Below are 72,089 nucleotides of genomic sequence, written 5' to 3' on the forward strand. Positions count from 1 at the left end.
ATAAGTATCAAAAGATTCGCAGAAAGAAGCTACTCAGAGTCAAGTCCATATTTGGTGCTAAACTTACGGAAAATATCGGTATCCATAAAAGTCCTTTCGATAAGTAAGAGTGTCGAACCCAACGAGGAGCAGAAGGAAATGATAAGCGGTTTTCAGCAAAGTATTCTATGCAAGTACTGAAATAAGTGGTAACAGATAGTTTTGTGATAAGATAATTTGTAACGAGCAACAAGTAACAAAAGTAAATAAAGTGCAGTAAGGTGGCCCAATCCTTTTTGTAGCAAAGGACAAACCTGGACAAACTCTTATATAAGGAAAAGTGCTCCCGAGGACACATGGGAATATCATCAAGCTAGTTTTCATCACGTTCATATGATTCGCGTTCGGTACTTTGATAATTTGATATGTGGGTGGGCCAGTGCTTGGGTGCTGTTCTTACTTGAACAAGCATCCCACTTATGATTAACCTCTATTGCAAGCATCCGCAACTACAACAAAAGTATTAAGGTAAACCTAACCATAGCATGAAACATATGGATCCAAATCAGCCCCTTACGAAGGAACACATAAACTAGGGTTTAAGCTTCTGTCAGTCTAGCAACCCATCATCTACTTATTACTTCCCAATGCGTTCCTCTAGGCCAAAATAATGGTGAAGTGTTATGTAGTCGACGTTCACATAACACCACTAGAGGCTAGACAACATACATCTCATCAAAATATCGAACGAATACCAAATTCACATAACTACTAATAGCAAGACTTCTCCCATGTCCTCGGGAACAAACGTAACTACTCACAAAGCATATTCATGTTCATAATCAGAGGGGTATTAATATGCATAAAGGATCTAAACATATGATCTTCCACCAAATAAACCAACTAGTATCAACTACAAGGAGTAATCAACACTACTAGCAACCTACTAGTACCAATCTCGGACTTGGAGACAAGAATTGGATACAAGAGCTGAACTAGGGTTTTGAGATGAGATGGTGCTGGTGAAGATGTTGATGGAGATTGCCCTCTCCCGATGAGAGGAGCGTTGGTGATGACGATGGCGATGATTTGCCCCTCCCGGAGGGAAGTATCCCTGGCAGAACAGCTCTGCCGGAGCCCTAGATTGGTTCCGCCAAGGTTCCGCCTCGTGGCGGCGGAGTCTCATCCCGAAAGGTTGCTTCTGATTTTTCCCTTGACAAAAGACTTCATATAGCATAAGATGGACACCGGAGAGCCAATAAGGGGCCCACGAGGTAGGGGGCGCGCCCAGGGTGGTAGGGCGCGCCCCCCACCCTCGTGGACAGGTGGGCCCCCCTCCGGTGAACTTCTTCTGCTGGATATTTTTTATATTTTCCAAAAATGACTTTCGTGGAGTTTCAGGACTTTTGGAGTTGTGCAGAATAGGTCTCTAATATTTGCTCCTTTTCCAGCCCTGAATTCCAGCTGCCGGCATTCTCCCTCCTTATGTAAACCTTCTAAAATAAGAGACAACTAGCAGTGTGACCCGCGCAAATGCGTAGCTAGATTAAGTATTGTGACAGTTGTCCTTTCGTACTTAGACATGTTGTTCAGTGCATTGCTTTGCTCATTATTAATGTATAGATATGCACTCTTGTAGATTACCAAATGATTGTATCATTTCTAAAATATTTGTGACAGACTAATTATATTATTTACATATATGTACAGATATAATGTCTGCACCTTGTAACATGTATTATTGGACTAAGTCAACTATCTATTAATGGAGATCGTTGTATACTTTTTTTTTCTTATTTTAATGACATGTGTGTTTGCTCGGCTTACATACTATCACATACATCATCTTAGATTTTGAATTTTTCTGGTACATAATTCTGGCCATTATTTTATCTATGAATGCTCGTACAAAAATATTAATGTCAATAAGGCTACGGAAATAGTCCATGAAAAATAAAACTATATTTTTTGTTGAGTAATCTAATTTTTTATATTTACTAAAATTGACGATGTTAGTAAAGTTTGAGCACACACTTATCAAATTGGATACTGTAGGCAGATTGTTACAATACTTCCAAAGTATCTTTTTGGGATTTGATAACAAAGAACATAATATGAACATATGTTTTCTTACTCACGGGATCGTGAGCAGTGAAATATTTCATTTATAATATGCGTTCATCTGAAATATGTGTTATGGCCTGGATATGTAACAGAGTGTTTTACTGGGGCACGCTCAATGAAATTTCCTAAATTATTAAACCTCAATAAGTCTCGAAACAACTCAAATACTTATTTATCATGTCCATCCATGGTATTCACATCTAGTTGTATTCTTAGCAATCACTAGTGCAGAACCGGGCAATAGCACCGGTTCGTAAGGCCCTTTAGTGCCGGTTTAGTAACCGGGACTAAAGTGTGGGCACTAAAGCCCCCCCCCCCTTAGTACTGGTTCAGCACGAACCGGTGCTAAAGGGAAACCACGTGGCACGAGCCAGCTCCGGGGGCCGGGAGCCCTTTAGTACTGGTTGGTAACACCAACCGGTACTAAATGTTTGTGGGTTTTTGTTTTATTTTTTATTTTTCAATTAAATTTGTGTTATCAAATTAATTTAGGATTGTTTTACGTTATAATGAGTTGTAGTCGTCGTCGTCATCATCATCATCATCGCATATTAATAAATAAATAAACTCTAGCTAGCTAAAAATCATCGTAGTCGTCATTAATTACCACTATTTAATCATCATATATAGTCATTACCGCTAGCTATCTAATCATCACCAACACTGGCTAGCTTAAAGAAGAAACCTTCACTTTGTAACAGAAGCAAAGATATCATCGAGTTCAACATAATCATCACCAACATCGAAGTTCAGGACAATACGGACATGAGAGAGGACAAGTACTAATTAAGAGCATGAACTAGCTACTCCTGCTGCTCCCTCTCAGGTAGAATAGCATAGAACATGTATAGCTCTCCTGATTCATCATACTGGAGCATGCAGATGAATCTATCTCCTAATCTTGGGTTGCACTTCAGCTTGCTGCCCCCTAGTACTTCTCTGCCATCGTTAACAATTTTGCTCCAATCTTTCACTATTAAGCATTCTTCGCTTTCAGAAATCCTGAATGCACTCATGTGCAATGTAGGAAATCTTGGTCGTAAGCTAACCATTGACATGTGACCTTTTGTCTCGATCCACTGAGGCACAATTGTCATCGGAAGTCCCTGTTGAAGAACATCGTATAGTAATTAATATACTAAGCAATGAAAGTTTAGCTTCAAAAACAATGTATGCAAAAGATGCACTAATTAAGGACAAATAGTTAAAATCTTACCATCTTTCGATTATAGATGTGACCGTAGTTCAATACAATCACCATTGGTCGCACGTTTTGAGTACTAACATTTCTAAGTTCAGGAAAAAAATTTGTCTTGACAGTATTAAGATCCTCAAGCCATGAAACATAATGACTTATCTCCTCGCAGTTTAGTTGAGCCCCGGGGCAGTAGTAGGTCCTGTCTACCAAGCGCCGGACATGTTTGCTTGAACCGAAATAAGCTGACAATACAAATTAGTTGTCAAGTATTTTTTAATAAACTGTATCAAAGACATAAACATATGCATGCATGGTTGAGAAAAACTCACATAATGGTAGAACTGGAGGCGTTTGCACATCGACCCAGATGTCTATATTACCTTCAATATCATCTTCTGGACGAATATCAAAGGTGATAACCATATCAGGCTCAAATGCATAAGCCTTGCATAGTGCTTGCCAAGTTTTGCATTCAAAATGGGTGTATGTGTCTCCATTATATAATTTGACGTTGAAAGTATACCCATGCTCCGTCTTCAAGTAAACTCTCTTTACCTCCATATCATCTATAGCACTAAAACCTATCTTATCCAAGACAAAAATTCTTGCATGGCAGGGGATGCGCTAGTAGAATAGTGAAAATTTAAAATTATAAGTTGAAGCAAATGAAGCATAAGTCATGCTTTAAAATTATAAGTTGAAACAAATGAAGCATAAGTTTTGCATTCAAATAATAATTGCCGTTGTGACTTACTGTATCCACTTCGAATGTCTCATTCAGCTTGATGCTGAAGTGCCTACCATCAACAAGGAAATTTCTGTCGCACATGCCGCACTGGTCTTCACAGTGTTCGCACATAATGAAATCTTTTTCGTCGTCAGATGACATTTCCTATATGTTTATATAGGTGGAACATTAAACACTTATTACTATCTAACATTAATTAATATATAGCCAATTCAAATATATATCTAACTATATTCATCTCTAACAATTGACATTACTATATATTTAACTTTTCTATCTAATTCATCTAACATTCGACATTAATCTAACATTTATATAAACTCAAAATAAACTAAAAATAAACTAGTTATATTAATTATTCTACTAATTCAAATCTCATATACCTAAATAAACTAGTTCGACAATTTTCTTACTAAAAATAAACTAGTTATATTAATTATTCAACTAGTTCAAATCTAAAATACCTAAATAAACTAGTTCGACAATTTTCTTACTAAAAATAAACTAGTTATATTAATTATTCTACTAGTTCAAATCTCATATACCTAAATAAACTAGTTCGACAATTTTCTTACTAAAAATAAACTAGTTATATTAATTATTCAACTAGTTCAAATCTCATATACCTAAATAAACTAGTTCGACAATTTTCTTACTAAAAATAAACTAGTTCTATTTATTATTCAACTAGTTCAAATCTCACATACCTAGCTAATTAATATCTAATTAAATTTTCTAATAAACAGAAAACATAAAACAGAAAATAAGTAAAAAAATGTGTGTGTACGTGTGTGTGTGTATGTGTGTGTATATATGTGTGTGTATGTGTGTATATATGTGTGTGTCTGTGTGTGTATACGTATGTACACTGCAGTGCGCGGCCTCGTACGCAGCCGCCCCGTACGTACGAGCGGGGCCGCCGGCGTACGGGGCGGGGGCGGCGGCGTACGTACGGGCCGGATGCGCGCGCGGCGCGGGTACGCGAGAGCGAGAGAGTGTATACATACGTACGGGCCGGACCGCGGCGCGACGACGATGGACGGCGGGCGATGACCGGCGGCGGGCGGCGGGCGACGGGCGGACGACGGGTGACGGGCGACGGGCGCGGCGGGCGGCGACGACGTGCGCGTCGCGAGAGGTTGGAGACGAAAGAAGTGGGGAGATCTAACTGAATTTTCGTAAGTGTTGTATATATAGGAGAGGCCTTTAGTACCGGTTGGAGCCACCAACCGGTACTAAAGGCCAACTTTGGCCAGGCCAAGAGGCGGGAAGAGCAGGCCTTTAGTACCGGTTGGTGGCTCCAACCGGTAATAAAGGGTGGTCTTTAGTACCAGTTGGAGCCACCAACCGGTACAAAAGGCCTCGCGCTGCCACCCCAAAGTTTAATCCCACCTCGCCGGGCGAAGGGCAGCCGCACTGGTTTATAAACCCAGCCACGGCTACCTCTTTGAACTCCTCCATATAGCAGGCTTGTGAGCCTAAATTCTGCGCGCTGCCCTGTGAGTCTGCTGGGCCTTTAAGGCCTGTAATTGCACGCCCGTGGCCTAGCACGCCCACAGGGTAGCGCCCCAATTTTTTTATAGTTTTTTCTTTTCTGCTTTATTTTCTTCTATTTATTTCTGCGTAGTTTTTTGTATAGTTTTTCTTTTCTGTTATATTTATTTTCTTCTATTTATTTGTGAGTAGTTTTTCATCTAGTTTGCTAAAATTCAACATTTTCAGAGTTCATTTTGTAGTGCTTTTCAATTTCACGGTCATTTTGTAAACGATTGAAAAATAGCAAATATAATTTTTTTTTCTTTTCTGCTTTATTTTTTCTTCTATTTATTTCTGAGTAGTTTTTTCTTTTCTGCTATATTTATTTTCTTATATTTATTTCTGAGTAGTTTTTTATGTAGTTTTTTTTAGCTATAGTTTTTTTTCTTTTCTGCTATTTTTTCTTTTCTGCTATTTTTTCTTTTCTGCAAAACTTGATGGTCAAAGTCTGGAGTTATAACCAAAGTTTAAAAAAATGAAATGCCGACGTGCAATTAGTTTTTGCCATAACAGAAGAAGTCCGGAGTTGTAATAAGTTATTAAAAATAAAAAAGAGGTGCAATGCTCGTTAATTTGCTTCAAACCTTTCGGGATAGTGTAAACTGCACTGCGCATAGCTCCGTGCAGTCTACCATATTCCTGAAGGCTTGAAGCTAAGCAACGTGAGCATTGAGCCTCTTCTTCATCGTCTCTGCACTCAGGGCTTATAAACCGCTCCTAGTCCATCTCTCTTCGCGAGGTGGGACTAAAAACAGCTTACTAAGAAACTGTAGTACTGGTTCATCCATGAACCGGTACTAAAGGTGCTCGTGGGGCCCCAGCCTTACCTGACACAACCTCATTAGTACCAGTTCGTGGCACGAACCGGTGCTAAAGGTTCGCCACGAACCGGTACTAAAGAGCTCCTCCCGCCTAGCAGTTGGAACCTTTACTAAAGAGCTCCTCCCGCCTAGCAGTTGGAACCGGTACTTACGAGCTCCTCCTGCCTAGCAGTTGAATGGTGCATACTGAATGCACAAAAAGTCTGGAGTTGTAATAAGTTTTAAAAAATCAAATGCCTTTGTAACAGATGAGTTTAATTTCGTCATAAACCAAAGTTTAAAAAAAAGAAATGCCGACGTGCAATTAGTTTTTGCCATAACAGAAGAAGTCCGGAGTTGTAATAAGTTATTAAAAATAAAAAAGAGGTGCAATGCTCGTTAATTTGCTTCAAGCCTTTCGGAATAGTGTAAATTGCACTGCGCATAGCTCCGTGCGGTCTACCATATTCCTGAAGGCTTGAAGCTAAGCAACGTGAGCATTGAGCCTCTTCTTCATCGTCTCTGCACTCAGGGCTTATAAACCGCTCCTAGTCCCTCTCTCTTCGCGAGGTGGGACTAAAAACAGCTTACTAAGAAGCTGTAGTACTGGTTCATCCATGAACCGGTACTAAAGGTGCTCGTGGGGCCCCAGCCTTACCTGACACAACCTCATTAGTACCAGTTCGTGGCACGAACCGGTGCTAAAGGTTCGCCATGAACCGGTACTAAAGAGCTCCTCCCGCCTAGCAGTTGGAACCGGTACTAAAGAGCTCCTCCCGCCTAGCAGTTGGAACCGGTACTTAAGAGCTCCTCCCGCCTAGCAGTTGAATGGTGCATACTGAATGCACAAAAAGTCTGGAGTTGTAATAAGTTTAAAAATATCAAATGCCTTTGTAACAGATGAGTTTAATTTCGTCATAAACCAAAGTATAAAAAAAAGAAATGCCGACGTGCAATTAGTTTTTGCCATAACAGAAGAAGTCTGGAGTTGTAATAAGTTCTTAAAAATAAAAAAGAGGTGCAATGCTCGTTAATTTGCTTCAAGCCTTTCGGAATAGTGTAAACTGCACTGCGCATAGCTCCGTGCAGTCTACCATAAATTCCTGAAGGCTTGAAGCTAAGCAACGTGAGCATTGAGCCTCTTCTTCATCATCTCTGCACTCAGGGCTTATAAACCCCTCCTAGTCCCTCTCTCTTCGCGAGGTGGGACTAAAAACAGCTTACTAAGAAACTGTAGTACTAGTTCATCCATGAACCGGTACTAAAGGTGCTCGTGGGGCCCCAGCCTTACCTGACACAACCTCATTAGTACCAGTTCGTGGCACAAACTGGTGCTAAAGGTTCACCATGAACCGGTACTAAAGAGCTCCTCCCGCCTAGCAGTTGGAACCGGTACTAAAGAGCTCCTCCCGCCTAGCAGTTGGAACCGGTACTTAAGAGCTCCTCCCGCCTAGCAGTTGAATGGTGCATACTGAATGCACAAAAAGTCTGGAGTTGTAATAAGTTTAAAAATATCAAATGCCTTTGTAACAGATGAGTTTAATTTCGTCATAAACCAAAGTATAAAAAAAAGAAATGCCGACGTGCAATTAGTTTTTGCCATAACAGAAGAAGTCTGGAGTTGTAATAAGTTCTTAAAAATAAAAAAGAGGTGCAATGCTCGTTAATTTGCTTCAAGCCTTTCGGAATAGTGTAAACTGCACTGCGCATAGCTCCGTGCAGTCTACCATATATTCCTGAAGGCTTGAAGCTAAGCAACGTGAGCATTGAGCCTCTTCTTCATCGTCTCTGCACTCAGGGCTTATAAACCGCTCCTAGTCCCTCTCTCTTCGCGAGGTGGGACTAAAAACAGCTTACTAAGAAGCTGTAGTACTGGTTCATCCATGAACCGGTACTAAAGGTGCTCGTGGGGCCCCAGCCTTACCTGACACAACCTCATTAGTACCAGTTCGTGGCACGAACCGGTGCTAAAGGTTCGCCATGAACCGGTACTAAAGAGCTCCTCCCGCCTAGCAGTTGGAACCGGTACTAAAGAGCTCCTCCCGCCTAGCAGTTGGAACCGGTACTTAAGAGCTCCTCCCGCCTAGCAGTTGAATGGTGCATACTGAATGCACAAAAAGTCTGGAGTTGTAATAAGTTTCAAAAAATCAAATGCATTTGTAACAGATGAGTTTAATTTCGTCATAAACCCGAATACTTCGAAAGAGATTGTCCAGTTTGTAAACGAAGTGCATCCAGTTTTTGCCGTAACCCTCTCTACTTTTTTGAACATGATATGTGGGTGAAATGATGATACCATGCCAAGTTTCAACTTTTTCAGAGTTCATTTGTAGTGCTTTTCAATTTCCAGGTCATTTAGTTCTCAAAACAAATCATTAAATGCATGAAAAATTGTCAATATGATCTCTTATACATCAAAAATACTTTGATCATCAATGATCTTTGTGTGTACAATTTAAATTGTCAATATGAGTCATCAACGATTTATAAACCGATGAAGACTCATATTGCAGCCACAAATTCTACACATAGAGTTCAATGAAGACCAAGTGCTTGTGATAGTTTGAAAAATAACATATTTAAGATGGTAAAAGGCTTGTTAGGGGAGCGAGGTGGGACTAAAAACAGCTTGCCATAACCTCATTAGTACCGGTTCGTGGTACGAACCGGCACTAAATGGTGATGGTGGGGCCATAGCCTGACCGCAGGCTGACACAACCTCTTTAGTAAAGTTCGTGGCGTGAACCGGTACTAAAGGTTCGCCACGAACCGGTACTATTGATCGCCGCCACGAACCGGCACTAATGTACACATTAGTGCCGGCTCTAATTCAAACCGGCATTAATGTGCTTCACATTTGACCCTTTTTCTACTAGTGAATGTTTTAAATAGCGGGCTATTGCCAAATAGCGGCTGACCTCAAAATCAGCTATAGCGGAGCTATAGCGGGCTATTTGTACATAGGACTATTTAGCGGCACCCTGCTGAAAAGGCTATATAGCGGGCTATAGCGGAGCTATAGCCGGCTATTTAAAACATTGATTCTTAGGCATACTAAGAAAATGATCAAATACTTGACATGATTTGTGTTCCAACTCTTATATTTGCTGGCATGATACAATGTTACATCCTTTCCATGATTGATGCCATTGCATGTATCCAATACGTGTGCCAATTGCTCGAGATGGCCTGCCGTCTAATGGATTTATTGTGCAAGTTGTGTCACCAATGCGTACATTAAATGTTAGTTAAAGTTTGTTGTCACGTGCAGCTTATGGACCCGGTCAAACAAACAAACTCAATGGTTCTCTACTTTTTGCTTTCTACTTTCGTAGAACGGACCCGATGAAAGAAGATACATAATAGATGTTCCATCAACTGAGGTGGTCCATGATGTCGCCATGAGATCAGCACATGTAATGTAGTCCGACCTGCTAATCCTTCTTGCCCTGAGTTTCAGAATCATAGCTTTTTCACACGAATATTTTATGATATGTTGTCTTTAGGTCGGACCATTATATTTTGTGTCTAGGATATAACTGATGAATGAGATGATTCTGACTAACTGAATACGTAGGCCACCGTTTATATTTCCATTTTATTGTTGGAATTGTGAAAAAGAAGCGCATCTTTTTTTTAGATCATGCCAAAAAAAATCCATGCAAAGGTATCTTTATGTGAGCCTTTTTTTTACATATCATCCATGTATTAAGAGCATGATATTGCTTCTTTTGGGTTAAGATCCGGCGTGACTTTCTTTTAGAAACAGATGCGGTGATATTGCCTCTTTTGGGTTAAGATCTGGCGTGACTTTTTTTGAGAAAAAGATCCGGGGTGGCTTTGGTCTAGAAAACTTCTAATTTAGTTACTGGGTTTTATTAAGAGAGATAAATAATTGAATATACTAATGGGCTTTTTAATAAAATACAAAGAAAATGGATTTTATCCATTGGTGCGTGTTGAATTGCAGGGAAAAAAGATAGTTTTAATATATTTTCCTGCAGAGTTAAAATTTGGAAGGAATATATTGCTTATAACATATATTCTTTCCAAATTTTATCTCAGCAATAATTGCTTTTTTTGTTGTTGCTTGTAGCACGTATACATGGCAACACTTTTTTTATAGAACTGGCAGCACTTTTTTTCTCTCTTCTTTTCTGTCCGATTAGGACAATCAACACTGTCACCCGTATATGTGTTGGACTCTAAGACGTGTATATGTGCATATTGATAATTTATTTGGCCCACTCTATGTACGTACACATGTAGTACGTTTTTAATCTGAAGAGAAAAAGTTGGCTTTTGGCCGTGAATAGAGAAAGTTTTTTTTTATCTGCGAATAGAGAGAGAGTTTTTTATCCCAACACTATTGTAGTAGTCTGAATTAATTTTGCTTCTATGAAAAATAGAAGTCCGGATGTTGTACTATGACCGAACTCTTTTTTTCTGCGGCCGCTCAGACTCTTTTTTTTAGAATCGCTGCTTTGACTCTAGCCGTGCCTTTTGTTAGCTATCTGGCAGCCGTGTATTTTTTTTTACGGCAGCTGGCAACCCTAGTTTTTGCAATGCTAACGTGAGATTCATGTGTAATTGTCTTGGACAGTTTTTTTAATAGGAAAAACATAAGACTTGGATAGGAGACGTGTTCAACTATTTTTTACGTGTCATGCCCAATCATTTGTATGTAACGTACATATTTTAAATCTTGACTGTTAATGTACAAAATTAACGGTCGAGATAATTTAATATATGTGGATGAATGTGATGGCTTGTTTGACTCTAGTTTTAATAAATAGGCATAAGTATTGTGACATAACGTGTAATAACAGCCCATAATGCAATAAATATCGATATAAAAGCATGATGCAAAATGGACGTATCACAGTACTCGCCTAAGTTTAAAAAATCCTACCGAGTGATGAGCAACCCTTCCACTCGGAGGCTCAGCTGCAGTCCAGTACTCGCCTAAGTTTGAAAAATCCTACAGAGTGGTGAGCAACCTTCCCACTCAGGGGCTTAGCTGCAGTCCAGTACTCACCTAAGTTTGAAAAATCCTACCGAGTGGTGAGCAACCCTCCCACTCGGGGGCTTAGTTGCAGTCCAGTACTCGTCTAAGTTTGAAAAATCCTACCGAGTGGTGAGCAACTCTCCCACTCGGGGGCTTAGCTGCAGTCCAGTACTCGCTTAGGTTTGAAAAATCCTACCGAGTGTTGAGCAACCCTCCCACTCGGGGGCTTAGCTGCAGTCCAGTACTCGCCTAAGTTTGAAAAATCCTACCGAGTGTTGAGCAACCCTCCCACTCGGGGGCTTAGCTGCAGTCCAGTACTCGCCTAAGTTTGAAAAATCCTACCGAACGGTGAGCAACCCTCCCACTCGGGGGCTTAGCTGCAGTCCAGTACTCGCCTAAGTTTGAAACCCATCTCTATCCACAAGGACGACGAGGTCCAGGTCGACTGCAGCCTTCTCCTTCGGAGCTGCACCACAAATACAACGTGCGCTCCATCCCTATCCGCAAGGACGACGAGGTGCAGGTCGACTGCAACCTTCTCCTTCGAAGCTGTGCCACAGACACAACGTGCGCTCCATCCCTATCCGCAAGGACGACGAGGTGCAGGTCGACTGCAATCTTCTCCTTCGGAGCTGCGCCACAAACACAACGTGCGGTCCATCCCTATCCACAAGGACGGTGAGGTGTGGGTCGACTGCAACCTTCTCCTTCGGAGCTGCGCCACAAATACAACGTGCACTCCATCCCTATCCGCAAGGACGATGAGGTGCAGGTCGACTGCAACCTTCTCCTTCGAAGCTGCGCCACAAATACAACGTGCGCTCCATCCCTATCCGCAAGGACGACGAGGTGCAGGTCGACTGCAACCTTCTCCTTCGGAGCTGCGCCACAAATACAACGTGCGCTCCATCCCTATCCGCAAGGACGACGAGGCGCAGGTCGATTGCAGTCTCCACCTCATGGCTGCATCTCAAACACAAAGGTCATTCCAAATGAAGAACAAATTCCAAAGGCAGACGCAAGCATATCCAGAGATAAATCAAGTTCAGATAAATCGTAAAGTTCAAGACCACGAATCAAAGTACTCGTACATTCAGCCCAAAGGAGTTTAACGATTACAAAAATCACTCGGCATCCCGAGGAAAATTTAAGGTGGAGCATAAAAGTTTGTTCACTCCGCATGAGGAGGGCTGGCAGGCTCGACGAATTTGTCCAGGTCAATTCCGTCAGCAATCTGAGTGGCGGCAGCAACGAAAGTCTCCATGAAGGATTGGAAATCATGCTTCTTGGTGTTGGCAACCTTGATCGCTGCCAGCTTCTCTTCTCATGCTTCCTTGCAATGGACACGAATCAAAGACAGAGCCACATCAGCACCGCACCGGGCAGAAGACTTCTTCCATTCTTGCACTCGACCGGGGATCTCGTTAAGTCGAGTCATCAGAGACTCGAGGTCATTCTGGAGCGTTGCCCTTGGCCAGAGTGCTGTGTCGATCCGCGACATTGCGACCTTCAGTCGAGCAAGATAATCAACAACACCACCGATGCGGGATTCAAGTCGGAGCACATTCATGGCAGCTTCATCCTTCACTAGGGAGTTGATGGGGTCCAAGCTTGGTTCAATTCGCCCGGTCTCTTCCTCGAAGTCCCGACAAAACTTTGCGTGCACAATTCAAGGGTCAGTCAATGGTTATATGCCGAGTCAACGAGAACAAACCAGTTGGATCAAAGAAAATACTTTCAAGCATGACGAACAACTTCTTAGCAAGGCTCCTCAGATAACTCTCCAGATCGTTCCTCCTGCAGGCAATACCTTCCATCTTCTCGTTCAGATTGACCCTGTCCTTCTTCAAGCGAGTTACTTCCTTATTGGCTTCGTCCAGAGCAGCTTTTATCTTGGCGTTTTCTTCCTCCAATTTGCCGACTGAAGCCAACTTCTGTTCAGCTAGAGCAGTTTTCTCATCATCTTTTTTCTGCATGGCCGCCAGATCTTGATCCTTTTTCGTGAGAGCTTGGTTCAGTTTCTCTGAAAGAAATAATGCTTGATTCAGAAAAAGCAGAATGAAATCCAGTTCAGGGATGAACCAGTTGACAAGTATTTCTTACCAGCGGCGTCATCCTTGGCCTTCTGCAGATCTGTCTTGGCCAGCTCTAGATCGAGGTTGAGTTGAATCTGCTGCTTCTCCAGGTCAGCGAAACGAGCTCCAAGGTCACAAGATTTCTGCAACCGAAGAACAAGTCAGTCGACAGGTGAAAAGATTGGTTATTTCGGGAAGATAAAAGGTTAAAGCCAACAAATTCTAAGACTACTGCCGAATCAAACATCCAACAGTAGTCTCGGGGACTACACCCAGTGGGTGCACTTAGCGTACCCCCACTGGTTTAGTTTACACTCGACAAGGCCTGTCCAGCACGAGTGTAAAAAAAGTTACTCTCAGACCATAGTCGACTGCCCGCGGTCGACCACGGTCTCGGGGACTACACCTAGTGGGTGCACTCAGCGTGCCCCCACTGGTCAGATTCCACTCATCATGGTCCGTCCAGGCCGAGTGAAGAAATTCTGATACTCAGACCATAGTCGACTACCCGTAGTCAATTATGGTCTCGAGGACTACACCTAGTGGGTGCACTCAGCGTGTCCCCACTGGTCAAAAGGTTCAGTCGACAACAACATAGTCAGCTCAAAGTAGGGGTTTGTTCAGTAAAAAATCAAAACACCCAGTGGGTGTACAGATGCAAGGCACAGACAGATGCAAAGATCCTTTGAAAGAAAGTATTTAGGTACCATATCCTAAACAGAACAAGCCAGAAGAGTCAGTCGACAATCTGCTAACCTGGACGTTGCTCTGGAGAGCAGAGCTGGCATCGTAAGCAGCTTGGCTGGCTTCCCGCACCATCTTCATTTTCTCCATCATAATGCCTGCTTGGCGTATAGCCTCTTTTGCAGCACTGTAACATCCCAAATTTTCAATTTGGAATGTTATACATTAGATCATCATTGCATATCATATTTTATTTGCTTTCGGTTTTCATCCTAGAAATTCTACGCAACTCAAGGACCCACAGAGAGAGTTGGGGATTTCGTTATTTTCATATTTGAGTTTTTCTCAAATTTTGAGAATAGGATCATTTGATTTTAATTATTTTATCATCAACTATTTTTATTACAAAAATATGAGAGAGGGAATAAAATGACTTTCCCAAAATATAGAAATATTGAGGATTTAATAATAAAATCAAATAAGATTTTATTTCGGAGTTTTTCGCTATTTTATTTGAATTAGGAAAAAATATGCATTTTTCAAATTTGCATTTAGGCCCCAAATAAATGTTCAATTTGTCCGTCTTGATTTTAGAAGTCGGGGAAAATTTGTTTCGGGATTTTTGGAGTCCGTTTAGTATTTCGTTTGTTTGTTTTTCTGCGCGGAATTAATTTAAAAAACAAGTCCGAATCGACTCCGGGCCGTACCGGAGCGGGACTCCGCCCGGGGCAGCCTTTATAAGGCGCCCGCCCGAGCCGGCCGAAGCCCACCAGCGCCCAGCCCGCCGCAAGCCCCGCGCCCCACCTAACCCTAACCCTAACCCTAGCCCGCCGCCGCCACCACCGCTGCGCGCCGCCCCGCACCGCCCCGCCGCCTCGCCGGAGCCGCCCCGTGCCGCCCGCCGGACCCGCCGCTGAGGTAGCCGCCGTCGCCGGCGGTTTTCCTTCGAAAACCGCCCGGTTTTTTTAGAAGCCGCGGTTTATTTTTTTTAGTTTCGTTTTTTCAGATCGGTTTTTTTTCGGTTTAGTGTAATTAGCGAGCGTTCGCTTGTTCGTTCGTTTTAACGAACGTGTTCATCGTTTAGATCCAGATAACGAACGTTCGTTTGTTAATCTGTTCGTCGTTTTTCTTTTTCTCGGATTTTCTGCGATTATTTCTGATCGCGATTTCTGATCCGATTTTCGTTTTAGTATAACTTTTCGCTTGTTTATCGGAATCAGGCGATTCAAGCGCCTGGAGTTTCGTCTCGAAACCCTCTTTCCGTTTTACCAACTTAAAGAAGTTTTTGCTTCTGTAAAATTTGACTTAGGTCCAGATTAGTAAAACGAAGATGATTTCTTTCGCCGTTTGACTTTCGTTGCTTCGTTTGAGTTGATTCTTTTTGCAAACCGGAGTTCTTAAGTTGAACTTTCTGGTTAGATCTCTTATTTGAATTTTACCTATGCGTTAGATGAGTACTTATTGTATGCTTGTTTGTTTGCGATAGAGTAAGGCAAGGCAAGTAACACTTTGATCATACCTTCCTACTACCCAGTCTGATCTCTAGGTTTCGCGGATCATCAGCAAGGCAAGTAACACTTTGATCATACCTTCCTACTACCCAGTTTTATTGCATTAGATCAATCCTCAAACATTGCATGATTAGGATCTAATTAAATTGTGGGATGGGAAGTAGTTGAGATAGTACCTATTACCTGTTTTATTATCAAACCTTTGGGACTTACTTCTACGTTTGCTTATCATGCCATGCTATGCTAGTAAACGTGGATTGGGTGAGTGATATTCATGACAGATGTGAGATTGTTAACTAATGGTTTATCTAAGGTGGCAACTTAAACACACATCTGGGTAGATTGAGATACCTGAGTATTCCAGGATTGCATGTTGTTTTCTTTATGGACCGCCACCTAGGCCCAAAGGGATCATGAGATTATTTATACTAGAAACTTCCGTGTGCAGCCACAAGCTACTATGGGCTCTAACATAGTTGACTAAGTCGTGCGAACTCTTACAGTGGTAGACTAGCTGATGTAGGGGATGTAGGTTGGTACGGTCTACTCGATCGTAAGGTGCTAGCGCTTCTGAAAGACTATGTCTCGGTCATCCGTTTCTCAAACGCCATGTAGTGCGAGAATTCCAACGGAGGAGATCGAGTCTTGTGGGGAAAAGTGCGCAAACCTCTGCAGAGTGTACAAACTAATCATGGTTAGTCGTGTCCCCGGTTATGGACGTTTTGAGTATCTAGTACTTGGATATCATGTGAATCTCATCATGTTACCTTTAATTAATATTGTTGGGTTTTAATGATGATTATTTTTAATTGGGATTGAGGATGCTGTCAACCATTCTCAATGTTTAACAACCACCATGATAGTTAAAAAATGTATTCCTTTGCAGTAGGGAAAAATTGGCTTTACGCAAAACTGTAACCTTAGAGCTTTCTACCAGCCATATATGCATGTAGTATAGCTTAATTTTCATTACTCTCTATGTGTTGCATTGCCAGCATATTCCATGTGCTGACCCGTTTTCGGGCTGCAACATTTCATGTTGCAGACTTTTCAGACGACGAATAAGTTGCTTTTAGGTCCTGGTTCTATACTCAGTGATGCTGCTGGAGTTGATGGACTCACTTATCTTTCAAGCCTTCCGCTGTTATCGTTATTAGATGGCCTTAAGCCATATTTATTGTAATAAATTCTCTTTTGAGACATTTGATGTAATAAGTGTGTGATTGCTACTCTGTTATAAATCCTTCAAGTACTGTGTGGTGTCAGCATTACTGATCCAGGGATGACACCTGAGCACAGAGATCAGACTGTTTGAGGTCTGGTTGCTACAAGCACCCACCTGGTCCTCTGGGACGTGATGCGCAGCAAAAATGGATGGTGGGTCGGCAGGAGTCTATGCAGCTGACGCTGAAGGCTGAGTACTCGACAACGGTATGGCGAAGGAGATGGAAGTCCGATTGGCATCGCCAGCGTCCTGAATTACCGGTTCCTAGACCGGCATCGACTAAGGCGTCTTGCCAGCGGACGTTTTCCTGTTTCTTCTCCCCAAGGGCCTCTGTGGCTCGTCCTCATCGTCGTGAGGGAGGTCAATGATGTTGAGAGCTGTAAAAAGATCAGTCGCCAAGAGTTGACCACCCGATTGGGTATATCACAGTTCAATCGACAAAGCGAAGACAAAATCACGAAGACGGTACCCGGATTGGAGGTGACCGCATCTTCCATTTCCTCATCCTCGTTTTTATAAGCAGAGGTCCCAGAGGTAGCGGCACTGCCAGTTTCAAGATTCATTCGGTCAAACCAAAGGAAAAATAAACAGCACAGAACGTCGAGTAAAAGCGAAAGAAGAACACTCACGCAGAAGCAACAGGAACATCAATTTTGATATTCGGCAGCGCCTTCCGAGTCTTCTGCACTACAACCTTGGACTTCTTTGGAGCCTTTTCAGTTGGTGTCGGAGAGGACATCCGAGGACGCTTTGACGACTGCCCGGTCTGAACGGTCGCCTTGTCACGGGCGCTCGCCGGATCTTGAGTACGCTTGGATCGCCTTTCCCTGCGGGGAGGGGAGTCGACCTCTTCTTCGTCACTCGGGTCGTCGCTCTCCTCGTCCCCCTCTCCGTCAGAATGCCACTCGCTGCTTTCACCTCCGCTTGCCTCCCCCTCCGGGTCCTGCTCCTACTCTCCGTTGGGCATCGAATACATTTCAGTAAGGGCCTAGAAGAAAACAAGCAAGACAAAGTCAGTTGGTGAAGCATAAACAGTTGCATGGTAAATCAAGATGACATTCGGTAATTCAGAATTGGACCTTGTCTGGTTCGTAGGATTGGTCGAGTGGAGGGATTCTCCTGGCCACCCTAGGGTTATCCTTGTTGCCAGTGATACTCCTCAACCACTTCTCCACCGTATCCTCGTCGACTTCTTCTGGGTGCACCCGAGTGGAATCTTCAATGCCCGAGTACATCCACATCGGATGGTCGCAGGCTTGAAGTGGCTGAATGCGTCGCCTGAGGAAGACTTCCAGCAGGTCCATTCCAGTTACGCCCTCACGGATGAGATGGACCACTCGCTCAACCAGCACTTTCACTTCCGCTTTCTCCCCTGGAGTCACTTTCAAGGCGGAGGGCTTCTCTACGCGAGCCATAGAAAAAGGAGGAAGTCCAGTCGACTGGCCTGGAGTCGGCTGGTCTTTGCAGTAAAACCAGGTCGACTGCCACCCTCGGACCGACTCAGGAAGAATTATGGCTGGGAAATAGCTCTTACCCCTCATCTGGATCCCAAGACCCCCACACATCTGGATCACTTGGGTCCTCTCGTCACTCGGGTTGTCCTTTTTACCGACTGGGAGCGACACGTAAATATGTGCTTGAAGAGACCCCAATGTGGTCAACAACCCAAGAAGTTTTCACACAGAGACACGAAGGCAGCAAGATACGCGATGGTGTTGGGGAAAAAGTGATGAAGTTGTGCTCCAAAGAAATTCAGGAAAGCTCGGAAAAAAATGCGGAGGCAAAGAAAATCCGCGGTCGATATGAGTGGCGAGGAGGACGCACTCGCCCTCCCGCAGTCGAGGTTCAGTCTCACCCTCTGGGAGCTGCGCAGATTCGTGAGAAATCAGCCCCTCTTCTGCCAGATTGTCGAGGTCATTCTGGCGGATCGTCGACCGGATCCAGTCGCCCTAGATCCAGCCGCGCGGCAAACCGGACCTCGACGAGGATTCGCCCTGGCTGGACTTCTTCCCCTTCGCCTTCGCCGTCGCCTTCTTCGCGCGCTCCAGAGCCACCGTCTTGTCTTTCCCCATCACCGTGAACGGAGCTTGAACGGAGCGGCGGCGCTGGGGCAGGAGCGGGCGCAGTGGAGAAGGATGAGGAGGAAGAAGAAGAATGAGAGCGCACTGTTCAAAAACCCCGGTCCGGCGCCTTATATGGGGTTGCTTCCGAGTGACTGACCTGTAGGCCCGGGCGATCTTATCGAATCCCGCAGCAGTCGCGCGCGCGATACGTGGCAAAAAAGGCGGCACAGAAATCGAGGCGGCCTTGCCTTATCCGGCCCGATTACTGCGGCCTCCTCCGCCCCGCGCGCTTCCCGAAATTCGAATCCCGCGAGATCCGCAGACAACAGAACAACTTGTCAGATGGAAGATCTCCTCCATATTAGCACTCGGAGCTCTTCCAGCGAAAGTTCACTCGACAAAACCAGGAATGGATCAAGGCGACTCAAAAAGAAGTTGGTGTCATCACCTCGATTCGTTGATCCAAAACAAGACACACCCGAAGCGCGAAAAATGAGTCGGAAGTATTTTCAACTCCTTCTCCATTCAAACCCTGATCCATTCGGGGGCTAATGATGAGGCTATGTACCTAGGGTAGGGTCACAAGCCTGACCTAAATACCCTCCCCAAGGACATCACCCCAAAGTCAGAAGCATTCAAAGAAGAGTCATCATCCACTCGACCATGAAGCGTTCCACTCGGAAGATTCGAAGTCACTCGACCACGGAGACTGTCACTCGACCGCCAGAAGATCTAAAACCACTCCGCACTGCAACGGTCGGACATTACGTCGCATCTTTAATGGTCATTATGTCTCTTTATTACTAGCGTTACCAGTAACGCCCCTCTCTTGATGTACCTTAAATCCCTTGTAACGTGGGCTGGTTGGGGTCCTGGCGCACTCTATATAAGCCACCCCCCTCCACATGCACAAGGGTTCGCACCCTCTGCAACACACACGCATATAATTCAGTCGACCGCCTCAGGGCACCGAGACGTAGGGCTGTTACTTCCTCCGAGAAGGTCCTGAACTCGTAAAACTCGTGGGTACAACTTCTCCATAGCTAGGATCTAGCCTCTACATCCCTACCCCCTATTCTACTGTCAGACTTAGCACCACGACAACAGCCGCCATCTTCGGCTGGACCATCAAGTGCTTTTGTTATGTCGAGTGTTAGGAATAGGTAGCTTCATAATTAGGCTAACTAGTAGTATAGCAGTTAGGCTTTGGCGTTGTCCAAACGCAACCCTTCCCGAACCGATGGGAAAACCTTGTAATATAACCGCCATTGTTGGCGTCTGTACAGTGGGTATAAATACCCCAATATTTGATCAATAAAGAACACCTGATTCCTTTCATTCTCCCACTCTCAAACACCGACTACCCCACCTGGGGCTCGGCAAACATTTTGACGAGTCCCCGACACAGGGCTCTCAACAAAGTAGGCTTTGCCTGAAGGGTTCGGACCGAATGCGTTTGAAATCAGCTTTCGCTGAGTTTTCCTCGCTCTTGGGAAACTCATAAATTGCAGCAACGATTGATAAATGACAGCGAGCGTCAGGGACGAATCCAAGGGGGGACGAGGGGGGCTAGACCCCCCTAACGATCCGATTTTTTCCTTAATCATGATTACGCAACTGTTAATCTCGTATCTATTGTGAGTCTGGGCCTGCTCTCGCCCCCCTGTTGGTCTGTAACGCAAAGTAAAGCCCATTACTTATGGCAGATTTATAGCAGGCCAAAATCCAGCAACAACTACTACATGTCTACATTAAGCCCATCATGAAAGACTTGGAAACCAGCAGCCCACGCACATAGATAGATTAGGTTTTGGCTTGCTGGTACTACATGCGCAGGGACGAATCCAAGGCGGGACGGGGGGCTAGACCCCCCCTAACGATCTGATTTTTTCATTAATCATGATTACGCAACTGTTAATCTTGTATCTATTGTGAGTCTGTGCCTGCTCTCGCCCCCCCCCCCCCCCTGTTGGTCTGTAACGCAAAGTAAAGCCCATTACTTATGGTAGATTTATAGCAGGCCAAAATCCAGCAACAACTACTACATGTCTACATTAAGCCCATCATGAAAGACTTGGAAACCAGCAGCCCACGCACATAGATAGATTAGGTTTTGGCTTGCTGGTACTACGTGCGCAGGGACGAATCCAAGGCGGGACGGGGGGGCTAGACCCCCCCTAACGATCTGATTTTTTCCTTAATCGTGATTTCGCAACTGTTAATCTCGTATCTATTGTGAGTCTGTGCCTGCTATCGTCCCCCTGTTGGTCTGTAAGGCAAAGTAAAGCCCATTACTTATGGCAGATTTATAGCAGGCCAAAATCCAGCAACAACTACTACATGTCTACATTAAGCCCATCATGAAAGACTTGGAAACCAGCAGCCCACGCACACAGATAGATTAGGTTTTGGCTTGCTGGTACTACACGCGCAGGGACGAATCCAAGGGGGCGAGGGGGGGCTAGACCCCCCCTAACGATATGTTTTTTCCTTAATCACGATTACGCAATTGTTAATCTCGTATCTATTGTGAGTCCGTGCCTGCTCTCGCCCCCCTGTTGGTCTGTAACGAAAAGTAAAGCCCATTACTTATGGTAGATTTATAGCAGGACAAAATCCAACAACAACTACTACATGTCTACATTAAGCCCATCATGAAAGACTTGGAATCCAGCAGCCCACGCACACAGATATTTAGGTTTTGGCTTGCTGGTACTACGTGCGCAGGGACGAATCCAAGGGGGCGAGGGGGGGGGCTAGACCCCCCTAATGATCTGATTTTTTCCTTAATCAAGATTACGCAATTGTTAATCTCGTATCTATTGTGAGTCCGTGCCTGCTCTTGCCCCCCCCCCCCCCCCCGTTGGTCTGTAACGCAAAGTAAAGCCCATTACTTATGGCAGATTTATAGCAGGCCAAAATCTAGCAACAACAACTACATGTCTACATTAAGTCCATCATGAAAGACTTGGAAACCAGCAGCCCACGCACACAGATAGTTTAGGTTTTGGCTTGCTGGTGCGCAGGGACGAATCCAAGGGGGCGAGGGGGGGGGGGCTAGACCCCCCCTAACGATCTGATTTTTTCCTTAATCATGATTACGCAACTGTTAATCTCGTATCTATTGTGAGTCTGTGCCTGCTCTCGCCCCCCGCCCCCCTGTTGTTCTGTAACGCAAAGTAAAGCCCATTACTTATGGCAGATTTATAGCAGGCCAAAATCCAGCAACAACTACTACATGTCTACATTAAGCCCATCATGAAAGACTTGGAAACCAGCAGCCCACGCACACAGATAGTTTAGGTTTTGACTTGCTGGTACTATGTGCGCAGGGACGAATCCAAGGGGGGACGAGGGGGGGGGGGGCTAGACCCCCCATTACGATCTGATTTTTTCCTTAATCACGATTACGCAACTGTTAATCTCGTATCTATTGTGAGTCTGTGCCTGCTCTTGCCCCCCTGTTGGTCTGTAACGCAAAGTAAAGCCCATTACTTATGGCAGATTTATAGCAGGCCAAAATCCAGCAACAACTACTACATGTCTACATTAAGCCCATCATGAAAGACTTGGAAACCAGCAGCCCACGCACACATATAGTTTAGGTTTTGGCTTGCTGGTACTACGTGCGCCGTCGCCGTTGACGGCAGTTTCCTGATTCCAAATTCCAATCGATCGACCTCTTCGGTGACCAGAAAATGAGAATAACCACATGCGCTCGGACGCACGCAGGGCCGCATGCGCGCATGGTCGCCATGACCTATGAGGGGCGACGAAGCAAGCAGGGAAGGTCAGTTTACTCTCCTCTAATTCGTTTTTTTAGAAACTCTCCTTTCTAATTCTGATTGTCTTGGTTTGATTTATACATTCAAAATGTGAAAAGTACAGTAGTAGAAACTACAGTCATAGAAACTAATTAGAAAAATTCAGATTCGTCCATGTAGACATGAAGAGGAAGAGACCAAATGTATTTATAAATTTTACAAGCTAATTGATTCAATCTCTCAATGTCCATGTGAACATGATGGTAAGGCAAATACGAACAATGCGGATGCTAGTGAACAGAATGGCCCCAATAAATATTTAAAGAAAAACAGTGCTAATAAACATGTCATTTGATCTTGTTGGTCGTTGAGAGGACTTCAAATTTTATTTATATTGCAAAGTAACAAAAATATTTTGACTATCTAGACGTACTATACATATATTACCAGTCTTTCTAAAAAATGATAAAGTACTATGCTAGGTGACTATATCTTTTACGGTTTTGATGCTTCTAGACCTCCCCTCCGTCCCTGGCGAGCGTGCTGGTGGCCCTTCTTGGTGCCACAAAGTCATCATCTTGATGGCGCTGCTCACATGGCAACACAGTAGGATGCGCGGACCTACATAACGCACGACCTTGACCCGAGCTGCACGTCTTTATTTCCTCCGGTTTAGAAAAGTAGAACTATTTTGACCATACACATGTACATGGCTCTCGATAAGTTGCGCCCAACTTTATTTTTCATATTCAATATTGTGTCCCTCGCACCCCAGAGATATAAATTTTTTTTTGAGCATCAGTACAGACACAAGCGCTCATATACACGTGCATACACTCACCCCTATGAACGCACACACGCACACCCTACCCCTATGAGCACCTCCGAGAGACTGAACCGGCATATCATCTTGAGATTTACGAAGTCACCGTAGGCGCCTCGTCGTCGACGGGAACGTCTCCTCCCACTGAAAGCGTATCGCTGGAAATCCTGAAATAAATCCAGGAATAATGCGAGCACCAGGATTTGAACCCTGATGGATTGGGGATACCACTGTCCACCTAACCAACTCAACCACAGGTTGATTCGCCCCAGAAATATAATTACAACATTGATTTAATGCAAGCATAGTGACACGTACGACTAGGTAAGATGGTGCGGTGCAGCTGATCGATTGGTACGGCGTGTGCGTGGGCGTGGGCGTGGAGAATGGCGTTTTGCCTCCTGGGAGTGCGCGCTTCCATCTGAATAGTAAACAGAAAAATATAGTAAATGTTTTCAAAAGATTCTGAATATTTTTGCAGATGTTTGTGTTAGTGTCGCAAGTATTCTTCTCTGGTCCAGAGCTCAGGTGAAAGCCTCAGGTCCCCTTTTTCTGGCGACAATGGCATTTTGGTGGCGTGTTCCTTCCTGAGGGTGTCGTCCGGGGATGGCTCGAGTGGTGGTGGAGTTGGGTGTGGTGCGAGGGCGGCAAATGGTGGCCTGTTTTCATCAACGGCATCCTTCTCTGGTCCAGGTGCGGAGGGTTCCAGCCGCAGGTTCGAGGGGATTGGGGTCCCTGCCTCCATGCCGGCGGTAGGCCTTCGGCGTGGCGATTCCTATCCTTGACCAGGGACATGGTGTCGCATCCTTTTGGCCTTCTCTGAGGTTTTAGCGGCTGCGTCCGATAACTCTCTTCCGGTGTTTTGCCTTGCTGCTGCCGACGATGGTGTTTTGGTGGTCGGTCCTCCGTTTCATGTGGGTCTGTCTCTGGTACCTCTCCTTGGGCAGCCGGGGCACTCTGATCTGGATTCTAGGGTGAATCACTTCGTCGGCCGCCGGTGCGGCACCCGTCGAACCCGGGTGGTAGGGTAGGAACCCTTTGCGGCGGCGGAGTCAGATCATGTTTGCCCTGTTTGATCCCTTTGGTGGCAGCCAGCAACACAAATCTTGAATGGTGGTGCCCTCCTCCTGGCGCCTCCGTAGGTTAGCTAGTTTTGGCTTTGCGTCGTTCGATGGCAAGAGTGGTGTGTGCTTTTTGCCTTCGAGTTGTTCTGCTGAGCACATTGTATCTTTTTCTTTCCGCTTTCCTTTTTTTTGTTGTAAGTTGCAGTCTTGTACGCCTGGCCGGTTGTTGGCTTTGTTAATTTAAAGCCGGGTTCTTCTTGAGCCTTCGTTCTAAAAAAAAAGTATTCTTCAAAAATTTCATGCAAAACGGAGCAGCAGTGTTTCGTCGTTGAAAAAAACAAATTTAGGGTGACATTTTGAGGTAACGTTTGGTGTTTTTTTTTGCATAGGCCAAAATGTTAATATTTTTTGTATAAATTTGTATGTAGCATTTGGATGTGACAAAGAACACAGAGAATTTTTGCTGAATTTTTTTTATATTCCAAAAAATATTTCCTGCGCTCCTTGAAGCACGAACGGATTTTCGGTATGAGCCTGAGCATCTTTGGAGTACATCGATGAGTTGAGTACAGTGGGTGGTCCTATATGAATCATCGAGCCTGTGGCTATTTCTGTGGGTAGTGGTACTAGTTGCATGTCGGCTTTCGTGGACCGACTCAACTCAATAATGTACACATGATCACGACCCATATACCAGTTAACAGGGACGCCGGCAACGAAGAAAATTCCGCAGTGGACTAGTAAGCCGGCTCAGTTGGAGATACTAATGTTATTCTGGACTGTATTGGATGTTGAGCTTGAATAGAAAAGGAGGCAGCCCCAGTGCATGTAGCTCCTGCTTGTGCAGGGTCTGAGAAAGGGTCCGATCACTTTGGGTCTATTATACGCAGCCTTTTCCTACATTTCTGCAAGAGGCTGTTTCTTGAATGAATAGTAAAATAAAAAACATTTAAAAATCGTTCAATTTTTTTTGATTTTTTTGGCAAACTTCCACAAATGTTCTAAGAGCTTGCAAAATTTCATCATGAAATCATATTTTGGAAAGTCATGGCAGAAAAAAAATGATACTCTGAAAATGCTACTCTTGAAAGTATTTTGAAGCATTGATTTTTTTTCTTTTTGCCACGACTTTCATAAATGTGATTTCATAATGAAATTTTTCAAGCTCTTAGAACATTTGTCCAAGTTTGTCATCGAACGATTAAGATTTTAAAACAATTTTTAAATTATTTTTGAGTTACTGTTCATCCCAAACTCATTTGAACTCGTGTGTAGAAGGGGACTTTTGTTTTCTTACGCCCTATTGACACGTTGGCTATACGTGTGTAACGTCTCGGACACACCCGCCGGTGGTTGTTACTACTGGTGAGATCTAGACTAGTCCTACAGATCAATATTAGTCTTACCTGCGTATTTTGTCTTCACTCATGCGTACCTAGGACCAACTTTTCGATTGGTCACCCATTCAAAAACTACTCCAACCTGAACATGCTTAGATTTGGAGTTCTTTTCGAATGGGCTCCGGGAAAAAAAATTTCTTATTGAGATGAGTAGTTTATCATTCCTATTAAGCCAGTCTATCACAACTTGGCTATCACATTGAATGGATGTCTCTATTCCAGACGAGGTTAGGTCAACACCAATTGTGGACACATTTCATCCGGTTTTGTCCATTTGGGGTCAAACGACCCAACGCACGGCCTCATCCTCATCCTCGTCTTTGTCCATTTTGTGTCCCTTCAACCCCATTTTCAGCCCAAATTTGGGCCGCATTGTGTCCATCCTCCGCCGCCGCCGTTCCTACTGCCGCTGGCCTTCACTCGTTCCTGCTGCGGCTGGTGCTGTTGGCGCTCGCCAAGGGGCAGCGTGTCACCGTGTTCCTGCTCGTGCAGGCCAGCGCAAGGCGAGCTGCAGGGTGAGCACGCAGGCGAGATTCCCGCCTAGAACGTCGAGGTTGAGGTAGAGCTTCCCGGAGAGAGCATTGAGGTCACTCTGCATCCGCCGGTGACACAGGGCTCCTCCGGTGGCATGCAGGGGCAGAGGCGAGCGCGCGGGCGGGCGTGGCCGGTGAGGCACGCGGCGCCTAGTACCCGTGCGGCCAGCGGCGCGGGCTGCTCGGGCGCCTGAGCATGGCGGCGAGACGGGGCGGGCATGTACGAAGCATGGCTCGGCTGGAGCAGGGCAGCGATGTGGGGTGGGTGCAGGGGAGGTGCGGCGCGGCCGGCATGGCGGGCGCGCGAACTCATGGGAGAGTCGCAGGCGGGCTGCTCCCATGCATGCGGCGGTCGCTGGCGGCGGCAGGAGCTCGCGTCTGGAGCACCTTCCGTGCGCGCCGTTCGCAGGTGGCGATGCGGGGCTGCTCTCGTGCGCACGCCGGCCACGGATATCAGCAGGAGCCAATGTTTTAAATAGCCAGCTATAGCTATAGCCCGCTATATAGCTTTTTCAGCAAGGTGCCGCTAAATAGTCCCATGTACAAATAGCCCTCTATAACCTGCTATAACCCGCTATAGCTCCGCTATAGCTGATTTTGAGGTCCGCCTCTATTTGGCAATAGCCCACTATTTAAAACATTGGCAGGAGCTCGCGCGCGTCTCGAGCACCTCTGGTGTGGTCATGGATGTGAGCTGTCTGTTTGGGATGCGTCAACGCGTTGGGTGAGATGACTATCTCCGGCCTCAATCTCGCATGGGATATTTGTCTCAAACGTACAAAATTCGGACAAATCGGACGCCCATTTAGGGTCGACAGTTGGAGGTAGCCTTGTGAGCTATATGAGCGAGAAAATTAGACAAGTGGAGCTTGAAATAGATGCAATTTTTTGTTTCAAAAGAGGGAATATCCCTCGGCATGCTTCGGTTTTTTGTTCTTAGGCATCTTCTGAGTCTCCGAGAATTAAAAGTGCCTTGCTGCACTATGCTGCCTCGATCACTCCTTCCTACTCTTTCTCCTCCTCCGCTTTGTCATCATCCCCTCTGACAAGTCCAGCATCCATGATAAGGATGGCTTCAGCTACCACGAGGGCTTCCATATTTTCAGTAGTGGCAACAACTTCTAGGGGCCTACACGTTTCCATCCCGAATGGAGTGTGTGGTCTTCCCGTGAAAAAAAAAAGAAAACAAAAAGGATTTGCACCAATCTGTGGTTGAGATGGTTAGCTAGACAGTGATATTCCTAACCCACCAGGGTTCAAATCCTGGTGCTCGCATTATTCCTGAATTTATTTCAGAATTTTCAGCGATGTGCTTTCAGTGGAAGGAGACATTTCCGTCGACGACGAGACGCCTACGATGACTTTGTAAATCTCAAGATGATATTTCGGTTCAGTCTCTCGGAGGTGCTCATAAGGTTAAGGTGTGCGTGTGTGCATTCATAGGAATGAGTGTATGCGCGTGTATATAAGCGGCTATGTGTGTACTAATGCTAAAAAAAGACTAATATACGTAGGTGTGGTATCTTTCCCGATAATGTTAAACGTACGGACTTTTTCTACAGGGATTTACGGGCTGGGGATTGTGCGCTCTTTTCATTGGCCCCCCTGATTTCGCCAGTGGGCCCGTGCCCTTTAATCAATCCCCAGTCAATCATCACTAAGCAGCCTGTAAATCCCCCGTAAGAAACCTGTACGTCGGGTTCGGCTCAGCTGCAGGGCTCCCTGCACGAATTATTGTGCAGGGCCAATAAGAAATCGCCATGTGTCCTTGTGGGCCAACTACCTTAAATTAAGTTATTAGATTAGATTATTCTGTTACGGCCTTGTTCATCTTGTAGCTTGGGTTCGTCCTCGCCGGGCCTGTAGCTGGGCGTTATTCTTCTCCCTGGTACGATGTGCCCGTCGTCACCGGCGTCTCCTATTTATTGTGTGGTCATCATTATCTCATGTCCCATGCCATCGGCGGTGCCTCCTCTGCTCCGCTTCAGCATTGCCGGATCGCTTCACCATCGTCCACCCGTTTTTCATAGCACGGTCGCCGCATATGTTTTCTTTACTGTTGCGCTCAGCTCGCCTCAAGATTTTGCATGTCTGATTGCGAGATCAATTAAAGCCTGCACGCCAAAGGAATTGAGTCAAAGCAAACTAAATTGAGAGATTGAAACTGTCTTTTTCAAGTACGGAGAAGAGAAGCGCCGCCGTGTTGGTCTCCCGCTCCGGCGAGATTCAGTTGTGCTCTTGGGCTTCCACGAGACCACAACATCAGAAGTCCCTCCGTGTAGACGGCACCTCGGCTCTCTAGATCGAGACTCCAAATACTTCAAAACCAAGGAACGGAAGAACTGCAACGAGTGCTCTTGGCGGTATCGGCGACGTGCTCCTAATCGTGTCCGCCCTCCTTCTCTGTTGCTGCGGCGGCCGGCGGACATTGCAGGAAACCGTCCTTGCTACTTGCTAGCAACCATTCTTGTGTGAAGCCATTAATCAGTTCTCCTTTTGCGTAGGCCAGGCGAGGAAGGACCAGCGAAGACGAATATTTAGACCATAACAGAATAATCTAACTTAATTGGAGGTGGTTGGCCCACAAAGACACATGGCGATCTCTTATTGGCCCTGCACAATAATTTGTGCAGGGAGCCCTGCAGCTGAGCGTATCTTTCCTGCATTCAGTGATCCACAAGTCTAGTTGCCTAGTTGGAAAGTTGACGTAGAGGATATTTCCAGGACGTGCGATTCACACTCGGGTCAAGATTCGATAGTTCCGCACGTACTGTGTATCGACTGTGCTTGCCGTGCCGTGCGCCCCTCGGCAAAGCGATGACTGAGATCGCATGATAGATGCGCTTGTGACCCAGAAAAAGGATGAGTTTCGGCAGAAATCCCTATAAATTCACCCCTACTCCGGCTGTTTACTCCACACACGGGTAAACAACCAGCCCTTCCACCCACCCAGCTCAATGGCCGCTCCATCTATGTCTGTCCGTATCTCTATCATCACACTCATAGTTCTCTCAGCCGTCTCGGCTTCTTCTTCCAGTCCGACGAACGCCCATGGCAGTGAAACCGATCTCGCTGCACTGCTGGCTTTTAAAGCACAGCTCGCCGATCCTCTTCGTGTGCTTGCCGGCAACTGGACAACTAGCATGTCTTTTTGCCACTGGGTCGGCGTTTCATGCAGCCGACGCAGACAACGTGTCACCGCTCTATCGTTGTCTGACATGCCTCTCGAGGGGCCTTTGGCATCTCACGTGGGTAACCTCTCTTTTCTCTCTGTCCTGAACCTCCTCAATACAAGTCTTACTGGCTCCATTCCTGCCGAACTTGGTAGGCTACGTCGTCTTATATATCTCGGTCTTAGAGAAAATAGCTTGTCAAATGTCATACCTCCTACCCTAGGAAACCTGACAAGGCTCGAGGTGCTTACTCTAGGTTCCAACCAACTCTCAGGCGAGATCCCTCCTGAGATGTTGCTACACATGCACAACCTTAGAAGAATTTATCTGTACGGAAATGGCTTGAGTGGCCAAATACCACCGTCTTTGTTTAACAACACGCCTCTCCTGACAAATATGGATTTTGGAAATAATAGCTTGACAGGTCCTATACCAAACGGAATTGCACAACTATCCATGATTGAATACTTTAATGTACAAAAGAATCAACTCTCCGGTCCAGTGCCACAAGCAATGTACAACATGTCTAGGCTCCAAACCATGATAGTCACACAAAATTATAACCTAACTGGAATGTTTCCAGACAATCAGACTTTCAACCTACCAATGTTGAGAATTATTGCACTGGGCGATAACAACTTTTTCGGTCAGTTTCCATCTGGTCTTGCATCATGCCAGCACCTACAAGTGATTGATTTGGGTGGAAATTCTTTTGTAGATGTTGTGCCAACATGGTTGGCCAAATTTTCACACCTTGAAAAACTTTTCTTGGGTCTAAATAACCTTATTGGCTCGATCCCAGGTGCTCTTAGTAATCTCACTAGTATTACAGACCTAGACCTGGTCAAAGGCAACCTCAAAGGGGAGATTCCAGAATTAAGTCATATGCAGGGACTCTCATATTTAAATCTTGGAGCTAATCAATTGACAGGTCCAGTTCCAGCTTCCCTTGGCAACTTATCCAAACTGTCTTACCTGGCCTTGGAAGCTAATCAATTGTCTGGCCAAGTACCAAGAACACTTGGGAAAAATGAAGCTCTGTACAAGCTTGATTTGTCATATAACAATTTAGAGGGGAATCTAGACTTCTTGTCAGCTCTTTCCCCGTGCAGACAACTCCAAATCCTTTATATAGACGATAATTCATTCACAGGTGTCCTCCCCATCTACATGGGAAACCTCACGTCACAGCTGACTGAATTTACATCAGATGACAACATGTTAATAGGTGGACTTCCAGTAGCAATTTCAAACTTAACTAGCCTTGAAGCATTATCTCTTTCTAACAACTCATTCACCAAGCCAGTTCCAGAATCCATCACTTTGTTGGAAAATTATATACCTAGATCTCTCCTTCAATGACATGTTAGGCCCTATCCCAACAGAAATGGGCAGGCTTGGCAGTCTACAACGGTTATTTCTGAATGCAAACAAATTCTCAGAAAGTGTACCGAGCAGCTTTGGTAATCTCAGTTTGCTAGAAGACATCAAATTGTCCAATAACCAATTAAGTTCACCTATACCCGCAAGTTTTTTCCATCAGAACAAACTTATTCATCTAGATATTTCACACAATTCCTTTGTCGGTCTACTTCCAGCCGATGTTTCTGGCCTAAAGCAAGCATACCAAATCGACATGTCTTCCAACTTACTGACAGGAGACATCCCCGAAACATTTGGACAACTTAATATGCTAACATACCTAAATCTGTGGCATAACTCGTTCAGTGACACAATTCCTAGCCCACTCAAGAAACTAAGAAACATAGCTACATTAGATTTCTCATTTAACAACCTATCTGGCACCATTCCCATGTTCCTTGCCAATTTTACGTACTTGACTATCTTGAACCTTTCATTCAATCACCTAGAAGGACAAATACCCATGGGAGGTGTTTTCTCAAACCTCACCCCACAATCTTTGATTGGGAATGTTGGGCTATGTGGGGCCCCACACCTAAGAATTCCACCATGCCTTGACGGATCTCGCTCAAGTAATAAACACTTGCTACAATTTCTACTCCCAATACCCGTGTTAGCTTTTGTCGTCATTGCCATTTTTGTATACCTATGGACTGTAAAGAAACTGAAGAAGGGAGATCACGAAGCCTCTGTTGATCCAACAGATGTCGTCGGCCATCATATTGTCTCCTACCATGAGCTAAGTCGTGCCACCAATAATTTTAGTGAAGATAACATCTTGGGAACTGGAAGCTTTGGAAAAGTATTCAAGGGCCAACTGACAAATGGTATGGACGTGGCGATAAAAGTTCTTGACATGCAGCTACTTCATGCTGTCCAAAGTTTTGATGTTGAGTGTCGAGCGCTTCGCATGGTGTGACACCGCAATGTGATAAAGATACTCAACACATGTTCGAACCATGACTTCAGAGCACTATTGCTTCAGTACATGCCAAATGGCAGCTTAGAGATGCTCCTACATAGATCCCAAAGCACAGGGTGTCTGGGATTTCTCGACAGACCAGGCATCATGCTTGATGTAGGGATGGCAATGAATTATCTGCACCATGAGCACTATGAGTTGATCTTGCACTGTGACCTAAAGCCTAGCAATGTATTGTTTGACGATGAGATGACGGCACATGTGGCGGACTTTGGGATTGCAAGATTGATTCTAGATGACAACTCCATTATAAGTGCGAGCATGCCTGGAACGGTTGGGTACATGGCACCAGGTATTTAATTATCTAACTCTTATTATCTTAATCAACTAAGTATGTGTTAAAACATTGATAAATTAAAATAATTCTCTCAAAACAACATGCATATATAATAAGCAATGCCTAATATTTATTTATGTTTTCCTTGTGCAGAGTATGGGTCGCTTGGAAAAGCATCTCGCAAAAGTGATGTGTTTAGTTATGGAATCATGATCTTTGAAGTCTTCACTGGAAGGAGACCCACTGATCCTATATTCGGGGCAGAACTAACCCTTAGGCAATGGGTTCATCGGGCATTTCCTGCAGAGCTAGTCCAGGTCATTGATGGCCAGCTACTACAAGGCTCTTCTATTTCTATTTGTGGCTTGGAAAATGGCTTTCTTGCGTCAGTATTTGAGCTAGGTTTGATGTGTACCAGTGAAATGCCTAACCAGAGGATGACTATGCACGATGTGATTGTGACGCTAAACAAAATCAAAGCCGAGTACACCAACTTGACAACAACAATGCCACATAGTGCTAAATAGTGACCCATCACCCTTGCTTTCTTCCATCTCATCTATGACTATGCAAGGATGTATTTGTTTTTACGCATTTAGAGTGGGTTGTACTATATACTTGGCATGTCAAGCTATTTATCATGCTTCTACTTTATCCGATTAAGAGTGGTGTTCTTGATAGAGTTAGATGTTAGTTAAAAATAAAGAGCATGAGACAACTCTAGTAATCATGTCTCATAGGGAAACATATATAACTGTGAAGGCAAATATATGAAATTTTGTGCAGATCCACATATGGAAGATGTCCTGCTGAATTCCTTTGTGTTACATGTACCAGATAGTCTCTACTTCTAAAGGGGAAGTCTGCCGTTGTGATGATAGGTTGGTACATCGTTCGTTCGCCTCCCCCAGCCCTCCTAAGATCTCCCTTCGACTCCTCCGATTTTGTGCAAAAAAGATCCCGCCTCCCGACTGTTTTCCCATCCTAGTAGAAAAGCGACAGAGAAGAAAACCTAAAGCACGTCGCCCCCTCCATTGATCCATAGCCACACCCACCCCTTTCCCTTCCCTCCCTCACTCCCACATCCACTGCCCCTCACACCCCCTGGCCTTCCATGGTGGGATCTGCCACCTTCCACTCCTCATGCTCCGGTCTGCCACAGCCGCGCATGGAGGGTTGCTCGCGATCTGGATGATACCCTTCATCTCAATGTTTTAAATAGCCGGCTATAGCTCCGCTATAGCCCTCTATATAGCCTTTTCAGCAGGGTGCCGCTAAATAGTCCCATGTACAAATAGCCCGCTATAGCCCGCTATAGCTCCGCTATAGCTGATTTTGAGGTCCGCCGCTATTTGGCAATAGCCCGCTATTTAAAACATTGCTTCATCTTGGGTCGTCATCGCTCGCTAATAGAGGCCACCCCCGAGGCTGCATCATCGTTGCCCATAGCCAGAACCATCGCAGATGAGGGGTATAACATCCACTAAGAGCACAGGATTCCAGAAGCCGAGATGAACATGAGCGACCACTATCACGACTCATAGCCTAGGATGTCCCGCATATTTGATCTATTTTGGATAGAGCACATGGAATCAAACCATGGGTAATCAATTTGCTATGTTCATCTGATTAGCTATAAAGAATTTATTACCTATGTTTTATTTGTAGGATACCCAAGCAGTGCGTATCATCAATCTACCATTATTATTTATTATGTGTTCAAAACGACCGCTCTAGGGATTCCCAATTTGGCCCTCGTTTGAGTCCTACTGTTCATACGTATCTAATTAGCCAAGATCGGATTTTTTTAATAATGCTTCCAACCAGGACAGTCTGATGCGAGCGAGTTTCTTGCCCTATCCATGCGTCAATGAGCAATTTCTTGATGCAGGCACCACACAAGGACGTCAACGCCGGCGCCGGCCACCCCAGTGCGCGAGGAAACAGGCGGGTGCTCGGTCACATTGGCAACATTGTCCACGTCCACGTCCTCGACGGGTAAGAAAATCAGCGCAAGGATTGAATCCCGTCCTATTTTTTTGTTCTTCCATTCTTTGTGCTGAATTGAATCTGGTCTGTTCGCTGCAACAACAAGATCCTTCTGCCGGCAAGGATCAATCATCCAATCACCAGGAGCTTCGGCACCTAGCTCTTGAAGAAGGCTTGGGTCGATCCACCTAAGGTACGAACAGAACCCGCTTTCCTCTCCTACATGCTTCGAGAGCAATTTACAGATGTCATCAACATTTTGATCCTACGGTTGTAGGAGTTCTAAGGTTCTTCTTAACTTACCATTGCTGGAGGAACTTGACAAACACTCTAGGAAGTATCACTAACAGAGTGGTGCGTCAAGGGAATGAGCATGATAGGTAGATACCATATGTTTCTTTGCAAGCAAAATTTTAGGTGTGAATGAACTGTTTTTGTTGAACCATGACATATTTGTATTTATTACGGACTGATTCTCCTATCATCTCTAGCCTTGTATAGGTTAACTCCTAGAGATATTGTAGGGTTAGTTGGCCTGATACGCAAGACATCACCTGTATATATTGTGACAGACTCCGATGAATACAATTGAGTTGCATCCTATAGTCTTCTACAGTTTTGATGGGGTTTCAACATTCAACCTTTTTCGTATTGCCATACATTATTTACTTAGATATCACAATACCATTCATTCCTTGACTCTAATATAGTAAGACGGGGTTAGTGTGTTTTCTCTGCAACCAATGCAAGGACTATGATGACCATACTTTATGTACTTAGATTAGATAGATATGTTAATACTCATCCAATGCATCTACTCGAGGGAGGTTTGGCACCTCTACCTTGAGGATGTCTGATTGAAGAACACCATCATATTCCCCTTGGTATCGGATGTCTTGGAAGAGTGCTGGATCACGTGCACGGCCCTCATTCCAAAGCTGAAGCGATGAGGTTTTTATTCTCTGGTCATGTTAACCTGCTGGAGCCTTTGTTATTTCCCAACACTAATCTGCGACCACTCAAATCTTATATCTAATATGCGTCTTTGGAAGCTAGTCGGAGGAAGCGGAGTTGATTTGTGTGTGAGTAATTCCATTTGTATCTAGGAGTGATGTATTGTTGATGTTCGCTTTATTATGACAGCTCTTTTGTAACATTATGTGATTTCTCCTTCTATAAAAAAGTTAGTGTAAGCAATTTGCGTGCTATAAAAAACAAGGCGGGGTTAGTACAAGGTCAGGAGAAACTATGCCTACTAGAAGAAAAGTTATGCAACACATTTTGTTGAATCTATGCCTACCAAAGGACAGGGCCTCCTTTCCTCTTTCCCATAGGAAATCAAGTCCTCGCTAATTATCATATTACAAACAACTTTTTTGGCAACTCCTAATAATGGTTTGCATTCTTTTAGGGACCAAAAAATTTCAACACATCACGTGCAGTAACAACGGATCATTTTCCATATTCTGTTTTCTACTTGACAATATATTAGCTATATGAATCCCTTTTGCAATGATATTAGCTTGTGGCTTTCCAAATGCAATCATGCCAGTTGTTCTTCCTCTAGAAAATGCAAGTATTTATGTCATTTGCATCCATGCCCGCGGGAAAGAAGTGTTGCAAGTATAAGTAATTGAATGTATCTCCTGAATACGAAGAAGATACGAGAAAGAAGACTCACTGATACTCGACTTCAGAGGTACATTTCCTTGACTTTGTCTAGCTTATGATCTTATAGCTAATGACACAAGTGCTCTGTGAAGAAAATTAGTGGAAGTAAGTACTTATCTCTGTCTCTACTTTGTCGGTGACAAGTTCAATTTTTTCATATTGATGGATCAAGTCGTGTTGGTTTAACTTCGAAGTAGTATAAGGAACTTGCATTTGTTTTTTTTTTGTTACTTATCTTATAAGCTACAGAAAATAGCAGTATCATCTTGAAGCTGGTGACAAATTAGTGGCCTCTGTTAGGTCTTCCTGGTATGACGACTACAAGAAATATGTCAACTTGCGACCATCACTATTGGTCGCTCAAAGGTCATTGTTTTTCATTTGCAACCTTTTTGTGACCAAAAATAGTTGGTCAAAAGCTGACGTTTGTTAATGGAAATTAACGACCTTCTTTGTGATATGTAAAAGGTCGTTGGTTCTACGACCAAATTTTTGGTCACTGGCAGCCTGCCGAGGCCACATAGGATCCAACGTGGCAAGCTGACGTGGATAAGAATCAGCCCGGTCCAATTCGGTGTTTTACATGGGTCGAGCCCATTAATTCAGCCTTTTTAATATTTATTTTTCCTGTTAATTTTCGCTAGCTACATTGGCTTGGACCATTGATTCAACTTTTTTTGCTTTTTGAGATGCAGCCTTTTCACATTCTATATAATTTCGGTTTTTGGTTTTTTTTGTTACATTCAATTTTCAGATTATTGTAGTCAACTGGGTGGACATTGTCAGATTCTTGTAGGAACTAGGTCCCAAACATCAGGTTTTATTTTTTCACAACTTGTAACTCAGCGATATACCAATCAGAGAACACATTTAAAATATATTCAAATAACAGCCAAATCACATATATACCAATCAAGTTTATTACATTCCACCAATCACAATATAATCATACAATATTACACCAATCACAATATAGCACTCTACAGATAAAACGCTCAACAAGTACAGGCTATCTTCCAACACCTTAGCGCCTTCAACCTGCAAAAAATCACATCCAGCCACATATTAATGATCAAATCAATTCACCCCTTGTCGGCAATAAAAATCTGTGCTCATGTATGAACAAAAATAAAACAAACAATCTTTGAGGCCATAGCAAGTACACATGGGCAGCTACTGACAGACCCTAGAACCGCCTTGGTTCGTGGCGGCCCCTTGACGGCAGGCGAGGCCCGGATGGACCCAACAAAAATGGGATGTGGCAGCGCTGCCGCCATGGCTGGCCGATCTGTCGCCGGCGCACACGCACGACCGTCACCGTCGGCATCGTGGGGCTTGAGAGAGAAGGTGAGGTGAGGGAAGGGGAGAGGATGGCGGCGGCATATGGATCTGAGAGAGAGAGGAGGGGACGACGAGTGGTGTGCAGGGGAGAGAGAGGAGGGAAAGTCGTGTGGGGGATGATGAGTGGTGTGTGGGGGAAAGTGGGTGGGTGTGGGTGGGTGAGAGGGTGAGGGGGTGGACGTTGGATCCATACACCGTGGACGGCTCAGATTGCATAGAGTGGGGCGATCCGGTGGAAAGATCCTGATTGGTTCGATACTTTTGTCACTTATAAAAAAGTTTCGAAGTGCTGAAAACATAATAAACTATGAAGCAACTGCCAGTATTATTTTGCAAAATGGCACCACTCAAATTATACCATATTTTATGAATAATCACCAACTTTAATGCATTTCCAATCTTTCTATCTATTTTTGGTCATTTAAACGGGTTCCTTCCGAATCAGCTGGAACTGGGTCAAATTTGAACTACACCAACTTCATATCTTGCTCATCATTTTTTACAAAAATCATTTTAAGATACACAAGTATATATTTATCAGAGATGCGCCAAAAGTTTTGCAAGATTCCACACATAGATACAAATGGTCATGCCTGCCATTTTGACCGCATTTTGAAACGGGCATAAAAAATTAAAAAAATAGAAAACCTTCGCAGTGTGTCATTACATGTGACCAAGTTAACAGAAAAAATAATAAACCTGTAATACGGTAATTATTTTAAAAAAGTGTTCTCAGAAATGAGCTATCATGTGTGAAGATTCATGGCTTTCAAGCCAAGTGATCAATCTTATGGCCACATTCATGGCATAGTTTGTTCAAATGATATCATATTGTGCACAAGGGTGCATATTGGAATGGCAAACAATGTTGCCTAAGTAATTTTTCATTTTCTTCGGACGAAAAAATCATTTTTCATTTCTCAAGCGCCCAAAATGAGTTTTTTTTTGTGAAGAACCTATCAAATAATTGTTGCAAAATTGGACCAAATCAATTTTATAAAATACTGGGCCATATTTAATGCATAATTGACCAAATGGTTGGGTGTCAAAAGATTTTATCCACCTCTCCTGAAAAAGACAAATTTCCGCCGATTTAGTTGGAAGCATGTCAAATTTGAATTGCAGCTACCTCATAGTTTGCTATTTATTTTTCCCAAAAATTATTTTTAGGTACAAAAGTATCTATTTAATCAAAGAAACACCCATTTTTCCCAAGATTCAACCACTAGCTAGGAACGGTCATGCCCACCGTTATGACCGCATTTTGAAATGGCATGAAAAATTAAAAAAAATCAAAAAATTAGACAACCTTCGCATTGTGTCATTATATGTTGCCAAGTTCCCAAGAAAAATAAGAAACTTGTAATACGATATTCATTTTTAAAAAGTGTTCTTCGAAACGAGTTATCATGTGTGGAGATCAATGGCTTTCAAGCCAAATAATCAATCTTATGGCCACATTCATGGCATAGTTTGTGCAAATGATCTCATATTGTGCACAAGGGTGCATATTGGAATGGAAAACAATGTTGCCTAAGGAAATTTTCATTTTCTTTGGATGAAAAAATCATTTTCCATTTTTTGAGTGCCCAAAATGAGTTTTTTTGTGACGAACCTACCAAATAATTGTTGCAAAATTGGACCAAATCATTTTTCTAAAATACTAGACCATATTTAATGCACAATTTACCAAATGGTTGGGTGTCAAAAGTTTTTATCCACCTCTCGTGAAAAAGACAAATTTCCTCCGTTTCGGTAGGAAGTGGGTCAAATTTGAATTGCAGCTGCCTCATAGTTTATTATTTATTTTCCAAAAAATCATTTTTAGGTACAAAAGTATCTATTTAATCAGAGAAACACCCAATTGTTTTCAAGATTCAACCACTAGCTAGGAACGGTCATGCCCGCCATTATGACCGCATTTTGAAACGGGCATGAAAAATTAAGAAAAATCAAAAAAATGGAAAATCTTCGCATTGTGTCATTATATGTTGCCAAGTTTCCAGGAAAAAAATAAACGTTTAATACGACAGTTATTTTAAAAAAGTGTTCTCAGAAATGAGCTATCACGTTTAGACAAAAAATCAATTTTCAATTTTTTAGTGCCCAAAATGAGGGTTTTTTGTGAAGAATCTACCATATATTTGTTGCAAAATTGGGCCAAATCACATTTCTAAAACACTAGGCCATTTTTAATGTACAATTGACCAAATGGTTGGGTGTAAAAAGTTTTTTGAACTAGTGCGCCTGTCCAAACATACTAATGGCGCATCCAGACACAGTGCGCCATTACTAGTTGTAACTAGTAATGGCGCACCTGTCGGAAAGTGCGCCACTAATGTTGTTTTTTTATTATATTTTTTATTCCTTTTTTTGCAAAACTACTAATGGTGCACTGTTCGACCGTGCGCCATTACTAGTTTAAACTAGTAATGTCGCATTGTTGAACAGTGCGCCATTAGTATGTTTTTTTTTGCAAAACTACTAATGGCGCACCACCAGAAGGTGCGCCATTAGTAACCTGGATTACTAATGGCGCATTTAGAGTTGGTGCGCCATTAGTAAGTGGGCAGCAACAAGATATTTTGGACAGCCTCTCCTACCCACACTCACTTTCTCCCCACTTCATTCTCTCCACCTCCTCCTTGTCTCGGGTGCCTCCTTTTTTTCACCTCATTTCCACCATAGATTCATTCAATTTAAGTGGTTAAATTACCTTGTTTTGATAGGTAAGTAAGGGGGAAGCTATATTTATGTTGTTCTCCCTACAACAATGTGCACATGCACTTTTTATGGCCTAGCTAGATCTATGTATGTTCGTGGTGTTGCATATGTTTGTGGTGTTGCATATGTGTTTGTGTTTGGAGGTGTACCGGTATTTGAAATGCGATAGTTGCCAATATTTTGCCGGAATGTTGATTCAATTCCGTTTCGGCGAGAATTTTGGCATTAAGCATTCTTTTTGGTCCTATTTTTAGGGAAAGTCATGCCAAATTTTTTCTTGGTTCTAAAATATCGTTTTGCTCTACCCCGCAGGCGACCATGGTCCGCACGATGACCGAAGGCATCGTGAATAGGTTTTTGAGGTCCGCGAAGGCCGAGATGCTTCAAAAGAATGAGACGGAGATAAGATGTCCATGTCGAAGATGCAAGCTGAAGAGCCTTATTGCGGACCCGGAATCCGGGCAGGTGCGGGACCACCTGCTCTTGCGTGGTTTCATGGATGGCTATCGGTGACAAGGTGATGAAGATGACTACGAAGTCGTCCATGGGGGCCGGGCAAGAAATGAGGAAGGGCAGCAAGACAACCACCGCGGCTCGGGCGGGCGAGAAGACGAAGAATCCCCAGGAGATGATCACGACGGTGATGCTGTACACAGTCATCATGTAGAAGATACAGGACATGATGATGAGGAAGATGCCGGAGCAGACGACGGGCATGATCATGAAGATGATGATGCCGGCGGAGCAGACGACGCTGGACCATCGATGGGCTGGGTGCAGGACCCTCATATTCAAGAGCTGCTTCTCAAGCAGACGGATAACGCAAGAGCTGCCGCCCGAGAGAAAGCCAAGATGGATCAACTTGAGTTAGACGCGGTTACTCCATTGTATGAAGGATGCAGGCCCGAGGATACCCGCCTGAAAGTAACGCTCATGGCTCTGGAGATGAAGGTAAAACACAAAATGACCGACGCATGCTTCGACGAGAACATGCCATTCTGGCACGAACGTCTTCCCAAGGGGAACAAGTGCCCGACCAGTTTGGAGGAGGCGAAGAAAATTGTGTGTCCTCTGGATTTACCGCACATGAAATACCATGTGTGCATGAACAATTGCATCATTTATCGGGACGAGCACGCGGAGTCTACCATATGTCCGGTGTGCGGCGTCACTCGATACAAGAAGAGGAAGAAAGCTCCTCGAAAAGTGGTGTGGTACTTTCCGATCACTCCTCGTCTGCAGCGGTATTTCGCGGACCCTAAGGTAGCAAAGCTCCTGCGTTGGCACGCGGATAGGGAGGAGAAGAAGCGAGAAGATGACGCAAATGATCCGGAGATAGATAAAAAAAGACAAGATGCTGAGTCACCCTAAGGATGCGAGCCAGTGGAAAGCATTGAACTTCGAAGACCCAGAATTTGGGAACGATCCAAGGAACATCGTGTTGGGCGCGAGCACCGATGGAGTCAATCCGTTTGGCAGCCAGAGAAGCACACATAGCACCTGGCCTGTGTTTGTGTGGATGTACAACCTTCCCCCCTGGTTGTGCATGAAGAGGAAGTACATTCACATGAGTATGCTAATTGAAGGACCGAAACAACCAGGGAACGGCATCAATCTGTATCTGGGGCTGCTGAAAGAGGAGCTTGACATGCTGTGGAAAACGCCAGCCAATACGTGGGACGCCGCAGAGAAAGAATATTTCCCTATGAGAGTCGCGCTGCTCACGACGGTGCATGACTATCTCGGTTACGGATATGTCGGCGGGCAGGTGGTCCACGGATTTTCTGGATGCGTCAGGTGCATGGATGACACAACGTATCGCCAGCTAGATAGAGATCCCGGGTCTTCGAAAACCGTGTTCATGGGACATCGAAGGTGGCTTTGCGACGATGACCCGTGGAGAAAATGCAAGGATCTGTTCGATGGTGAAACCGAACCCCGAGGACGCCCGCGTACGAGGAGCGGCGAGGAAATAGACGAGCTGTTGAAAAATTGGAAATACTGCCCACTGCCGGGAAAGAAGCAAAAGGCGCCAGAGCCGGGAAAGAAGTGAAAGGCGCCAGAGCCGCTATTGAAGGTATGGAAAATGAGGTATGTTTTCTGGGACTTGCCGTACTGGAAGATCCACCGTGTGCCTCACAGCCTTGATGTCATGCATATCACGAAGAACGTGTGCGAGAGTCTGCTTGGTACCCTGCTCAACATGCCAGAGAGGACCAAAGATGGGCCGAAAGCAAGGGCAGACTTGAAATCAATGGGCATCAGGCAGGAGCTTCACGCTATATATGATGATGATGATGATGATGAGGCGAAGCAGGACACGGAAAGTCGTCGCAAAGGCAAAAAGGCCAAGAAGACCGGAAATGACTACCCTCCCGCGTGCTTCACTCTAAGTCAGGAGGAGATCGAGCAGTTTTTCACGTGCCTCGTAGGAGTAAAACTTCCTTACGGTTACGCGGGGAAGATAAGCAGATACCTAGACCCAGCGAAGCTGAAGTTCAGCGGGATGAAGTCTCACGACTGTCACGTGCTGATGACGCAGATACTTCCAGTTGCAATCCATGGGATCATGGACGCGCACGTCCGTGAAACCCTATTTGGCCTATGCAACTTTTTCGACGTCATCTCTCGGAAGTCTGTTGGCGTGAGGCAACTCAGAAGGCTACAGGAAGAGATCGTGGTGATACTATGCGAGCTTGAGATGTACTTCTCGCCTGCATTCTTCGACGTTATGGTGCATCTGCTGGTCCATATCATGGACGATATCATCCAACTCGGGCCGACGTTCCTGCACAGCATGATGCCGTTCGAAAGGATGAATGGTGTCACCAAAGGATACATTCGCAACATGTCACGTCCAGAGGGAAGCATAGCTAGGGGCTTTCTGACCGAAGAGTGCATCTCCTACTGCACGAATTATTTAGGCATCGAGAACCCCGTTGGTCTGCCCGTCAACAGGCACCTCGGCAGGCTCGCTGGATGGGGTCACCGTGAGGGTCGCCGCGAAATGCATGTCGACTTCGAGGGTCGACTCGCCGACTTTGAAAGAGCAAACCTAGTCGCGCTACAACACATAGACGTGGTCGATCCTTGGGTGGTAGAGCACAAAACCTTTATTAAGAAGACGTACAATGACTGAGCCAACAGAGGACGGACGGAGATATACTCAAAGAGCACAACTCATGTTTCACGCATTGGTTCAAGCAGAAGCTTCTGTCGTACCCTTTACATGAGGATTCTTCCGCGGAAGAACAACTCATATTCGCCTTGTCACAGGGCGCCGAGCACAACCTGATGACCTATGAGGTGTACGATATCAACGGCTACACATTCTACACCGAGGCCAAGGACATGAAGAGCGATGGTTATCAGAACTCCGGGGTAACGATGGAATCCTACACCGGTAACGACAAGGACAGATACTACGGAAGGATCGAGGAGATCTGGGAGCTGAGCTACGCTGGAGAGAAGGTCCCGATGTTCCGTGTCAGATGGGCGAAGAGCGTCCTAAAAGAAGACCGGTATTTCACCACCATGGTTATACCCGAAGCCAAATCCAAGACCGTGGGCGCAAACGTCACCGCGAAAAATGAGCCATGGGTACTGGCTTCCCAAGTGGACCAATGCTTCTTCATTACCGACCCGTCAAAGCCCAATCGTGTTGTCATGAGGAGAGGCAAAAGGAAGATCATCGGAATGGATGGAGTAGCCAATGAGCAAGACTTCGACAAGTACGGCGACCCGAGGATCGAACATGACGATGATGATGAAGTAGCAGCATACACCACAAGAAGAAGCAGGACCACCCTACCTAAAGGACGTCCGTTCCACAGAAGAACTTCATTTGCGAAAAAGAAGGGCAAGAAGATTGTGAACAAATAGCTAGCTAAGATCGATTGTATTTAAATCGTAGCCTTCATTTCTCGATTGTATTTCATGGGCACTTTTTGAACTATCATGAATATTTTTAAATTTCATGGACACTCGATCTCGATCCCCCTCCATCTCGATCGCTATCCCACCTCGCCAGATCCAGTCCCCCTCGCCGCCGAGCACCCCCCGGTCCACCGGCCGCCGCCGCCGACCCCCCGCACCCTCGATTCCCCTACTCAACCGCCGCCGCCGACCCCCCGCACCCTCCCCCGCTCCACCAGCATTACTGTTTGATGATATTTTTAAAAAAATTATTACTGTCTTATAAAAAAATATTACTGTTATGATTTAAACAAGTTTGAACATATTTAAACACAAATAAGTATCAAACAGCATTTTAAATGCATAAAAAAATTGTGGAGCCTGGGAATCAAACCCAGGACCTCCTGGTGTGAGAACTGGCTGCTGACCAGTCGAGCTAATAGAGGGAACTTGGTGTGGATCAGGTCAGGTGGAAGATAACCTGTTGGCTCGAGCAGAAATCAAAAAAAAATACTAATGGCGCACCAGGGTGAGGTGCGCCATTAGTATGGATGTACTTATGGCGCACCGAGGGGTGGTGCGCCATTAGTATTGTGCCGCCCCCATCCATATTTCCTCCCCGGCCCAAACCTATCCCCTCTCTCTCCCTCGCCCTCGCCATCGATCCCCTTCCCCTCTCCTCTCCCGACGCCGCTGCCCCGCCGCCTCGACGCCCCGACGTCGGCGCCGCTCTCCCCGTCGCCCCACCTCGTTGGACGCCATCGCCCCGCTGCCCTCGTCGCCGGCGGCCCGGACGCTGCCCCGTCCACACCGCCCCGTCCACCTCGTCGGGCTCCTCCTCCCGCTCCGCGTCCTCGGGCTCCTCCCGCTCGCGCTCGCGCTCCCTCTCATCGTCCTCCTCATCGCCGCTCCCCTCCCGCCGCCAAGCGCAGGTGAGCAACCGCCGCCCTTCCCTTCCCCTCCCCTCCCATCCTCCCCCGCCGCCGCGCGGCCCCGGATCCGTCCTCGTGTGGATCCTGCCCCGCCGTAGCTTAGGATGGATGATTCTGATGTGTGAAACTACAAATGTATATGTGTCCTGCTTGTTAAATTTTCTATGTTGTCAAGCGTAGCCACTTCTGGGATCGAATAATACGGATGTAGGTTTTTAGTATCTATATTGTACAAGGTATTTAAAATAACCATGTTCATTGAAAAATGTGTTTTTGAGTGATGCTTGAGATAGGATGGAAACTGAAGTTAATTGCCAGAGACTTGCCATGTGCTGTGTAGTTTAGCTCCATTATTAGAATGGCAGACTATGAAAACGAGCATATGTTCTCTTCTTCTACTTCTTCTTTTTCTGAAATTAGAGAAGATTTGGCGGCTGCTGCTGCAAAGCAAGTCAAGCCTTTGTGTGCTTGCGTGAGAAAAAGATAGCCAGCAGCGCCACCTTTGTAGCCTCCTTTGTGTCATTGCGCATGGGCTTCATCCTCATTCCTCCCTCCTTTAACCGCCGTGTCAAAAGGCAGGCGCATCAAAGCGATGATGATACACTCTTTAAGCCGCCGGTGATGAATGCAATTAACTTCTTCCTTTTTTGGCTGCCCATTATTCCCTAGCTAGTGCTCGCTTTTCTGCAGGGCTGCTGCTGCTGCTTTAGTTTTCATGCCCAATCAACCAATTCTCCTTTTATCCATTTGATTGGCTCCTATTATAATTGCAGAGGATAAGAAGAACTTGCTCTGTTCTTGCTTGTACACCAATCTCTGCTTCAACTGCTGCATTTACTTTCATGTAACAGTCTTGTACCCAATGCTTCAGTGGCAGTGCATCCTAAGCAATGGACTCCACTTGGTAGAGTGGTACAGTTAGTATTAGTACTAGCATGTTCTCTTGCTTCTACAGAGAAGGAAGGAAGGACTTCAGAGTTCAGATAGCACTATTGTTCTCATGGGTAGGGTGTACGCGACGATCTTACGGAGAGAAAGCATTCATTTTTTGCCCAATTTGTGCTGCTGAGATGGTACTTGTTGGGAATTTATTACCATGTTCTCTGAGTTGGTTCATACTGATTTCTGGGCAGTTTGTGTGTAGGCACTTGTGTAGCACTACAAGTACAGGTTTCTTCAGTAGCTTTGTTTTGGGGGGGGGGGGGGTTATTTTAGATTCTCGGTGCAGTTATTTAGGGGGGGGGGGGTTATTTGCTTGCTATATATATAGGGAAAGCCATTGCTCTGTTTTCAGTATTTTCTGATCCAGCACCTTTACACGGAAACTGAAACTACTTCACTGTCATCTTATCAATATTTAAGCCGCCGGTGATGAATGCAATTAAGTTCTTCCTTTTTTTGGTTGGCCATTATTCCCTGCTGGTGCTTGCTTTTCTGCAGGCTGCTGCTGCTTTAGTTTTCATGCCTAACTAAGAACCATAAAAAAACACTCATAAATTCTGAGAGCAGAAACACTCATGCCTAATTAAGTTCTTCCTTTTTTTGGTTGGCCATTATTCTCATCTTATGTAATGTTCAACTCTGACTAAACAGGTTCTGCAAACGGTCTTTTACTGCACTTGACTGAAGAAGTAGGTGTCTGCTATATCCTGCACTTGAGGTGAGTTGTGTTCTCAGGTTTACATTGCAATGGGCACTCTTCTTGTAAACACAAATTCAGATTTATATACTATATGCTGGCATGACTGTTTTTATTAGGCAGGACAGTGCAATAGTTGATGTATCTTGGGTTAATATTAACCTAACTATTCTTTTTCCTTAGGTTAATATTAAAATGTCCAGTGTATATATATTTGAAAATGATTGCTGCTAGATGTTAATTTGCTGGTACTATAACACTGGTGGGCGAAAGGAGAAAAAGACCAGCTCGGAAAGCCAGGCGCGCGAGGTTCAAGAACTCAGTGCACAGGTGGCGCGGAATCCGGAGATTGTCCAAGAGCAAGTGCAACAACAACTCGGAGCGACGATCACCGCCATTGTGCCTACCTTGATCCAAGGGATTAGTGCGTGGATTGCGGGCGGCCAACAGGGGCCGCCCCCGATTCCTAGCTTCACGGCCAACAACTCGCAGAACGCGATGGCGGGGCCATTGGTGTCTCCGGCGGAGGCGGCATTGGTGTCTCCGACGCCGGCACGGGAGCTTAATGCACCCGGGTGTACGCCGGCCGCCACCTCTGCAGCAAGTGGCCCCTCCGTCAACTGCACGCCCGCCGTTGGCGGTGCCTCGACATTAGCCGAGCTCGACGCCATCATCATGGTAACTAATTAAGCCTCTCTCGGCCGAGGACTTCATCTCCTTGCCTTTGACTGGGCATCCCTGACGCCCTACATGTTTTCGCAGGGCGCCGCCGACGTTCCGTGCACTCTCCTGCACTTCGTGAACAACGAGTTGGTCGATGTCGCCAAGGGCAAAATCGTTCAACCGGGCAACCCCTTGTTCCATGGTACCCAGATGCCACCCAACTTGTTTAGGGTTCAACTGGTTCGGGTGCTGCCAGGCTGCGACGAGTTGTTACCTCCGATTCGACCCGTCGGGGCCGACGATGATGACGTGATGACCCTCAGCGCCTGCCTGAGCTGGCCCCTGCTTTGGCCGAAGAGCCAGATTCATTTGGGGACGGGGGACACCACCCCAAAGACAACACCGCCAGTCGTGTCGGCGCCAAGTCGGCCCCATGGCAAGACCGCCGCAACGGTGCCGACATCCCTATGCCACTGGATCCAAACATGCATATGGCACAGGATCAGAACGACGACGACGACGATACATTTGCCAACGTCGATCAGTACTTTGCCGATCATGGGTACGGTGGCGACTTCATGGGGCCTCCTTCTCAAGAACCCAACCCAACAAAAGACGTGCGCGATCTAGCTGGTACCGCGGAGAAGCCAAGTTGCAACAGGCGTCGTCTGTCGTTCAGCTCTCAGGAGACGCCTCCAGCTGCCGACTTCACCGAGCCTCAGATAGGCGAGGTGCGAAATATTATCAGCCCCAACACACTCAAGAAGGCGGTCTGTGAGCAGAACTCGGTCCCATTACAGGAGAAGAAGAAGGCACGCAAAAGAAAGACTAACAAGGGTGCGGGCCAGCCGGCACCGAGTACGATCCGTGCTCAGGACGGGCCACCTTCACCTGAGGATATCTCGAGGAGGGTGCATGTGGTGGGTAGGCCGATGCTACCGAGAAATATGCTCGATGCTGCAACCGGTGCTATGCGGAGTCTGCATGACAGTGTTCTTTCTTTGGAGAAGCGGCGTCTCGGAGAGAAGGATGTGGCATACTCGGTTTTCGCGGACAAGGTGCCAGAGGGCAAGGGCTTTGTGGATAACTCCATCGGGGGTATGATCGTCCTGCAGTTTGATGACATCCACGCTATGTTGAACCTTCATCCGCTGCACTACACCTTCGTTCGGCTATTTTCGCTGAGTATGGAGATGCGGATCATTCGCGACAAGACCCCGGACATCGTGATAGTCGACCCCTTCTACATGCGTGCCAAGATCTTGGGCAGCGCTGGGGACCGGCAAGTCGCGACTTCTTACCTCGAAGGCGTCATTCTGGCAAACCAAGATAAGGATAACTTCCTTGTGCCTTACTTTCCCGAGTAAGTCCTCCCCTCAACCGCCCTGTAACATATGAATTCTTAGATTTCGATCGTTTTTCTTTTAACATTCTGTGTTTTCTGCAGTGACACACATTGCACGCTCATCCTCCTAAGCCCCAAATATTCCATGGCCACGTATTTCGACCCGGACCATCAGTCGAACGTAGACTACACAAATGTCAAGAAGGTTCTTGATGATATTCTCCCCGGCTACGTCAAATCTGGAGGCACCTTCACCAGGCCTATTCGTAAGTACGGCAAGCACGTGTTCTCCCACAATACGACGTTCTGCTACGTCAAGCAGCCGCCTGGCGGTCAGAAGGGTGCCTACTATGCCATCCATCACATGCGGGCGATCGTACGGGACCATCATCAACTTCTGCTACCGAGTAAACTCAAAGATTGGGCCGCGAGCATGTCGGCAATCCAGGACGCGGACATCAGACAAGAATTCTTTCGCATCCAGTCGGAGTTTGCGGAAATCATCCATCAAGATGTCCTTCGTACCTCGGGGCAGTTCTACCTCAGAAATCAACTGTCCAACAGTGACATCGACACAATGCTACAAATGCAGGCTGACAACGACCGTTATTTCATGACTCCCACGATAGACGGCGGCTTCATCCACACTCCGGTCCCTTGAGTCGAGTCGAAAGCAGTGATGCTGTGTCTAGTTCTGAAACATCGATTGGCTCATGTTGTAATTAAACTTTAATGAACTTGTAGTATGTCTTTTTGGTTTCGAGAGTCGTTCAACTTAGATGTAATCGATGCTATTAATGTCTTGCTTTTCTCTTCCGATCGTTCTGTTGCATACTTATATATTGCTTATGTATTGTCTGTGAATTGGTACTAACGTTTCGTTTGACTACTGCATAGCGATGCCGTCGTATGTCATGTACAAGAGTAAGGTTCCCGGAGTTTACGACGACTGGGAGGAGTGTCGGAGACAGGTTCACCGATTCAGCGGTAACAGTTACAAAGGGTACACCACTAGGGTCGAGGCCGAATCTAGATACGCCCGCTATCTAGCGGGAGAGGGGAGGGAGCGCTGGAGGAACCGGATGAAGACGAGTTTCATCGTGATGATGCTCATCATGATGACCGCAGCTCTCTTCTATGTGATGGTAGTTTAGATGATCGGTATCGACTTGTAATGTGAAGACAAACTCGCTACTCGCGGTCTCGAGACTTGTAATATAATATTCTATCTTTGTTCGGTCTTTTCAATTCGGAGACTAATATGATGAATTGTATTCGGAGACTAATATGATGAATTGTATTCAGAGACTAATCTTCTATTGTATTCGATGAATTTGTTGTTGATGTGTGCTGTCTATATTTTGTCCAATTATACATTTTGTAACCTGTGCAAAAAACAAAAAATTAAAAAAAAAACCTAATATTCATACTAATGGCACATCACATCACAGTGCGCCATTAGTATGCCAAAGGATACTAATGGCGCATCATTAAACAGTGCGCCATTAGTATGCCGAAGTTACTAATGGCGCATCTTGTTGTTGTGCGCCATTAGTATGCCAAAGCACCTGGGTATACATGGCCCCCTGGGAGGCATACTAATGGCGCACTGTTGTATATACTAATGGCGCATCTGAGGTGCGCCATTAGTATACCAGATACTAATGGCGCACCTGTGGTGCGCCATTAGTAAAATATACTAATGGCGCACCACTAATGCGCCATTAATGGCCAAATTAGATGCGCCATTAGTAGGTCTTTTCCTAGTAGTGCAACATTCCACAACTAAATTAGTTTAGTGCTATGTTTTTCAGTAAGAATAAACACAATATTTCTAAGTTGTGTGAGCTGGAATCTGAATTACATGATTAGAAATTGTAAATTTTAAAAAATTAGATTAAACAAATGTAGTGAAATTATATTATTCGGCGAAACAGAAGCAAAATGGATTCACTTGTCAAATGTGTGAGTTGGTGTTAGAAAGAACACTGCCAAGACGGGGAGAAATCCGAACATCCCTAAGGCCACCATGACCTCAACATTGCCGCTAGCAAATGAGGACCATTATCTACACAACAAAAATACTACACAGCTCCCCGTGCATGGATGACAATTGGAGGAGAAAGGTAAGCTTAACTGGAGAAATATACAAGATGAGAGATAGTTTGCTATATCTTTGAAAAATAATGGTATACTACTATATGTTTTATTGTCCCGTGGCAAATTTGACCTACACACATACCATCCGTTGAGGGGAATGGAAAAAAGAAATATGCACGATCGGGTTGCCTGGTCGCCTTCCTCTTCTCTCTTCTCTGGTGACCCCATCTCTCCAATCACTACAATCCTCCTATACTATCCAGTGCGGAAAGAGATGAAGATGGACCTGTCGACATGAGGTTGAGCACCGCAAAAAAGGACAGATCGATCTTGCTACTTACAAGAGCCTCCAAATTTCGAGGGTTTTGTCGCTGCACGGGAGCTTCACTGTGACACCCTCAAGTGTGACTGACTAGAGGAGATCGATTGATTGATGGACGAATCGGGCGGATGGGGCTCCTGATCAGCTTGTCGTTCGCCACCCTTGCATTTGAAAAATCACCCTAGCATCTAACCTCGCACCTTGCACCGGTGACCACGGGGAAGGTGTCTCTTCCTCTCTCTCCCGTCCTTGGCAATGGCAAGGGGAGAGTCGAAATTCTGCCCACCAAAACCCTAGACGTCATGAGCATGTGTGACATCTCCACTCCCTCACCCAGCTCTCCCTCACGCCGGCTCTCTCACGGGCATGGAGCATGATGCGTGCCCGTTGCCTCTCACTACACCCTAGATGACAACATCCTTGATGATTGGGTGTGCGACGACGCGGAGCCCTCCCATCACTATGACATAGAGGTTTGAGATCATTATTAGAACATAAACAATTGTTTTCGTAAGACTTGCATACGATGTTAAGGCGAACTGTTTCGTGTAGCCTTCTACTTTAGTATAACCAAACATTTGTTGTTTTTAATGTTCTTCTATGAGAATTTTTTTGAGTCTGCCTGCAACTTTGTGATTCTTTCAAGATTTTAACTTTGCAAAAAGAACACATCTAAGGTCTATCTGTCAGTTTGGTTAAAATGGCTAAAAATGAGCATATGGTGTTTACTACATAAGTCTTTTTGTGGCACTGAGATTAGCATGGTTATGTCTATTTTGGTATCTCTTTTATTTGAGGGACTCACATACAAGGTTCTTTCAAGAAGGATAGTTAAATGAACACAATATGACTATTTGCGTCGGTGTTGTGCCTTCAGGAAGGAGCCACCTTGGAGTATTTGGTTCATCGTGCATGGCCTCGTCTCTTCGCGGTGAGTTGTTCACGGTTGAGGAATCCGGAGGCTTCAAGCGGTGCCTTTTCTTCCTACCTATAGTTTGCTTGAAGTGGTATAGGGGCATGTAGCTGATCATAAACACCTATATCAACAACATTGGGCCTCATAATCTTTGCAAGCCTCGACGTTTCACTCATAAGCCCGTGAATGCTATCCTGAAGAATCTTCTTGAATCCATCATCTAGCTCACCTGCCAGTACATTAGAAACAAACACTTATTCAAAATAAGCTCAACAAGGTAGGGACATCTTTTTTTGATGGGCCAACTAGTAGTATATTTGACCAAAACTTATTCCACCTGGTTCCTGTCTCGTGATTTGACACATGACGTATGACTAGGGCGCGCGTACGCCTGACATCAAATCAGGAAGTCCGTGATCAATGCATGCAAGCATCTCCTTTCACTTTCCTAAAAACCTTCAGACGATTTTGGGAAGCTTATAGGATCTTCCAAATTTTTTTCTTGTTTCAAATGTCAACATAATTTTATTTTTTACAAATTCATGGTCTTTCTTTAAAAAATAATGAACTTTTTTAAATCAACAATCATTATTTTTTAAAATCAATAAAAAATTCAAAATAATGATTTTATTAAAATTCATGAAATTTTATAAATTCCTATTTTTTAATCAGCAATCATGATTTCTTCAAATTCATGAACTTTTTAAAAATCAACTATCATTTTTTTCATATACATGAACTCTTTTGCAAATGAGCAAGCTTTGAAAATTTTCATTAAATTTTCTAAAATTTGCGAATAATGGTTTTTATATAGGACGAGTGGGTGGGAGAAATAAAACGAGTGGGCGGTGAGCTTGAGCTGGGTGACCGAGTTACTAGGCCGGCCCCATGTAGGCGGCGTCACGTGCGCTGTTGCGCCGCAAAACTGGTGCGTTATTAAGCACCGAAGAGGTGCTCCAGTAGGGTGGGTGATGGTTATGTAGGCTACGGCACAAATATCTGGGTTCTGCTTATCAACCGTTCGATGATTTATTTTTGGCTAAATCTGGGTTTGCGGATGCTAGCCAGCAGACCTGGATTTAGTGTATATTTAGAACGTTATTACTAATGTTATAAAAAAGTTTAGTTTGTATTAGAAAAACTTCACCATATATTAAAAAGAAAATTCCAGTGTCTATTAAATAAATGTCATCATATAGTTAAAACAGTTCCACATATTTTAGAAAATGTTCAATGTACCATATATAACAAAATTTTCTCCGAATATTGAAAAATGTTCAGTATGCATTTGGAAAGTGTTCATCGTATACTAAAAAGTTTCAGCACCATATATTGGATATAAAGTTCAACTTATATTGCAAAAGCTATAAGAAATTAAAATGTGCAAAAATCGAAAATCACAAAGAAGAAAATCCAAAACTTGAATAACCGGTACGTGAGCCGGCCCATCTATAGGAGTCTTCAACGATTCATGGATTATATGGCGCATGTGTGCATTAGGATTGACACGTTACTGTTGAGTGCCAAAGTGGGCGTTTTCTATTTGGCGCCCGCTGCACCGTTAGAGCAAGGTTAATAGCACAGTCGGCTGCTGGCTATAAACCATCGCCACATCACCTAAAGCCTTCGCTCATACAATAGGCTGGCTTTTAGGTTGGCTGCAAGGCTGACTGTAATAAATATTTAAACACTTAATACTTGCATGTGTATATGACCTGCTGTGATCCCATGCAAGCTCTATCTTTGTGGCCTAGTATAGTTTGTTTTGTTCTGAAAAAAACTACGAAAACCACCGGGTGGGTAAGAAGCCACTCCCCTGCACAAAACAATACTAGATGATCAAACAAATGACTTCACCAAAGAACATCTGTGTAGATAGAAATCATCATAACATCTGAAGCAGTGGCGAATCTAGAAAAAAATGGAGGGCGGGCTGGGCTGCCTGGGTCATGCAAATATGTGTTGGATTGGGCCTGCAAGTAGTTGGGCCGGGCCTTAAAACTAGTAGTAGAAACAAATTTTACAGTGCTGGAGGGGGGGCTTGAGCCTGTTAAAGCCCCCCAGTAGAATCGCCCCTGATCTGAAGTTAGCTTTTACTCTGCTATCAACATACATTGACAGAATTAAACTACTTATTAGATGGATATTCTGGACAGGGTAGCAGCTTATTCTTATCATTATTTGCGAATAGGCAAATCAACAATGCCATGTATACCAGCTTTTCTATTTTTTCGGTCATGTGGACATCTGTGTAGATAGAAATCATCATAACATCTGAAGCAGTGGCGAATCTAGAAAAAAATGAAGGGCGGGCTGGGCTGCCTGGGTCATGCAAATATGTGTTGGATTGGGCCTGCAAGTAGTTGGGCCGGGCCTTAAAACTAGTAGTAGAAACAAATTTTACAGTGCTGGAGGGGGGGCTTGAGCCTGTTAAAGCCCCCCAGTAGAATCGCCCTTGATCTGAAGTTAGCTTTTACTCTGCTATCAACATACATTGACAGAATTAAACTACTTATTAGATGGATATTCTGGACAGGGTAGCAGCTTATTCTTATCATTATTTGCGAATAGGCAAATCAACAATGCCATGTATACCAGCTTTTCTATTTTTTCGGTCATGTGGACACCCTGTACATAGATGACCTGAGGTGAACCTTGTTCTAGGCAGCACAATGAATCAATATCATGCCAGTTGTACATGGTGGCTGCTAGCCGGCCCGTTTAGTTTTCTTTCTCCCGCTAAAACAGCAAAAACTACTCGCTTGGTGCATTCGCGCTGATTCGACCGACCTATCTCGTTGTACCATATAGCCTGTGCTAACCACTCGCCCACACAGCTTCTTCTGGCATTTCTTACTTTCTCCTTCTTTTCTTCTCACTTGTCTGATTGTTTTTCTTCTTTCTTTTCTCTTTTTTTTCTTCTTAAATCCGTGAATTTTATCAAAATCCGTGAATTTTTTTCAAGTCATTGAGTTTTGTTTTTCAAAACTGATAAAAAAATCAAATTTGTGAACCTTTTCCAGAATTGATGAACTTTTTTAAATTCAATGAACATTTTTTCAAATTCAGTGAAATTTTCTCAATTCGATGAAAAAAGTTCATCAACAATTTTCAAATTCGATGAACTCTTTTAAAATTCGATGAACTTTTTTCGAAAATTGATTAACTTTTTTCACTTTTGTGAAAAAAATTCAAAATTGATGAATTTGTTTCAATTTTTTCATGAACTTTTTTCATTTCCTGTGAACTATTTTTTTTAAAGATGAACGTTTTTAAAATTAATGAACTTTTCGTTGAATAGGGGCAACGTTTTTTTGCATGTCCACGAACTTTTTTTTGAAATCTGTCGAGTTTCAATCTTTTTTAAAGAAACTCATGTTTGGGTAGGTAGTTTGTAAACTATTGGAGCTGCATTTGATCACTAGTAACGACATGGCGTAGCGGTTAGCCGAACGCCAGATAGCGAAGGCGCCCGTTAGGAGCTCCCTGGGTCGATGGTTATGACAAAAATATCCAGGCTTCACTTATTAGAGCCTTTCTAGGAAAATATTGAGCAAAATCACTAATTAAGAAGTATTCGTAGCAAAGATCATTCCACCTTCACATGTCGCGACAAGTGGCGCATAACTTGTCGCAACATGTGACTTTTCCCTTTTTTCGTAGATTCGTTTATTCAAAACGTTTTATTTCTTAAACCGTGCGTCCAAATCTCGAACCGTTTTCATCGTTGGATTTCTTGCGTCGAGATTTTCAAAACTAGATCCCATGTTGATAGATTTTGACGAACTTTTTTTCATGATAAAACTGGACGAGAAAACCGGACGGAAAACCGAATTGGGAGCATGGGTTTTTTTCCTTTTCGAAAGAGGCACGCCCGTGCCTCTCGCGAAATCACAACCGTGCCACTCGCGGAAGCAAAACCATGACTCTCGCGAAAGAAAGAAAAACAGAAAACGTGTATTTTTTCCCTCTCCGAGAGGCACGGCCGTGACTCTCGGGAAAGCACAACCGTGCCTCTCGCGGAAACAAAACCTTGACTCTCACGAAAGAAAATAAAACAGAAAACACGTATTTTTTTCTCTTTCCGAGAGGCATGGCCGTCACTGTCGCGAAAGCACAACTGTACCTCTCGCGGAAGCAAAACCGTGACTCTCGCAAAAGAAAAAAAACAGAAAACACATATTTTTTTCCCTTTCTGAGAGGCACGGCCGTGACTTTCGCGAAAGCACAACTGTGCCTCTCGCGGAAGAAAAACTGTGACTCTCAGAAAAGAAAAAAAACAGAAAAACGTATTTTTCCCTTTTCTGAGAGGCACGGCCGTGACTCCCGCGAAAGCACAACCATGCCTCTCGCGAAAGCAAAACCGTGGCTCTCGCGAAAGAAAAAAAAAACAGAAAACGCGTATTTTTTTTCTCCTTTCCGAGAGGTACGACCGTAACTCTCACGAAAACACAACCGTACCTCTCGCGGAAGCAAAATCGTGACTCTCGCGAAAGGAAAAAAAATAGAAAACGCGTATTTTTACCCCTTTCCGAGAGGCACGGCTGTGACTCTCGCGAAAGCACAACCGTGCCTCTCGCGGAAGCAAAACCGTGGCTCTCGCGAAAGAAAAAAAACAGAAAACGCGTATTTTTTTCTCCTTTCCGAGAGGTACGACCGTAACTCTCACGAAAACACAACCGTACCTCTCGCGGAAGCAAAACCGTGACTCTCGCGAAAGGAAAAAAAATAGAAAACGCGTATTTTTACCCTTTTCCGAGAGGCACGGCTGTGACTCTCGCGAAAGCACAACCGTGCCTCTCGTGGAAGCAAAACCGTGACTCTCGCGAAAGAGAAAAAAAAACGCGTTTTTTCGCGCAAAATAATTTTTTAAAAAAAATGTTTTTTGGTCCGAAAGCTAAGGAAGACCGGTGGAAAATCAAAACGTAGAAAAAACCTGGAAAAAAACCATTTAAAATGCTGAAAACGCGTGTGAAAAAGTAATAATTTTTTTTCAAAAGGAGCACTCAGAACGCGACACGAGGCGAATGGCTGAGAGTGCGCCAAGTAACGCTGATCGTTGCGAGGCTCCCGAAGGAGCGCTCGTTAATTAGTTGCTCTCAGTATTGAGCTAACTTCGGGTTTGCTGGACGCCGGGCCATGTCGAATTTTGCCCATGCTGGAATACAAGAGCGTGAATTTGTAACTCCATTCGTTCAAAAATACTGTTTTAATTTAGAATTGTATACGGAAAGCCGTAAACACGCTGCATAGCACACATGTCCCGAAACATAAACCAGCATATAGGGGACTCATGACCTTGTGCCAGAACTAGCACTCCGAATAATCTTTAGTTTCAGTGTATAATTGCTAGTAGCAGATCGTACTCCATGTCTGCAGTAGTACTATTGGACTGCATGTCTGCTTCAAATTGGAATTCTTAGGCCGGGAAGCAGCCAATTCTTCATCGTAGAGACGTTTGTATTGGCTTCTGTGGGACTTGTGTTGGATTTTCGAGTTGAGTCGTCGGTGGGGTCAAGCTTCGATAGCTCCGCACCGTGGTGCTATGCTGGCCACGCCGTGTGGCCGCCGGCAAGGGGCATGGTGGCCTGGCTTCCATGCAAGTAGAGGTTTTCGTCCGGGTATCCCCCTGTCGTGCGGTGCATGCTTCATTTGAGCGTCCGAATCAGGCTTGTATATACAGACCGTGTCGCTCGGGACGAGGTTTGATAGCTCCGTAGCCTGTTGCTATGCTTGGCCCGCCGTGTGGCTCCTGGCAAGACCATTGATCGATGCATTTGTGGCCGCCGTGATCGATGCGACGCGTTTCAGGCTCCGGAAAGGATGAGGTTCTGCATAAATTCTCGATAAATCCATCGCCACTCTTGCTAGCTATATCTAACATTCTTAAAAAAATGCTTCCATTTCTACCTATTCTTTCAGCATGCACAATGTTCACATTAGCTTTATGCCACATCATCAATCAGTTTGCAAAATCAGCCAATCAATCTTGCAATTCTCCACCCAATCAGCCGTGAGACATGCAGCCTACTTAATCTTCTGAAATCCATCTTAAGTACCGTGAGCTTATTAATCTTCGGTAGCCTCCCGGATGCAACAGATAATTGGCACAAAAAAAATGTCTATCGCTAGACTCTGCATCAAGCAGGAAGCATTCATCGCTAGCGATGCCTAATAAACGGCAATAAGTACGTACATGCAGCGGTTCCACTGATAGCTATTAACATGAGACGTGAACAAAGAAACCGCTTCGATTATGATATGAATTAATACTCGGACTGAGTTCCTTCATCTCCTTTGAAGGAATAAATCTCCACCGATTTTCCTGAAAAATCCTAACTGACTCTTCTCATCTTCCCCATATCTCAGCTCTCTCTCTCTCTCTCTCGATACTACACCATCGCCGGACAAAATCTTCAAGAGTTCATCGCCGTCGAAGACCCGCACACTGCTGCCCTAATACCTGACTTTTTATTCCACTAATTTGTTCAAATCTGCAGTCGAACGCCACGGCGAGCGGCGCCGCCGCCTCAAACACGACGATTTGCGTCCTTCTGGCCGGTCAGGTCCTAAACGAGCACTACTCCCTCGGCAGCTTGAGGTCTGCTAGCTCGCGTCTGGTGCGTTCCCAAGAAAGGCGCCCTCGTGGTGGTGCTCACGAACCAGTACGTGATTGCGCACTATGACCTGCACGACGCGGACGCCGGCGCCGGGGACGCCTACTCTCGGCGGGCGACAGTGAGCGTGAGTGCCCCGGCCAGTGCTACGGTACAGCCCAATATTACATATACTGATTTTATGCTTCACTGAAAGAGGGTCATGTTTTCTTACCTTTTTGCTCATATGTTCATGTATTTGCATGCAAAGTAAAGCGTAGTACTACCTCTCTCTCTTAGTTTATAGGGCGTGCGCGTATACCTAGGTCGTCAATTTGACCAACCTAATACAAGTCATATATTGCAAAAAATATACCAACATAAACTTCGGAGTTTCTACTTTCAAAAGGTATATTTTTGTATTATATAGTTTATATTACGGTGATAAAATTGACAACCTAGGTATACGCGTAGGACTTGTAAACCGAGCCGTGGAGGCGCTGCGCTGCGGTTGACGGCGCAGCGGTGCAAGGGCAATAAGCGCGGCGACGAGTCGGGCGCGACCAGTGCGTGTTATGGGTGCGCACCGGACGCGTCGGGCGCGTCGGGACCGCGGGAGTGGACCGCGTCGAGGCGCTGGACCTGGTTGCGCAGACCGTGTACGTGCGCGGCGGGAGCGCGGGCCGGGAGCGCGGGGACGTGGGGAGTGCGTGCGAAGGGCACGGCGGTGGCGGAGACGGGGAGGTCGCGAAGGACCTGTGTGGTGACGCAGAGGTCGCGGCGGCTCGGCGTGACAACCGTGGAGGCGCTTGTGCCGGAGACGCAGCGGAGGAGTCCATGGCGCCCAGACGACGCCGATGAGGCAGGGCTCGTATCGGCAGGTCGTGCGGCAACGCCGTGGCTTAGGAGGTGAAGTGTTGGGCAAATAAGCCACGGCTCGGACGGGTCAGGCGCGGTGCGCGTGCGTGCGGTGGCCGCGTCGGGTTCGGCCGTGGCGGGCTCGGGTGTGTGTGCGCATGTGTGTGTGGCGTGTGTGTAGTCAATCTGTTGGCGAGCGAGGAGGGCGCGCTGAGTGGGGTTCGTTGCGGGCTCACCGCGAACTGGACGTGTTCGTGCATGTCTTGCGCAGCGGATAGAGTGGGCAGGCCCTGGTGCTCTGCGTGGGGGAGATCGTGGGTGCGTCCCCTGAAGTATCTCAGGTATAAAACCCCCTGTACGTTGTAACAGATTGGCTGGAGTTCGTGCTCAAGGAAGTGTGCCGTTCGTGCGGCGGCGTATGTGCGCCAGAAAACATCCGAGCCCATCGTGTGCTCCATTGTGTCTTCTTGTTCCTCTGATCGTTCGTGCGAGAGGGTAATGAGAGAGAGCTGCAACAACAAATTTCTCCACTACAACCCGATGTGTCGTAAAGATGTTGAGTGCACTACAACCAAGACGTGATTTGCCTTGTTGATGATGTCCAGCTCGCATTTCATTTCAGATAGTCCATTCAGCATGCTCTGGTGATGTTGGCTAGAGAGATGTGAAAACAATGATGTTGTACTATTTTATTTTTGTTGTTTAAATAACTATAATATTATCCAACACCATTTTTTTCAAAAAAAATGCATGTTTCCTTGTTTTCTTGTATGTGCTTCTGTATTACATATGTTTTACGCTACACAACGCCAATCATGGTTCACTGGATTCTCATATGCCTCCTCAAAATGGCCTTGTGCCACGATACCCTCGGCATCAATGGAATGTGCGGACACACTAGCTCTCATGCTACACCATTTGCACCAGCAATATGCTGGAAGCCTGTAATATGAACAATGGTAAAACACGTGATTACCACTTGAAATTATTTGTATCGCTTCATGATCACCATGGAAGCAAATACTAAGTTTAACAGAAGCAATGTTTGATAGCTATGGAAGCATATCCCCATGGTGTTTGAAATAAATGTAACATTTTCTAATCGATGGAAACAAATCCATATTTCCATGGAAACAATTCTCTAGTCAATCAAAATTGTGTCATATTGATTGGGAAGCAAAATATATCAGTACATTTTTTTTGACGGGAAATACATCAGTACATAGTACAAAAGATTCTGCTAAACTGAACCAAATTTCCATAAAAATCTGTTAATGCAACCTGGATGCAAACGGCACCCAAGGTGGATGCATATTTCTTGTAAGTAGGATGCAAATCGTGGTAAAATAAGGTGGATGCATCAAGTGGTTCGGAACCATGTTCGCCATGCATGATGCATCCACCATGTTATGCTACGATGGTGGTGCTTCCATTAATAGAAATAATATAATCCAAAAGAACAATAATAAACAATCTATATGCCCTTTTTTTCACTCATCAGTCACGCCATTTTCCCATGGTTTATGGGACATCAGACTGCTTTACGGGTGCAGTTATGAGGAAGCACGTAATCAGTGCAAGGGGCCTACTAATTCTGTGTGGGCTTTTATTTCGCAATCGGACGCCTCTCATCCATCTAATCCAATGGCTATAGACTAGTCTGATAAAATACAAGGGATCAGTAGTCTGATCCCTAGTGCCCCCCTTGATCTTTTAATCTTCTCCCACTCCTCCTTGACAGCTGGACTATTTGCTAACAAACTGGATATACTAATTATTGCCAATGGCAGGCCTCCACATTTCTTTAGGATTTTATTGGAAACTTCTTTCAGCATATCAGGGCAGTTGTCCTCGGAGCCAAAAATTCTTTTGAGAAACAAACTTTTGGAGTGAAAGTCACTTAGGGCTGCCATTTCATACACATGGTCATCACCACCAGGACAACATGACCTTGCCACATCCATAATGCGTGTAGTGGTTATAATTCTGCTAGAGCGGTTATTCTCCGGGAAAGCACACTTGATAGTGTTCCATGCTTGTGTGCATCATATATCATCAATTATGACGATATACCTAGAAGATATTAGTAGATGATGTCAACCAATTATGGTAATGATATAAATTAAGGTCTTTAGTAAGTGTACGGGTGTTATACATTCGCCTGTATATTTTATTGTGTATGCACTCATGCATGCCTATTTCATTGAAATTTTAACTATAACAAGAAGTAGAAGTTTAGTTCTCAATCACAAAAAATACTTCATTTGACACTTCTTACTTTTTGACATGGAAGCATTTTTTTCATACTGCTTATTTGTGTATACTAATATCCCACGCGTTGTTGTGGAATCGGTTGCAATATATTTCAATGAGATTTGATTGTGTGGAATATAAATATTTAGATTAATAACACATGAATCAAAATTAAAAATACATATGACTTATTATATTTGATTATGTATAGTTGTAAAATATTTGTTGAATATACATGGAATGATAAAATGAAAAATATTTTCTCATATGCATCGTTTCATGTGGTGGTTGGTCTTTTTTTGATGCATGGTTGCATGTTGATGTGGTCCTTATCACATCAGTAGTTGTATGTAATGTGGCATGCTTGCATGAGATAAATAAGTTAGTGGGATCACTCTATTAGATACTCCCCCCGTTCCTAAATATAAGTCTTTTTAGTGTTTTCATAAAAACTACATATAGATGTATATAGACATATTTTAAAGTGTAGATTCACTCATTTTGCTTCGTATGTAGTCTGCATTTGTATCTCTAAAAGACTTATATATAGGAACGGAGGGAGTATATAGGATTAGGAGATACACTAAGTAAGCAGGGCGATGAAACTACAACTATTGCCAATGATTCATGCTCCAGCTAGTTAATTGACAACATGCACATTACTTGTGTATACACGTCATGCGGTTTATTACACATACTTATCATGCCCACATTGCATACAATATGCAATAATATTGCATGAAATAATTTTTTTGGCGAAAATAGTGACAATTATGCATGAGGCATTTTCTATGAAAAATCATATGTCAACATTACCTTTTATCTTGTAGCAATTCTCTTGGCTTGGCAATGGATGTTGTTTCATCCCAAATTTCAATATCTTTTGTGAATCCATCAGGAAAAGGCACTTTGTAGATCACATCCTTGATTATTTTTCTTATAATTGGTTTCTGCGAGACTGAAACAAAAGCCCAACAATCGAAATGCCCTTGCATCTTGCGATAGATCTCATTTGCCAATGCGTGGCGACGAGGGCTTCACGAGCCCGTTTCTGGCTCGGTCGAGCCTATTTGGGCCTTCGGCGCGGGGGGCGAAACATGGTTTCGGGGGCGAGCTAGAGCCGGCACAAGTGCCGGTCATGGCCATGGGCCACTTCTCCGTCTCCCCTTTCCCCTGGTCGATTTATGGTCACGGGTGCCTGGTTTGCCCCTGTTGCTAGGCCGGTTCCTGCCACGGGCGGTGGAGGTTGTCCCCTCTCGCGTGGATGCTGTTGCTGCCGCTCCTCATTCCTGATTGCCTTCTCTGTTCCTGCTGGTCTCGCTTCGTTTGCCACGATGAGAAGGCGATGGGGACTGCACGGCCGTGGTGGCGCATGTTCGTGGGCGGCGTGCTTGGTGGCACGCGATGGATCGTTTGGGGTCGTGGTTGGTTGGTGGTCAGGAGAAACCCTTGCCGGCTTGTCCGGCACCGACGCGGTGATGCCTGTGGGCACCGCCATGCCTTTCTAAAGGACGTCGGGTTTACCCCTTCCCCCACACCCCTGTGTGTATCGGGGGGAACCCTAGGACTTGTCCGGGCAGTAGCGTCGTCGGTGTCGCGATTCTTCTTGAAGGTGTTGCTTGGTATGCGGCGGTCCAGAGTGCTTGGAGTGTGGTGGAATTCTCCGGTGGGCGCGGCGGTTGTGGATCTCCATTGTTTTTGTTGATCCGTCGCTGTTCGCATTTGTTTCTTCTTTTGTTTTCTCTTTTGTGTTCTTTTGGGCGTGACTGTGTTGCTTTCACCCCAGCATCTATCGTTGGCTGTATCGGTGATGCTTGCTTTGTAATACAAAGCGGGGAGGACATCTTGTTGGTCAAAACTTGGTCCGGTTGGTCAAAGATTTGAGGACATTGATTTCATTTTGGCATGTCCGGTTTTGTTAAACTATGATTTGTTTTGCGTTGTTTCAAACTTTGAAATTCGGACAACTTTGTATCGTATGATCGACGTGCGTGGATTTGAGAATCAAAATTTGAGGTATGTGGATGTGCGGCGTAACATTTGAGGGATGCCCGGTCAGTGCTCGTGAACACGCCGGATTTGCCAAGTCTGACTGTAGATGCTCTTAATTAGCCCGTGCAGCTGCGGAGTTCATGAGTATAGCAGTCGGCACGATATATAATTGACACCGAAGAAATTGATAATTTTCGTAGGATGGCACATCAATATATCAATATAAAATATGAAGTGGCTATAGCCCAATCTAGTCGGCACGAGAGCTCTGTCTTCGTTCATGTATTTTCAGGTTGGATCCTTTCAATCTACACTCTTCATCCGTCATGGTTGCTATTCTGGTGCGTTGGTTCTACGGGGCCTTAACAAGACGACTTCCCGACTGTCTACTACAACAAGGTTTGCCTGGCTCCGACTGTCTACTTCAGTGCTTGTAGTCGTCGTTAGGTGGTCTATGAATCTGGATGTAATTTTATTATTTTTAGTATTCGTTGTATTACTATGATTGAAGATGAATAGATTGAAAGTTTTTTCGCAAGAAAAACAAAAGTCAGACTGTTCTTACCGTTACTTGATACGAATTGTTTTCCAGAACAAAACATTTACAGGCCGAGGCTACGTAGCCACGTCCACGTATGACCAGAACTATTACAAATCCTGAGGCAGCAATCCTGTAACGGAGACGTGAATGTTGGCATGTCCCTGAGCCCGGCCGTGACGTTACCAAAGATATTACTGATCAGCGCTTGACTAGTACGCTCCCATCGGGCATCTCCTGGACGTGCGCGCGGTGCCTTTTCTAGCAGTGTCGTGTCGCTCGGGCCGAAGCTTCGATAGCTCCGCGCCTTGTTGCTATGCTTGCCGCACCGTGTGTCAGCCGGCGAGCCAGTTCATGACTTCCGTGGAATGGTCGACTAAGTCTCGCTAGTTGCAAAGCTGGTGTAGAGGTTTTCGTCCGCTCCGATGGGGTAAATTCCTTGACGTTCCGCTCGGGCCAAGGTTGGATAGCTCTGCACAGCTGTGTTTTGACGCTCGCCGCGCCGTGTGCCCGCCGGCAAGGCGACGCAGCACTGAGATTGAATGGTCGATCCGCTTGTGACCCAGGACTGGGACTGTATAGCCAAGCATTGCCTCCACGATTCTTCAGATATGAAGGCGGCGTTAGAAAAGCAGTCTAGCAAAATAAACGTGCACATGTTGCCATGAAAGAATAAATTCCATCGTATTATCCAACAAACAAGAAAACACGTCGAGAGAAAAGACACGCGGCCTCACTAGCTATCTTTTCTCGTGCCCCAAATTATGCTTGCACTCCATTATTCTTGTACAAAATATTATATCGATCGTCATGTGACTTTTATACGTGTACTTTTCCATGCGTTTCATGATCCACAAGTCTGTTGCAACGCTGCCGTAAGATTTTGTCCGTTTCGACCTGTAGTGCCTGTTTCCGCCGTTCGTCGCCGTTAGTTGCATGCTTGACTAACTCGCCGACCCTCGCCGTGTACTCGCTGGTAACTGGACCACCGGCACATCTTTCTGCCATTGGGTCGGCGTCTTGTGTAGCCGGCGCAGGCAACGTGTCATTGCTCTATCATTGCCAGGCACGCCTCTCATTGGGTCCATCGCACCTCACGTAGGTAACCTTTCTTTTCTCTCTTTGCTCGATCTCACCCGAACAAATCTCACGGGTTCAATTCCAGCCGAACTTGGTAGGCTGCACCGTCTTAGATATCTCGATCTTAAATTAAATAGCCTAACAAACGTCATACCTACTACGCTAGGAAATCTCACGAGGCTCGAGATGCTTAGACTATCTTATAACCAACTCTCTGGCCAAATCCCGCTTGAGCTGCTGATGCGTATGCACAACCTTAGAACAATATATCTGCGTAAAAATGACTTGAGTGGCCAGATACCATCGTATATATTCAACAACACGCCTTCTGTGACGCACATCGATTTTCGAAATAACACCCTGTCAGGTCCTATTCCGCAATCCGTTGCATCCCTATCTATGCTTGAGGTCATTGACGTGGGGTTTAATCAACTCTCCGGTCTAGTGCCAGGAGGCTTGTACAACAAGTCTAGGTTCGAACATAATGGTAACCTAACTGGAACGTTTCCAAGTAATGAAAGTTTTAGCCTGCCAAAGTTGAAATTTTTGTCGATAGCCCTTAACAAATTTTCTGGTCCGTTTCCCTCGGGGCTTGCCTCATGCCAATACGCACAAGCACTTGATTTGCAGTTTAATTCCTTTGTGGATGTTGTGCCAACATGGTTAGCCAAATTGCCACACCTATGGTGGATCTCCTTGGGTTTTAATAACCTTATTATTGGCACGATCCCAACTGCTCTTAGCAATCTCACCGGTCTTATTTCACTCGACCTACACTACGGCACTTTGAAAGGAGAGATTCCACTAGAATTAGGTCTTATGGAAGAATTATCCAAACTGTCTCTTGGATACAATCAACTGACAGGTAAAATTCCAGCTTCCCTTGGAAATTTATCCAAACTGTCTTCCCTACACTACCAGAATCGTGATTAAGCCTGTGAGCCAATATATATTCCCGTCGGCCCCGCGTAGACTCCCAGGAAAATGTCATTTTACTGTGGGCCAGACACTGACCGACAGGTTTTTTCACCATATTCCTGTAGGTTCTGAGCAGGCACACAGGAAAAGTATATCCCTGTGCGTCGCGGCCCACAGGAATCGCATTCGGCCCTTCGCGCCCGCGGGCTGCCGCTTCGCGCCATCGGGTTTTTATTGCGCGCGCATTTTTTCGGAGAGGCCCACCCTTTTGTCTATTTTCCTGTGTGTTTGGGCTCACAGAGTTAGGCCCAATACAAAAGGAGAGGGCAAACACGTACAGCCTCCATCCCCAATTCAGTCGTAGTCTCGAGAATCCTCTCGATCCCCAATCCAGTCCTGCGCTTCACCGCCGCCGCCACCATCGTCCGGTCCACAGCCGGAGCCGCCGCCACACCATCCTCCGGTCCACCGCCGCCGCCGCCACACCACCCTCCGGTCCACCGCCACCGCCGCCACACCATCCTCCGGTCCACCGCCGCCGCCGCCACACCATCCGCAGGTCCACCGCCGTGGCAGCAGCTACACCATCCTCCCATCTACCGTCGCGGCTGCCTCCCCTCCCTGCAGAAGGCCGTCCTTCCGCCTGCATCTTCCTCACCACTTGCGTAGTGCCGGTCTCTGCCTCGCCACCCGCCGGAGCACCAGCATCTGCCCCCCACCAAGCTCCCGTACTTGTCCCCCCATTCAGATTTACACGTCTTCACCTCCGGCTGCCTGTACTCCTCTACTCGCTGCCTCACAAGTCCCCATTCTCCATATCTCTGGTAATATATTACCTTCTTTTCCTAGATCTACGATTTGTTTGCTCTATTTCTTGTGTAGCGTACAAGCTTCGTTGGAACTAATTTAGGCACATCTGATTAGTATACGGTTGATTTGGATAAGTTCAAACACCAATTTTTATGGGTTCCAACGCAAAACTAGTTGTACATGACCATGTACAGTTCTTTGGTGTGCAAGTTGATTTGGACAGATTAGTTTTGGTTGTTCTTAGACGTAAGTTGGAGCTTCTGTAGCAACACCAGTGAACAGCTAGCATGTAGCTTATGTACATGACCATCTAACTGTTCATTTTTTCTAGGTTGTAGCTTCCGTGACACCTACCTGCTATTTATTTATTTATTTAAAGTGAATTTAAGATCTATAAATCCTAGAATAATCTTATCTTTTCATATTCCAGAAACATCAGTGAACAGCTAGGGGAGTTGGCTGGCCACCCTTTTCGACGCCGTAATTTCCCAGCTTGAACAAGTATATTGGTAAGTTATAGCTTTGAGTTCTTAAATTTATGTCTGAAACAATTGTCTTTTTGTGAATTGTTATTTGTGCTGCTGCCCTTTAGTATGCTATTATTTTTCTGAAATAGCCCCATTTCTGTGAATTTTATTTCAGTATGATTTCTTGGTTAAATAATGGAGAACCGTGATTGGATGTATAGTGGATGGGTGTTTGGTCAAGTCCCTTCTAATATATGGCTTGAAGAAACTGCACGATTTATAGACCGGGCCTTCTCTTCCGTAGCTGAAGGTGGTAAAATTAAGTGTCCATGCGCCAAATGTCGGAATTATTTTCCGCAAGAAAGGCACATTGTAGAGAAACACTTGTATAAACATGGGTATAAGCCAAATTACAAAACCTGGACAGAACATGGTGAGAGTTTTGTAGCTGCTGCTGATGGATCTGTCCCTTTAGTACATCAAGAGGGCTGTAATGAAACTGATCGAATGGACAATATGTTGGTTGACTTAGGTGGTAGCCATCTTCCACCGGTTACTGAGGAGCCAACCTCCTCTGCCAAGGCTTTTTATAGGATGGTCAGTAGTGCCGATGAATTGGTACATGAGAACACAAAACACTCACGTCTTTCTGCTGTAGCTCGTTTGCTGGCTATGAAATCACAATACAACATGTCCATTGCACATTTTGATGATACCTTAAAAATAATCCATGAACTTTTGCCTCCTGAATCTAATTTGTCCGAAGACTTCTACCAATCCAAGAAACTCTTAGAAGGTCTTGGGATGCCATATGTCAAAATAGATGTGTGCAAAAATAATTGCATGTTGTATTACAAAGATAACAAACATAAAGAGAAGTGTGACTTTTGTGGCACATCTCGTTACGAGGAAGGCCAAAAGAAAATCCCACGTAAAGTTTTGCGGTACCTCCCTCTAAAAGATAGATTGCAAAGGCGTGCTAATGAAGAAAATGCAGAACTCAGGCGTGCTAAGGAGATGCTACAGCAGAAAGTAGATATGCATGGGCAGCTCATAACTGTATGTACAAATTAACGCCCAAATTCTAAACCAATGGATCTCAACTTCTCAATTATCAACTCGAGTAACATTTCTTCCTTTTGCAGGCACTTTTCAAGGAGATAGGAAAAGAGTTGCCAGCGCATATACTACATATACTAAGCCATGGAGCTGTTTCGCAACCAGAAGTAAGTGTATGAGAAACTTGAAGTTATCTATATCATATGGATGAATGTGTGATGTCCACTACTCAACTTGAATTTGTGCATTCCTTCTGACCTGTCTACGCTGATGTAGCTGCAATATCAACATTATGTTGCATATGAGATTTTTTTTCATGTTTTATATCAAGATATTTGGCTGTTTGCATCTGTGAGCTTGTCTACTCTCATAAGATTCTTTAGCTGTTATGCCCAATTTTTTTTTCATGTTTTATATCAAGATATTTGGAACTTCAAAGTAGCCTGGACATGTAAATGAAAAGAAAATCCATTCTTGGTGCCAAGCATTAATCAATAAATGGAAATTATTTTGTTCTGTTGTCTCCACTTATTATCCAACAAAGTATTGTGTTTTTATTGTTCTAAATCAGATTAAATAACAATTTGGTTACTTGGGCTTGATTCAGGGGACAAATAACTCGTCTCAAGCCGGCTCACAAGCGGTTGATGGCAACAATGATGTCATGTGGTCGAGCGAGGAGAACGACACCACTGGGAATGTCGGTGATCAGATCGTTGACGCAGCAGCCAACCATGGCGGAAACTGATTGCTCAAACAACATGATAACATCAGACTGTAGGTGGTCTTCATACGCTCTTTTGTGGACTTGTGTATCCAGTATGGTTTAGGAATGAGAACTAACATCTGGTGGTAGTTGCAAGCCAGCGTATTTTGCTAGTATTGTTGTAGTTGGAAGGTCCTTTTGTGGATGGTACCATTGTAGCCTTGTAGTGTACTTTGTTGATCTATATGTATGGAACTAATGATGATATATGAAGTCTGATGTTGTCATATAAATCTATTCTCACATGGTCTCTGTGAAATAATGTAAGCATCTGGGTTAAGCACATTGCTTTTCCGGCAGGAATATGAAAAAAAACATCATGATGCAACAGTGACGGCCAACGGCTGACAGGAATGCACGAACGTTGCAGCTTTCCTAGCACAAATTCCTGTCGGCTGAACCTACAGGTATAAGTTGGTAGGAATGCCTCCTAGTACAAATTTCCTGGCGGCCTTTCCTGACAGGTGGTTGACAGGAATATGTATTTTCCGGGAGGCATAAATCTGACAGAGCATTTCTTTCGTGTGAGCCAACCGTCAGGAATAACCGACAGCAATAATATTCCTGTGGGCCGACCGGCAGGCATATTGTTTCATTCCTGGCAGGCTATGGCTGTCGGTTGTTCCTGTCGGTTGGCCGACAGGAATTATATTCCTGACGGCTGTTGGCCCACACGCTTAGTCGCGTTTCTGGTAGTGCTAGCTTTGGCAGGAAATCAATTGTCCAGTCAAGTACCAAGAATATTTGAAAATAATATAGCTTTGACAGAACTTAGTTTGTCGAACAATAATTTTGAAGGGGGTCTGGACTTCTTGCCATCCCTTTTCAAATGTGGACAGCTCCGCTTAATTGATATACAAAATAATTCTTTCACAGGCATCCTCCCTAGCCATCTAGGAAACTTAAGTTCACAATTATCCAATATTTGGGCAGGACACAACGATTTAATAGGTGGAATTCCGGAATCAATATCAAACATAAGCGGCCTTGAACGAATAGATCTTTACGAGAACCTACTCACCGGAACAATCCCAGAATCCATCGCTATGTTGGAGAATCTTGTGTTCCTCCGTCTATCCAACAATGAAATGTTAGGTCCTATCCCAACACAAATCGGTATGTTTAGGAACTTGCAACGCTTGTATCTCCAAGAAAACAAATTTTCAGGCTCCATACCAAGCAACTTTGGTAATCTTAGTTTGTTAGAATACACCAACTTGTCCAATAACCAGTTAAGTTCCACGATACCCACGAGGTTTTTCCACCTAGATAAACTTATTGAACTAGATATTCCTCACAATTTCTTTGTTGGTGCACTACCAGCCGATGTTTCTGGCCTAAGGCAAGCAACTTACATGGACATATCGTCTAACTTCTTGGCAAGAAGCATCCCGGATTCATTCGGAGAGCTTGATATGCTAACCTACCTAAATCTATCACATAACTCCTTCAAGGCCTCAATTCCAGGTCCACTGGGAAAGCTAAAAAGTTTAGCATCACTAGATCTCTCATTTAACAATTTGTCCGGCACCATACCCATGTTCCCTGCCAATTTTACCTACTTAGCTACATTGAACCTCTCATTCAATAGTCTAGAAGGCCAAATACCTGAGGGGGGTGTTTTCTCAAATCTCACCTCGCAGTCTTTGATAGGAAATGCCGGGCTATGTGGGGCCCCACGCTTAAGATATCCTCCATGCCTCGAAAGATCTCGCTCAAGTAATAAACACTTGTTACAAATTCTAGTCCCAACAGTCACCCTAGCTGCTAGCATTATTTGTATTTCTGTATACCTATGTTCCAGAAAGAAACTTAGGAAGGAAGACATCAAAGCTTCTATTGATCCAAATTATGTCATAGACCTTCATATAGTCACCTATCATGAACTCATTCGCGCGACCAATAATTTTAATGAGGATAATATATTGGGATCTGGATGCTTTGGAAAAGTCTTCAAGGGACAACTGAGCAATGGCCTGGTTGTCGCCGTAAAAGTTTTTGACATGCAGCTCGAGAACGCTATCCGAAGCTTTGTTGCGGAGTGTCAAGTTCTTCGAATGGCGCGACACCGCAACCTGATAAAAATACTCAACACATGTTCCAACCTTGACTTCAGAGCATTAGTGCTTCAGTACATGCCAAAAGGCAGCTTAGAGATGATCCTACACCGGTCTCATAGTTCATGTCACCTAGGGTTCCTTGAGAGGCTAGGCATCATGCTCGATGTGTCTATGGCGATGGAGTATCTGCACCATGAGCACTACAAGCTGATATTGCACTGTGACTTGAAGCCTAGCAATGTGTTGCTTGACAATGAGATGACAGCACATGTGGCTGACTTTGGCATTGCAAGGTTGATTCTAGATGACAACTCCATGATATCTGCGAGTATGCCTGGAACAGTTGGGTACATGGCACCGGGTACATAATTAGCTTGCTCTTGTTATGTTTTCATCCATATACTTATTAAACCATTAATTATTGTGTCTCCACCTAAAACAATGTAGTAGAATCACTATGTTTCAAATTTTCATTTATGTTCCTGTTGAACAGAGTACGGATCACTCGGAAAAGCCTCAAGGAAAAGTGACGTGTTCAGCTACGGAATCATGCTCCTTGAAGTCTTCACCGGAAGAAGACCCACCGATGTCATGTTCGACGCACAACTAACTCTTAGGCAGTGGGTTCATCGGGCATTTCCTGCGGATCTTGTCCAAGTCGTTGACCGCCAACTTCTACATGGCTCCTCAATTTCAGGCTGCAGATTGGACGATGGCTTCTTAGCGTCAGTCTTTGAGGTGGGTTT

General features: G+C 44.8%; 4 protein-coding genes across 4 annotated transcripts in view; 3 read left to right on the forward strand and 1 right to left on the reverse strand.

Moving 5' to 3' along the window:
* Positions 1–12,717: 12,717 nt before the first annotated feature.
* Positions 12,718–26,755, reverse strand: LOC147977280 (uncharacterized). Its single transcript, XM_087521117.1, has 4 exons — positions 26,594–26,755; positions 13,497–13,611; positions 13,131–13,416; positions 12,718–13,051 (listed from the first exon to the last, which is right to left on the reverse strand). Exons 1-4 carry the CDS (start codon positions 26,753–26,755, stop codon positions 12,718–12,720), a joined length of 897 nt encoding a protein of 298 aa, XP_087377243.1.
* A 2,737-nt stretch (positions 26,756–29,492) lies between these two features.
* On the forward strand, positions 29,493–31,070 carry LOC147977281 (uncharacterized). Its single transcript, XM_087519238.1, has one exon. The coding sequence runs from the start codon at positions 29,493–29,495 to the stop codon at positions 31,068–31,070; it is 1,578 nt and encodes a 525-aa protein (XP_087375364.1).
* Positions 31,071–31,803: 733 nt separating this feature from the next.
* On the forward strand, positions 31,804–33,173 carry LOC125553214 (putative LRR receptor-like serine/threonine-protein kinase At3g47570). The gene is made up of 2 exons (XM_048717010.2): positions 31,804–32,404; positions 32,543–33,173. Exons 1-2 carry the CDS (start codon positions 32,119–32,121, stop codon positions 32,914–32,916), a joined length of 660 nt encoding a protein of 219 aa, XP_048572967.2. The 5' UTR covers positions 31,804–32,118; the 3' UTR covers positions 32,917–33,173.
* A 31,958-nt stretch (positions 33,174–65,131) lies between these two features.
* LOC125555002 (uncharacterized) overlaps positions 65,132–72,089 on the forward strand; it is a gene marked incomplete at its 5' end in the record, with an annotated part of 7,116 nt that continues 158 nt past the window's right edge. Inside the window, 3 exons of the mRNA XM_087521118.1 lie at positions 65,132–66,128; positions 70,217–71,704; positions 71,837–72,089. The exon at positions 71,837–72,089 is cut by the window's right edge and continues 158 nt beyond it. Coding sequence (XP_087377244.1) covers positions 65,132–66,128; positions 70,217–71,704; positions 71,837–72,089 — 2,738 coding nt within the window. The remainder of the gene's footprint in view (positions 66,129–70,216; positions 71,705–71,836) is intronic.

The sequence above is a fragment of the Triticum urartu genome, chromosome 4A (genome assembly GCF_056163025.1).
Source record: "Triticum urartu cultivar PI428250 chromosome 4A, HENAU_Tu73, whole genome shotgun sequence".
NCBI classification, from domain to species: Eukaryota; Viridiplantae; Streptophyta; class Magnoliopsida; order Poales; family Poaceae; genus Triticum; species Triticum urartu.

Coding starts and splice junctions, on each gene's coding strand:
- LOC147977280 (XM_087521117.1), bottom strand. CDS start 26,755: ATGCCCGCCCCGTCTCGCCGCCATGCTCAGGCGCCCGAGCAGCCCGCG. Junction 13,612..26,593: donor GTGTCACCGGCGGATGCAGA/GTGACCTCAATG, acceptor CTTCGGTTGCAG/AAATCTTGTGACCTTGGAGC. Junction 13,417..13,496: donor GGCCAAGGATGACGCCGCTG/GTAAGAAATACT, acceptor TATTTCTTTCAG/AGAAACTGAACCAAGCTCTC.
- LOC147977281 (XM_087519238.1), top strand. CDS start 29,493: ATGGCCGCTCCATCTATGTCTGTCCGTATCTCTATCATCACACTCATA.
- LOC125553214 (XM_048717010.2), top strand. CDS start 32,119: ATGCCAAATGGCAGCTTAGAGATGCTCCTACATAGATCCCAAAGCACA. Junction 32,405..32,542: donor GGTTGGGTACATGGCACCAG/GTATTTAATTAT, acceptor TTCCTTGTGCAG/AGTATGGGTCGCTTGGAAAA.